This window comes from Peromyscus maniculatus, chromosome X, assembly GCF_049852395.1.
Source record: "Peromyscus maniculatus bairdii isolate BWxNUB_F1_BW_parent chromosome X, HU_Pman_BW_mat_3.1, whole genome shotgun sequence".
Lineage (NCBI taxonomy): Eukaryota > Metazoa > Chordata > Mammalia > Rodentia > Cricetidae > Peromyscus > Peromyscus maniculatus.
Window position 1 is genome coordinate 60,269,157 of NC_134875.1, and position 72,089 is coordinate 60,341,245.

The 72,089-nt window shown below is 36.7% G+C and overlaps 1 long non-coding RNA gene across 1 annotated transcript; it reads right to left on the reverse strand.

The window, feature by feature from the left end:
• Positions 1-9,682: 9,682 nt before the first annotated feature.
• On the reverse strand, positions 9,683-25,887 carry LOC143270798 (uncharacterized). The gene is made up of 3 exons (XR_013048029.1): positions 25,668-25,887; positions 23,506-23,579; positions 9,683-10,384 (listed from the first exon to the last, which is right to left on the reverse strand). It is a non-coding gene; the product is annotated as an uncharacterized LOC143270798 (long non-coding RNA).
• Positions 25,888-72,089: the final 46,202 nt, after the last annotated feature.

Sequence of the window (72,089 nt, forward strand, 5' to 3'; positions counted from 1 at the left end):
TTTCTTGAGTTGTTTATATATTTTGAATACTAGCCTTCTGTAAGATGTGGAGTTGGTGAAAATCTTTTTCCATTCTTTAGGCTGCCATTTTATCCTATTGACTGTGTCCTTTGCCTTACAGAAGCCTTTAAGTTTCTTAACCATTTATTAATTGTTGATCTTAGTGTCTTTGTTATTGGTGTTCTGTTTAGGAAGTTGTCTCCTATGCCAATGAGCTCAAGTGTATTCCCCATTTTCTCTTCTATCAGGTTCAGTGTATCTGGTTTTATGTTGAGGTCTTTGATCCGTTTGGACTTGAGTTTTTTGCAGAGTGATAGATACAGATCTCTGCATTCTTCAACATACTGACATCCAGTTGGATGTTGAAGATGGTTTCCTTTTTCCAGTGTGTATTCCGGCTTCATAAAAATTCAGGTATCTATATGTGTGTCTTCAATAATATTCCATTGATTATTGTGCCTGTTTTTTATACTAATATCATGCAGTTGCTAGTAATATAGCTCTGTAGTACAACTTGCAATCAGAGATGTTGCTACTTCCAGGAGTTCTTTTGTTGCTCAGAATTGTTTTAGATATCCTAGGTTTTTCATGTTTCCATATGAAATTGAGTATTATCCTTTCAAGGTTTGTTAAGAATAATGCTGGATTTTTTTTATGGGATTTGCATTGAATCTGTAGATTGCTTTTGGTAGGATGGCCATTTTTACTACGTTAATCCTACCTATCCAGGAGCATGAGAGATCTTTCCATCTTCTGATATTTTCTTCGGTTTCTTTCTTCAAAGACTTGATTTTTTTTTTGTTTTTTTTGGTTTTTGTTTTTTGTTTTTGTTTTTGAGACAAGTTTCCTCCATGTAGTTTTGGTGCCTGTCCTGGGTCTCACTCTGTAGACCAGGCTGGCCTCGAACTCATAGAGATCTACCTGGCTTTACCTCCCAAGTGTTGGGATTAAAGGCATGTGCCACCACCGCCCTGTGAAGACTTGATGTTTTTGTCATGCAATTTTTTCACTTGTGTGATTAGAGCTACCCTAAGGTATTTTATATTATTTGAGGCTATTATGAAGGGTGTTGTTTCCCTGATTTCTTTCTCAGCCTGTTTGTCATTTGTATATAGGAAGACTACTGAGCTTTTTTTTTTAGTTAATCTGGTATCCAGCCACTTTGATGAAAGTTTTTAGCAGCTATAGGAGTTCCTGGCAGAATTTTTAGGGTCAGTTATATATAATTCCATATTATTTGCCAATAGCAATACTTGATCTTCTTCCTTTCCCATTTGTACTCCCTTGATCTCCTACAGTTGTCTTATTGCTCTAGATAAAACTTCAAGTACTATATTGAATAGATCTGGAGAGAATGGAAAACCTTTTCTTCTTTCTGATTTTAGTGGATTTTTTTGAGTTTCTCTCCATTTAAGTTGGTCTTGGCTATGGACTTGCTGTAAACTGCCTTTATTACATTGAGGTGTGTCCCTTGTATTCCTAATCTCTTTATGAATTTTATTTTTGTATGTTTTTTGCATGTAGCAAGATGATAAGTGTTTTTTTTTTCTTTCAGTTTATTTATATGGTGGTTTACATTTACTGATTTTTGTATGTTGAACCATCCCTGAATCTCTGGGATGAAGTCTACTTGATCGTGGTGGAGTATTTTATTCAATATTTTTGCATGTGTCTTCATTAGGGAAAATTGTCTATAATTCTTTTTCTATGTTGAGTTTTTGTGTGGTTTGGGTATCAGGGTAACTAAAGCCTCAAAAATGATTTGGGCAATGTTCCTTTTGTTTCTTTTTCTGGAATTATTTGAGGAGTATTAGCATTAACTCTTCTTTGAAAGTCTGATAGAATTTTATGCTAAAACTGCTGTTTGGGCCTGAGCTGAAGTTTTTGTTTTGTTTTGTTTTAGTTTGGTTTGGTTTTGATTTTGAAAATTTACTGGCTGCCTATTTCACTAGGGGTTATAAATCTCTTTAAATTGTTTATTTGGTCTTGATTCAACTTTGATAAGTGGTATCTATCAAGAAAATTATCCATTTCTTGATTTTCCAGTTTGGTGGGAGACAAATTTTAAAGTATGTCCTTATGATTCTATGGATTTCTTCTTTGTTTGTTCTTATGTCCCTACTTTTCAGCAGCTGGATGAATCCTGTTTTTGCATACATTGTTAGTTTGTGTCTCTTTATTGGAAAATTTAGACCATAGATATTGAGAGATATCAATGACCAATGACTATTGATTCCTATTACTATGTTGTTGTTGTTTGTGGTGGTGGTGATGGTGGTGGTGGTGGTTGTGGTGGTGGTGCTGGTGCTGATGTGTCTATGTGTGTGGGGTGTATAGTTCCATTCTTTTTATTTTGCTAGTGTGAGATTCTGTATTTCCTTTGTTTTAATGGGTGTAGTTAACCTCCTTAGGTTAGCGTTTTCCTTCTAGCACCTCCTATAGAGCAGGATTTGAAGATAGATATTGTTTAAATTTGACTTTGTTATGGAATATCTTTATTCCATCTATGATGATTGAAAGTTTTGCTGAGTATACTACTTTGTGTTATTATCTGTGATCTCTTAGTATCTGCAGCATATCTGTCCATGCCCTTCAGGATTTCAAACTTTCTGTTGAAAAGTCTGGAATAATTCTGATAGGTCTGCCTTTATATGTTAGTTCATCTTTTTCCTTGCAGCTTTAAATATTCTTTGTTTTTTCTCTCTGTTTAATGTTTTGTTCACTATGTGACATGGGGACTTACTTTTCTGGTTCAATCTCCTCTTTGGTGTCCTGTATGGTTCTTCTACCTTTATAGGCACCTCCTTCTTTAGATTAGGAAAATTACATTCTATGATTTTGTTGAAAATATTTTCTGGGCCTTTGAGCTGGAATAACTCCTCCTCCTCCTCCTCCTCCTCCTCCTCCTCCTCCTCCTCCTCCTCCTCTCCTTCCTCCTCCTCTTCCTTTTCTTCTCCTTCTCCTCCTTCTCCTCCTCCTCCTCCTCCTCCTCCTCCTCCTCTTCCTCCTCCTCCTTCTATTCCCATTATTCTTAGGTTTGGTCTTTTCATAGTGTCCCAGATTTCCTGGGTGCTTTGTGTCAGGAGATTTATTAAATTTAACATTTTTTACTTATGTTTCCATTTCTTCTATCATATATTCAATATCTGAGATTCTCTCTTCCATCGCTTGTATTGTTGGTGAAGGTTGCCTCTGTAGTTCCTGTTTGCATTCGTAATTCCAGAATTCCCTCAGTTTATGTTTTCTTTATTGATTCTATTTAGAATTTAGGTATTGAACAGCTTTATTTGTTTCCTTCCATTATTTATGTTTTTTGGATTTCTTTAAGGGATTTATTCATTTCTTCTTCTTTAAGGACCTCTATCATATTCATACAGGCAGTTTTAACGTATTTTTCTTGTGCTTCAGCTATGTTGTAATATTCAGGGCCTGCTGTGATAGGATGCCTGTGCTGTACTGGAGATATTTTGCCTCAGCTGTTACTGTGTTGTTATGCTGGTGTCTCTGTATCTGGGTTTGAGATTATTATAGATCTAATGCTAATTTCTGGATTTGTCTTTGTTGGGGTGGGTATTTTGTTACTTGGTTTCTATTTCCTCTGTAGATTTTCAGAGAGTGTATTGTTTGTGTGTTGCCTGTTTTACTGGTCTGCTTGGGTGGTGTGCTCATTGGGAGTACTTGCTGATGTTGGAGGCTAGGGAAAGGGAAGGCCTCAGTGGTGGGAGGTCGTCTGAGATCCACAGGAGGTATGGACAGGGGGCAAGGTTACCCTGAGGATTGGGTTTCAGGGAACAAAGAGCTCAACTACATATTCTTTACTGAATTAAAATGTTATTTAGGAATTAAGGGTTAATGAAAACAATATTAGAAACATTTAGAGAACCTATTGTTAATAAATTTAGAATAAAAAATCAATTAAAAAACACTAAATTCGCTAAAATATGGATAACCATAGTAGGTTATTTATTAATGAATTTATGGATTCTATTTGGTGCATGAAGCAAATAATGTGGCACCATTCAACACAGTGCTCAATACAAGTAGAAGGAAAACTGAAGGAAATCACATTTAAAAAGTAGACATGAAAATTAAAAAAAAATACTCTCTATACTTTGTTGACAATGCTGTGTCAATGGTAATGGACTAGAAGGTATTATCAAGTGTGTGTGTGTGTGTGTGTGTGTGTGTGTGTGTGTGTGTGTGTGTGTGACTAGTAATATTATGTTGGATTACATCTTTTCAAGATGTTGGTCCTTAGGGTCCCATGTACCCCTCTCCCCAAACATTATAGGATTGTTATTGTTTGGTTACCCTCCAGAACTTGATGATAAAACACTATTGCTGAAGACACCACATATTTGAATCATGGCACATGAAGAAGTCACACTGGTACCTACCAGGAAGCTTCATCTCTATTAGATAGCTTTGGAAGGTTCTACATACACTATTGGGCAAGAAAAGTAGCCAATGCTATCAATCAGCTGTGAACCTTGTGAGCTATGATAATGACGGTCTTGTCAAGATGTGACCACCATAACCATAGTGGCATGAAACAAGAATAACTTTTTACAGAAAGTATAGTGTGGGTGGTCAATTCTGTTAACCTTTATATGCAATACATCTTCATTTTTTCTCATTCTTGAGTGCTAAATTCAATGAATGTAGTATTAGTGGACAATAGTTGCTCCTTAGCACTAAGAAAATATAATGTAATTGACGTCTCTAATTGCTGAAGAGAGAAGTCTGTTGATGATACATTAAGTATGTCCTTGAATATTGACTGTCAGTTTACACAAGAAGGTTTGAAATCTTTTTAATTGTTCACATATTAAATATTTACTGCAATGAGTATAAGGAATACTTTTGGGTTAATGTGGTAGATAGCTATGTTCCTTCAATATAAATATCCATGATTTTCCTCAATTGCAGAAATTTCGTAAAGACTACATTGGACATGTTGCTTTTGACTACCATGCCAATTTTGTATTTCTGGCAGTCTCATTCAGTATGCATTGGAGCCTCTCCATAAATATTCCCATTTCCCTCCCAAAAAATACATTTAAAAAGAAATGTTTGTATTTTGTTCTTATTGAATTCATTATTGCTAATATTCTATGTATTACTTTGTATCCTCAAGTAGTTACAAACTGGAAGTTATTCCATCTACTGAAATTTTATTCCTATCTCTATATGTTTGTGCTTATTGCCTTCTAATTAATTGTATGTTCTTTATCATATACATAAAGATAATTTGAGGAAAACCGGGGAGTATTACACATTTTAATGCAATATTAATAGCAACAATGAGCCTTTAAAGTGAACATTACAATTTAAATATTTTTTGAAGATAGAAAAATTGTCTAGGAAAATGGATTTAAAAGGCACACAAATGACAGATTATTTCCTAAATGGAGTTTGCTTTGATGTTATTGCATCAATTGCTATATTATTTTCTGTATCATTTCTTATTATTTCAAGGGGTTTTGTAAATATGTTTTATCAGACTAAGCTCCTAGCTTGAAAATATCAACTTTTATGTTGATCATTCACAGTTAGTTTTACTTCTTAGTATTCAAAGCCCATCTAGCCAAGAGTTCTAGTTGAAAGACAAATTCTGTTGCAGGAGGTCACTCCTTAAGAATCAGTTAGCGTGTTAATATATAGATAGCACTGCAGCAGATGAATGCTGCATTGATGGAAATAGGAGTGGCAAAGAAAATAGGCTTTTGACATGAAAGGAGAAGGAATCGGCGAAGACAAAATTTCCACTTGTGTGCAAGGTCTAATTATACCACTTAAATTTCTTAAAAATATAGCTCTGCAGTTATATGTGGATGCTACATGGAATTTTCAGTAGAAATAAGATTTTAGCATGATTGTACTAATTTATGTGTTTCAGCACATCTAAAGTATTATCTAGGCAGTCTAAAGCCTTGAAAAAATACCATTCATATGTTTTGTGCTCTTTAATGTATACATATCCTTCATATTAAAGTGAAGGGGAAGAAGGGAGTATTTCATTTAGTTACTACATCTGTCATGTGTACAAGTGGTATGGAGGAATAAACTTGAAAATATCTTATAATAGATCCATCTTAAACCTTTCACACAGATACACTAAAGACGTACCTTTTGCATCCCCTGTACCTGCCAGACTATTGAGACATTTCAATTAAATAAAATGTAGTGCCTGTGAAAATACCATATATGAAGTAACTTACATGGTGTCCCTTCACTTTAATTACTTACTCATCATTCACTCAATACAAATGCAGCTATTTCCCAATCTGTCATGGCTTTTCCTTATAATATTTGTACTTAATGATGGTGTTAAAACTAACCCATTCAACTATCCTCTTTCTCATAGTCAGTATAATTTCAATATATGATGCAGTATTTTGGGCACTTTATCATAAAATAGACTTTGAGTTACATGACTTTGTGCAACTGTAGGCAATGTAAATGTTCTGAGTACCTGTAAAGCAGGTTTTGCAATGCCATGAGTATTCAGTAGGTTAGCTATATGTAATATATTATAAACTTTTGATATTTTCAATTTATGATGGATTTATTGTGATATAATCCCACAGTAAGTGAGTTTCTTCAAAACAATGACATCATGAGGTTTGCAGGCAAATGGATGGATCTAGAAAAAATCATCCTGAGTGAGGTAACCCAGACTCAGAAAGACAAATATGGTATGTACTCACTCATAGGAGGATACTAGATGTGGAATAAGGATGACTAGACTGATACTCACATCACCAGTGAGGCTATCTGGAAAACAGGACCCCAAGAAAGACACGAGGATCGCCCAATGACGGAGAAATTGATGAGATCTACATTAACAACCTGGACATGAGTGGGAGTAATGAAGGGTGAGAGTCGAGGGAAAGAGATCCTGTGGGAGCAGGAGATCCCAGCTGGATCAAGAACAGAGAGGGAGAACAAGGAATACGAGACCATGGTAAATGAAGACCACATGAGAATAGGAAAAAGCAAAGTGCTAGAGAGGCCCACAGAAATCCACAAAGATACCCCCACAATAGACTGCTGGCAATGGTCAAGAGACAGCCGGAACTGACCTACTCTGGTGATGGGATGGCCAAACACCCTAATAATCATGCCAGAAACCTCATCCAAGGACTGAAGAATCTGGATGCAGAGATCCACGGCTAGTCCCCGGGTGGAGCTCCGGGAGTCTAATTAGTGAGAAAGAGGAGGTTTTATATGAGCGAGAATTGTTGAAACCAAGGTTGGATAAAGCACAGGGACAAATAGCCAAACGAATGGAAACACATGAACTGTGAACCAAAGGCTGAGGGGCCCCCAACTGGATCAGGCCCTCTGAATAGATCTCTGAAGTATTCGAAGGCCACCTGGCCAAACATCCTAATTTTCATGCTAGAAACCCCATCCAATGACTGAGGGAACTGCATGCAGAGATACATGGCCAGGCCCCAGGTGGAGCTCCAGGAGTCCAATTGGCATGAAAGAGGAGAGTTTGTTTGAGCGAGAATTGTTGAGACCAAGGTTGGAAAAAGCACAGGGACAAATATACAAAAGAACGGAACACATGAACTATGAACCAATAGCTGAGGAGCCCCCAACTGGATCAGGCCCTCTGGATAAATAAGACAGTTGATTAGCTTGATCTGTTTGGGAGGCATCCAGACAGTGGGACCAGGTCCTGTCCTCAGTGCATGAACTGGCAGGGACACTTGGCTCAGCCTGGGAGGAGGGGACTGGACCTGCCTAGACTTAATTTACCAGGTTGAACTCAATCCTCGGCAGAGTCTTTGCCCTGGAGGAGATGGGAATGGGGGGTGGGCTGGGGGGAAGGGGGGAAGTGGAGGGGGGAGAACAAGGGAATCCGTGGCTGATATGTAAAATTTAATTTAATAAATAAATTTAAAAAATGAAAAAAGTAAGTTTCTTCACATATTTATCATCTTACTAAGCACTAGAAGGTATGACAATATGAAATAAAGAACTGGGGGCTAGAAAGATGGCTTAGTAGTGAAGAGGATGTACTTACTGCTCTTACAGAGGAACAGAGTTTGGATCATAGTACTCAAATTGGCTAGCTCAAAAATGTCTGTAGCTCTAGATTCAGGGAATCCCCTGGCTACTTCTGGCATCCTGGATCACATCCATGCATGTATATACAGTCACATACATGTAAATAAAATGAAATCCTTTGCAAAATCTTTGTTATTTTTAATAATGTCTAGGTGTTTGTGTCTGCAAGTGGGCATGTACATATAAGCACAAGTGTTCTCAGAGACCAGAGCCTTCTGATATCCTGGAGCAGGAGTTACAGGGGATTTGTGAGCCACCTGATATGGGTGCTAGGAACTGAACTTGGATCCTCTGGGAGAGCAGCAAGTGTTCTTAACTGCTAAGCCATCTCTCCAGGTCCAAAATAAAACTTTAAAATATAAAATAAAATAGAGAAGTGTTACTGGCTTTCATTTCACCTAGATTCTCATGAGAAAAATATACTACTTATAAGTCTGGTCAATATACTAAAGGAGTATAAATATAACAGGGCCTCTTCTGCAGAGTAAAACCTGAAAGGAAGAAGAGAAGGAAGGAGAAAGGGTGAGAGGGAGAAAAAAAAGAAGAGCTCTAAGCAGAAAGCATAGCATGTTGAAATGCTCTGAGCTGAGGAGTAACAGAACATTTTGCAGAAATTATGTTGGGAGCATAGCATGAAGGTCTTTGTGCTCCAGATCTCCAGAGAACCTGGGAATGTTAAGCATATAAAATTGGAAGTGACTAACAGTCTGCTGATCTGTGTTATTTGTTTGGTCAGGCCATATCAAACTCTTACAACCAAGATCTATGGTGGCTAATAATCTAAATGATTGATAGATGGGAATTCCCCCAAGTTCCCACAACCAATACCAGAGGTGGCTATTAGCCCAAATGACCTTTATGCTTTCCGTGTGATCCATACCAGGCCAAACCTTATGCCCTTAAGCTAGTATATCTAGCGATCTCTAGAATCCATCTTCTTGGAGAAAATAACTTGTATCCTGAGTTGAGTTTCAATGTAATTATGCTTCCTCGTGCAATAAGCATTGTATAACACCAGGGAACTTTTCCCAAACTATACTGGGCTTAAATACATTGGGAATAAACTGCCTGTTATTAGACTCCCTGAAGTCTTACCCAGGTTGATGAAGGTAATCTGCACTGGGTTTTCATTCTTATCTCTTCATGGGGTTCACTTCCATGTATGACACCTGCAGAGATCCCTTCAAACCTACAAGGCAACAGTTCCGATAACTAATGGAGAGTGGCATGAAACAGGCTCCCAAAGGTCAGATTACAAGCTTCTTGCTTGTATCATTTAGTGTCCTTCTGAGTAAACCTTGAAATAGAACAAAGTTTGAGGAAGGTATTGATTAGCTCAATTTGGTCTGTATTAAATTCAAATGCTGTGTGAAAGTGAGTTGTGTATGCACATCTGAGGTTTCACTGTGGCTGTTCATAGTAGCCAGCACACAAATGGATTTAACTTACAATTAAACTGTGCCGGCAAGAAGTTTAATCACTACTGCACAAATGTTGATTTATTTCACCACACAATTTATATCTCCACACAACTTTTTTCATTTATTTTTTCCAGAAATTTTTCAATTATTGTCCAAAGAATATGCTCATATCACTCCTATTCATCCAAGATTCTAGCTTTAATAAGTCAAACACATGAAACAATCACATGAAATTAGCAGACTAGAAAATCAAAAGCACTGCAGTAAACATTTCCATATCTACTGCTGACTCACTTGGATCTTCTTCATTTCTCATTTGTCTCTTGACCAGCTGTGTAAAGGAACATGTTGATATGACCACAAGTTCTGAAACTTTGCCCAGAGTGAAAGCAATTAAAATTCTTATTCTGTAAAGAAAATAAATCAAAATCAGAAATAAACATCCCATGGCAGCCTGCATAGTTTTGAGACTAATAAACAGCTAGCCCCATAGTCATCCAATAGAGATAAAATCCACCATTGAAGAAAATAAACTTTACAGATGTGGACTGAAACACATGGCTTTTCTATTGCACATTTCAAAGGTAAATGTGTTCTTTTCTGTGCCTAAAATAGGTAGCACAGCCTATGTGGAGATGCCAGCAGTACTGCTACAAACATGCACGGGCTGGGAAAGTCACATGAATCACTTTTTTGTGCATAACAAGCCAGCAAACTGTGTCACACAAAGACAAGAAGGTGCTTGCTGAGTGTTCACTTTCCTTGATTCTGTACTTCACAAAATGTTTTTCTACCACTCTTGATTCTTTGATTGCTGATGCAGCATGCTCTGGCCGCCAAAAACCGATTTGCAGTTAAAATGAGGAAGATATATTTTCTTTCTGGAAAAAAAAATGAGCACTTGGCGTTATGTTTTTTCCATTTTCAAGAAGCAGTATTAAGAGAATCTGAAGGGGTGGGGGCCAGTGAGTTTCAGGCATTCTGAAGGGCTGAGATTATCACTTAGTGTGAGTTAGAATCGAGTTTGCTTTCCCAAATGGCTCTTACTTCTGAAAGCATCTGTCATAATGAAAAGCAAGCATTGAATAGAAAATCTTAACCTTAAAATGCTTGAATGGAATACAAATTTTACTAATATGACATTAAATAACAGACATTTTTTAAGTTATTGTTCTCGCTTAATGATCAATCTTTTTAATCTATGTGTTAGAGGTTTCATTGGATTGTTTTTCTAAGTAAGGAAGACTAGGTGAGTGTTGTTATGATTAGCTGTTTAGTTATTATTAGAATGTGGAAATGCAAAAGAATCAGGGGAAGACATGAATGGTTTAATACTGTCTTAGGATTCTATCAGCACACATGAGGAAAGAAATAGCACGTTTCTAGTCTTCAGATTGCTCTTTCTAAACTACCCGCCTTTCCCCTCTTCTCTTCCCACTCTTTCATCTTCTCCTCTTAGTCAGCTCCAGGACTCTCCTAGCTTTGGGGAAGCAAAATTCAGTTCCTTGCTGTAAGAAGAATTGTTTTTTTTTGTACCAATGTGCTACTGGTTTCTATTGCCACCATCCTCAGATTGGGGGAAAAGACACAAGAGAAACTAGACTTACTGTTGGGTTGCTACCATGATCTCTGGAAATATGCTTAGTCAAAGTCTCACCAATGGCAAAGTTAACTTCTTTCTAAATTCAGTAACTCTCCTTTTCAACAGTGTTTCAGCCTAACAGCACCCAGGGACATGTTTCTTGTCCGGGAAGCATCTGGAAGAAATAACTTTACAATGTTATTTTAGGAAATATTATATTATAAATATCATTCTCAGCTAGAATGAACTCTCAGTAGAGAAAGAGAGAGATTTTATGGCAGTTACATTAAATCCTGTTTCATTTTCTTTGCTTTACTGTGACTCAGCCACACACTGGCCTCTCCTTGATCTGGGGACACACGCTGGCCTTGGTGCCATTCAGTTGCTATTTCCTGTGACTTAGAAGAATTTGCTCCCAGCTCTTATCCTTAGCTCACCTTTTCTCAAGTCATATATCAATTTATTAAAGAAATTTCTGACCTCCCTCCCAGGGCCAACATTAGTTTTCTGATTTATCTTTCTTCATGGTGCTTCTCATATTGTATCTTACTTATGCACAGTTTTCTGGCAATACTAGATTATAAACTCACAAAAGACAATCATTTTACTTGTCTAATTAATGAACATCATGGACTGAATGTGAAATTTCTCCTACAGTTTCATATTGTTCTGTTTGAGGAGGTTCTGAATCCTCTGGGAGGCCAGATAATGAATCGAACCTGTAGAGCTTGATGTTCATACTACTAGTTTGCAATCTTGCTTATGTCTGATTTTTTCCTGGCTGTACTCCATTCCTCCTATTTTTAGAATGGAATGCTTACTCTATGGCATTGTACCATAGAAGTATGTAACTTCTATTTATTATTTTACAGAGATTCACAGGAAAGTGTTTGCTTGAATCGTTGAAGAGGCTTTGAGCGTTAAGACTTAGAGTAAGGGATCTCTTGAAGTTCTTCTAAAGGCATTGCTTATTATGAGTTAGCTGTGCTCTTACAGGCTCCAGGAGAATTCTGCTATACTTTTGATGTAAAATGTCCTCCATAGCCACTAGTCCCTAGCTGGTGCACTGCTTTGGGAGCTTGTAAAACCTCTGGGAAATAGGTCAATGTGGAGTTGGCCCTGAGGATTATGACCCATCCCTTCTTCCAGCCTCAGCCCTCTGCTTGTTGATTAGCAAAGATGTAATGAGCATTGCTGCATAATGCTGCAACTGTGGCCACAAGCTCTTCATGCTTCCATGCCTTTCCTGCCATGATGGACCAACATTATCTGAAATCAAGAGCTGGACTAAAGTCTCCCTTCTTTAGGTTGCTTTTGTGGGCTCTTTTCTCACCAAAACGAGAGAAGTAACTAATATGAGTGGTATCTCCACAAACAGTAGGAATTAGATATTTTTAAAAAGGACTGAGGAATCTGAAGGCAGACATCCACGGCTGGGCCCCTGGTGGAGCACTGGGAGTCTAATTAGTGAGTAAGAAGAGGGTTTATATGAGCGAGAATTGCTGAAGCCAAGGTTGGATAAAGCACCGGGACAAATAACCAAATGAATGGAAGCACAGGATCTATGAACCAAAGACTGAGGGGCCCCCAACTGGATCAGGCCCCCTGAACGGGTGAGATAGTCATTTGGCTTGATCTGTTTGGGAGGCAGCTGTGCATTGGTGCCAGGTCCTGGGCTCGTTGCATGAGTTGGCTGTTTGAATCCTGGGACTTATGCAGGGACACTTGGCTCGGTCTGGGAGGGGGGAATGGACCTGCCTGGACTGAGTCTACCAGGTCAACCCCGGTCCTCGGGGGAGACCTTGATCTGGAGGAGGTGGGAATGGGGGGTGGGCTGGGGGGAGGGGTGGGCAAGAGGGGGAGAACAGGGGATTCTGTGGCTATTATGTTGAACTGAATGGTGTTGTAAAATAATAATAATAATAATAAAAAAAATGCAAAAAAAATGGCAAATGACTTATCTGAAAAAAAAAATGACTAGTGAATATATGGTACACAAATAAAACTAAACAGTGCTATCTCTGAACTGTGACTCTATGTATGTTATATAAAAACATTATATTGTGCCAGAAATGTCCTATCATCGTCAACTTAAGCTTCCTTTGACTCATAGACAGCATCATACATTTTATCTAACGTGATCACTTAAATTGTTCATTCACTTCCTTTTGTAAATAGTTCCTTCTTGAACGCTGAAGTCTTTCCAATTGTGTGCTAGTAAGTTTACTGGACGTTAAAATGCTGATGTATTCAGCTAGCCCTGACGTTGGTATTGTGCTATTCTATACAACCAGTACACATTAATGGCTCTCCTGTCATTCTTCTTCTTCTTTTTCTTTTTTGGTGTCATTAGATTTGCTGTCTGCCATGGCAGTAACGGACAGCTCTGGAGCAGATGTTTCTGAAGTATCATTGATAACAATGTCACAAAGATTGTGTGGAGTCAAAGGCCAACAAGCTTGACTGATGAGGAGGAGGTTTGGGCAGCTGATATATTGCCTCAGTGAAAGAAGTTTTACACTTTCTATGCATCAACAGCTTTAGGAAGCAGCCAGCCATTTTTAAACAGAAGCCACAGCTGTGTAGCAATACCTGGTCTCTTGATTCTTACCACTTTGACATCATTTATCATTCTCCAATTTAGCTATCTTTGCATTATTTAGTTCCAGGGTTGCTAAATTTGTATCCTCCTCCATTCTCTTTATTAAAGTTGTTTCTCAGCACCTGTGGTTTATGGTGCAGAAATCAGACTCACACCATCACATCATCACTTGACCAGGCTCTTGTCATTATGTGTTCATTTGCATTAGACTCTTGGGATAATTTTTAAATAGAGCACACTTATTAACATAACCAAACGCTTGTTATCCTCTGCTACAAAAACTTGCATCATGAAATCCTCAGTTATGTTTATAACTTTCTAAGAAGTATCAAGATAGCAATCATTTCATGTAGTCAACCATCAGGTGAAATTTCAGAGATCATCCAGTTTAACAACTTTGTACCCCTTTCAAATCAAGGAAATAATGTCCCTGAAAACATTGTGTTTATCTATAGGAATATAGTTCTATAATAAAGCATCTGTAAAAATCTGGTCCCTAAGTGTTATCTAAACACTGAACATAGTATGATAGATTATTTTTAAAAACCATGCAAAATGGATCTGTTTAATCCTACATTTCTTTATGGCTCTAAACATATTCATAAGTGAGGAGATGAATGTGTCACCCCTAATTACAACATATGTAGCATATAGAATATGTAGCATGTGAGAAACTATTGATTAGATTGGAGATTTAGCTTAGTGGTGAAGTGTTTGTCTAACAAGCACAAAGCCCTGGATCCAGTCCTCATCTCTGATAAAAAAAAAAAAGCCGAAACGTTTCATTCCAAGAAATATAAATATGAATCAAATTGAGAAAATCCCATTCATTTAGTCACAGTGCATCCCCATTCTTTCTTAGGACCATGATGGGGTGCTAGAGATAAAGGATAAAAGAATTATCAAGAGACATAATTTCTGCCATCATAGAAATTCCAATATGACAGGAAAGACAGAAGAGTAAAGATATAAAACTGTACTGTAATATACCAAGTGATCATAGAGATAAATACAGCAAGCATCATAGTATTGAAGTGCCTTATATATCTTAGACCGTGAGGCAAATGAGTATCAGGAACATCTCTCTAGAATTTAGATATGAGTAGTGAACTAGGCAGAGAGTAAGATGAAGCTATTGAAGTCAGACAAACAGAAGCTCATGAAAAAAGAGCCTTGAGGAAAGACAATGTATGCCATGTTAGCAGGTTCAATAGAAGGTCAGGTGACTAAAAAGCAGACGCCAGTCTGAGAAAAGAGCTGTACCTCAAACATTAGGAAAATGCTTATAAATTTCGCACAGGGCTACAGTTTTATCTAAACACTAATGAAGACATTTTCCTCCTCAAACACAGGGATAGAAAGATTAAATGTAGAGTTACATAAAATGCCTCTAACTACAAAAGAATGCATTCAAAAAGGAAAAAGTGGAAGCAGGGAGAACATTGAGGACAATCATATAGCACTGTGCAAAGAGTGTTGACTGTCCTAGCTAGTGTAATAGTGTTAAAGATGCAGCAAAAATAAAATGAATGAGGTCAACCAGGAATTCAACCAATCAATTCAGAATAGTTTGGATACTGAATTAATGTTTTTGGATGAGGAAATAGAGAAAGCATGCATAAATACTGGCTTTCTAATTTCAAAAAATTGGGTTATGATGCTGTCATTCCCTGAGATTGAGAATACTGAAATACTGAAGTGTATATAGGTATGATTTTGTAAAGTGGCTAGATTAATATTTCACCTAATACATTAATGGTGCATTCAAACTATAAATGTGAAGTTATACCATAAACCATTGCTCCTACATATCACAAGCTTAGGGAAGCTTCTGGACAGCATATGTTGATTTGAGAATCATCCAAACATGCATGGAAATTTTAGGAATTATTTAAAAATGGATGTCTTTTGAGATAATACAATGTTAGTAACTAGTGAAAAGGATGAAGGAAAGAATCCCACTGACCAGCATATTCAGTGAGTGAACACACAAACTTAACCCAGTAAAGAGGCAAGAATGAGTAAACACAAATGCTCAAAGCATTCATTTTCTTGTAAAGGAAAGGAAAATTTGTTTTTTTTTTCCTGAAAGCATTGCCCATGGTGTGTGTACCTATATATAGTTACCGTTCATATTCATATATGAAATAAAATGCAAGCAAATGGAATAAAGGTTAAAGATCTACCAGATTAGCAATTAAGTTATTAACAATAATTTTCAAAAGAGATTGGTAACACAGTGGGAATGTAAACCTGATGCATATTTGTCCTTTTACTCAAGCAATACAACTATGAAGTATGTGTGTGCAGCCTGGCATTAGGCTAGTTGTTGTATGTTCAAGTGTCAGACAATCTAGCATGAGTGACAGATACTAAAGAAACATTCATGTAAAGAAATATCAACTTGCTCCATTTATAAATAAAATAGTATTCTGCATGAGCACAGAGGACAGGGATCCCAATTTAAGTTTTCTGTGGTAATAGCATGTACCTTAAAATTTAGCATTTATGTATAAGTTAATGAGGCATCATAGAGTAAAGATACTGCAACAAGTAGCAAAAGAGTGAGATTCTGTGGTGAACAGTGCAGGTAGAGGAGAGAGTAGAGATCTGGTATAGGAAAAACCATGGCATAGCTAAGAAAAGTAAAAGAAGATAAATATCCATGGTACAGAGAGTATAGGGGAGCTTGGTAAGAAATAGGAATAACATAGGTGGGATAAGATTGGCTCAGAAGGTCTCATGTGTGAAAGATCAGTTTTTGTTTCTGTTTTTCTAAAGAATAAGAAACATGTTTAAAGGAGTTTAAACATGTCCATTTACCTTGAGGAAGGGGTTGCTTTGAAACATTGACACTTGGGCTTATGTCTTGAAAAAGGTGTTCCGACTTCTTCAGGTAGAATAAATTTGGAAAAGAAAATAGGAAAGGCACACTTGCCTGCTGGGATCTAAGTCTGGAGTAGTTTGGGTATAAGATGCTGATATTTAGAAATGAAACAGTACAGATAGAAATGAGAAAAATAAACCCCATTTCTTGGTCAAAGCAGAGAGAGATTTGCTCAATATGACCACATGAGAAGAGGGACATAAAGGGGTTCAGTAATGGTCAAGTCCATCATTGAATTATTTCATGAACTTTATGTTTAAACAAGGGACGAATTAGGACAAGGGCCATGAGGTGTGCATAATTATGGAATCATAGGCAAGATACAGTCCCACCCATTGTTATCATAGCTATGGTACTACAAGGTAGTTCCAAAAGGTCCTTATTGAGATGCAAGTTGTTTTTCAGGAGATGATTTCAGGATGCTGCCTCATACTTGTGGAAATTGTCTCCATTTGAAGAATAGTGGTCCATCTTACAAAGTCTGTCTTGTAAGATTTTGCTCTTTCTACTGAGTGTAGGTTTAGGGCAATGTCTCCTTCTTATCTCTAGCCTTGAAGAAGATGAAATAAATTAAGAAGCAGAATCAATCAGAAAGTCTGAGCCTAAGTAAAGAAGCAGAGGCACAGTGAAGATAAAGGAGCAAGAATTCAAGTTATCTAGATGATAACTAGATAGTACCTTCTTTCTGTAAAAGAGGGAAGTGTTAAAAAAACACAAACTTATCACATTTCTGCTTTAATCAGAGCCATGACAACTCAACATTTTTTCTAAATTGTGGCTCTGAAATTAGGGAGAATATTTAGTTATGATGGAATGTTGATGAAAGGGATGAGAGAGACACAGAAAGGAACAAGAGAGAGAGAAAGCTGGGATACAGGATATAGAATAATTTCAGGCTATCAAAAGCAGTGGGTGACACAGTTCTATTTGCCACCTGCAGGAGCCTGAGGAATTCTAGTCAGGGCTTTCAGGTCAGATGAAGCTGGGATTGTTGACTTTGCTTTCAGGGTAAGTCAGTATGAAGCAAAGTTGGAGTTCATTGACAAACAGTTTTACATAATATGCTTAGGAAATGGGGAGTACTTATCTAAGATATCAGTGTGGGCTTCTTAAGACAGATAGTCAACATTTATGTATCTTAACAATAGTCATTTATATGGTTTTGATGTCTTCTGAATTTAGATTATGTAAAGGGTTTCTAAGAAACTTGCTTTTTCAGAGAGCAAGGTCATGGAGTGGATAGACTGAAGATCCAGGGTTGGGAAGACAGCTCCATGGTTAAGAGCACTTCCTCCTTTTCTAAATGTCTGGAGTTTAGTTTCTAGTACTCATGTTCGGCTACTCATAATCATCCATGACCCAACTCCAGGGTATCAGTATCAGGTGCTCTCTTTTGCTTTCCATGGGCACCTGTGGTCACAGGTACACAAACCTGCATGCAGACATATACATAAAATTTTAAACCATAAAATAAACACAAATATATCTCCAAAGGATCAAAGGAATCTTTACTATATTGTTGTGCTGGCTAGATTTTGTCAACTTGACACAAACTAGAGTCATATGTCTCATAATGTCACATTAGGGATTTCCTTTTCTTTTATTTATTTTTAGCTTTTATTTTTACTTTCTTTTGTTTTTAAAAAATTCTCTTATTTTCATCTACAGGTCATTTGTGAATATACTACACCTTCCAGTTTTGTGTTTTTATGAGATTCCTGGGTGTGCAAACGAGTCAGTCTCTGTGTCTATATCTATTTTTTTGTGTCTTTTCTTGAGTTCTTTCCTTTTATTTATTTATTTTAACCTATTTCCTATGTTTTTGTTTTGTTTTATTTTATTTTATTTATCCCTTAAGATCCTGTTTGTCAGAGAATCCTGCCTCTAGGACCTAGGCTCTGGGATACAACCCATGCTCAGTAACCCCTACTCATCACTGTCCCAGTTGCCAGCTAGAAGGAAAGACTTCTGTGAGCAGACTCCACCACCCAAACTCCCCATCAGACCCTGCAATCTACAAGACCCACACCCAAATCCAAACCCTCACATCTGCCTGTGACCCCAGTGGCTTCCTGAGACACAGAATCTACCAGCTCTGATAGGAAGAAGAGCTACAATTGAACCCAGAGTGGCCCCCTGAGACACAGACATGGCAAGCACAGATTGGACCAAGAGCAGCTCACTCAGACACAGGCACCTCTTTCACCCATTGGAGGAAGAGATGAGTAGACGCCAGTGCAAAAATACATACAACAACATAAAGAGCAACATGGCACCACCAGAACCTAGTGGTTCTACAACAGTAAGACCTCAATATCACAACATAGAAGAAGCAAAAGAAAGTGACCTTAAAAATAACTTCATGAAGATGCTAAGGCCTTTAAAGAGGAAATGAAAATTTCCTTAAAGAAATTGAGGAAAAGACAAACAAAACAATTGGAAGAAATCAATAAATCCATTAAAGAAAGCCAGGAAAACCATGAAGAAGCAATTAAACAGGTGAAGGAAATAGTTCAAGACCTGAAAATTGAAATAGAAGAAATGAAGAAGACATAAACCAAGGGAATGCTGGAAATTGAAGAAACTAGATATCAAAACAATGAACAATCCAAATAAAAAAAAATGGGCTACAGAGCTAAACAGAGAATTCTCAACAGAAGAATCTCAAATGGCCAAAAGACATTTAAGGAATTGCTCAACATCCTTAGGCATCATGGAAATGCAAATAAAAACAATTCTGAGATACCATCTTACACCTGTTAGACTGGCTAAAATCAAAAATCAAAATCAAAATACTGATAACAGCTTTTGTTGGGGAGGATGCCCAGTAAGGGGAACAGTCATCCACTGTTTGTGGGAGTGCAAACTTGTACAGCCACTTTGGAAATCAGTATGGCAATTTCCCAGAATATTGAGAATCAATCCTCCTCAAGACCCAGCTATACCACTCTTGGGCATATACACAAGGAATGCTCAATCATACCACAAGGACACTTGCTTAACTATGTTTATAGCAGATTATTTATAATAGCCATAACCTAGAAACAACCTAGACAGCCCTCAACCAGGCAATGGGTAAGGGAAATGTGGTACATATACACAATGGAATACAACTCAGCAGTAAAAAAACAATGACATCATGAAATTTGTGTACAAATGGATGGAACAAGAAATATCATCCTGAGGGAGGTAACCCAGACTCAAAAAGACAAACATGGTATGGACTCACTCATAAGTGGATCCTAGATACTAAAACAAAGTATAACCAGACTACAAACCACAACTCCAAAGAAGCTAGGTAACAAGGAACACCCTAAGAGGGATGTGCATGGACTGCCCTGGGAAGGAGAAATAGGTGAAATCTCCATGAGTAAAATTAGGATGAGGGGTAGGCAATGGGGGGGTAAAGGATGGGGAATCCAAACATAAGGGAATGGGATGGTTGAGCTGCAACAGGGAAAAAGTGGGAGAGCAATGAAAGAGATACCATGATAGAGGGAGACATCATAGGAATAGGGAGAAACCAGGTGCTAGGGAAGTTCCCCCAAATCCACAAGGATGACCAGAGCTTAGAATACTAGCTATAGTGGAGAGGGTTCCTGAATTGGCTTACTTCAGTAATTGGATTGGTAAATACCCTAACTATCATCATAGAACCTTCATCCAGTAACTGATGGAAACAGATTCATAGATCCACAGCCAAGGACCATGCTGAGCTTCCAGAGTCTAGTCAAAGAGAGAGAAGAGGGATTCTATGAGCAAGGGGCATCACGATCATGATGGGGAAACCTACAGAGACAACCAAACCAATCTAATAAGAACTCATGAACTTTAGAACAACAGCTGTGGAGCCTCCATAGGACAGGATTATGCTCTCTGCATAAGTGAGACAGTTGTGTTAGCTTGATCTGCTTAAGGGGCCCCCTGGCAGTAGGATCATGAACCATCCCTGGTACATGAACTGGCTTTTTGGAGCCCATTATCTGTGGTGGGACACCTTGCCCAACCTTGATGCAGGGGGAAGGGCTTGGACGTACCTCTACTGAATGTACCAGTCTCTGCTGACTCTCCATGAGGGGCCTTATTTTGTTGGAGGGGGGAATGGGAAGTGGGTTGGGGAGAAAAGGGGATCTGTGACTGGTATGTAAAATAAATAAAAATTCCTTTAAAAAAGCTTGTTTATTTTCTAATGAGAGACAGAAAGGGGGTGGATCTGGATGGAAAGGGGAGGTAAGGAGGAACTGGACAGAGTAGAGGGAGGGGAAACTTTAATCAGGATATATTATATAGAAAAAAACCTTTCAATAAAAGAAAAATAATAATAAAAAGTAGGTGAAGTGATTGCAAAGACACTCACACCAAACTCTGGCCTTTATGTGCACAAACATGTACATGTACACCCCCACACACATGAAAACAAATACAGAGAAATAAAATGTATTAATTTGTGTTTTTTTGATAAAATATCACATTAATGAGTATGGACATCTACATATACTCCTGGCATCATAACTAAACCCATGTTGTAGTTAGTGTTTATTAAATATATTTATCACTTTGAAGAGAAAGAAAAACTAGCATCGTGGGAGGAAAGAACCACAAGTGAGAAATGCTTTCGTTGGATTGGCCTGACAGCATGTCTGTTGGAGTATTTTCTTGTTAGTTGGTTGCTGTGAGAAGGGTCAGACCACTGTGGGTGGTGCCCGTTCCTCAGCAGTTGGCCCTGGGCTGTAAAGAAATCAGGTTGAGCAAGGAGTAATCCAATAAGCAGCACTCCTCATGGCCTCTGATTCAGTTCCTGCCTTGATTTCCTGCACTGACTTGCTCAATAATGGACCATAACCTTGAAAGTATGTGCCAAATAAACCCTTCCCTTCACAAGTTGCCTTTGATCTTGGTGTTTAACACAGCAGTTGAAAAGTACACTAGCACAATTGGGTATTAAAGAAGCTAAATCTTACATTCTGAGTGTGAACAAAATGCCTAGTCCCATTTATGAGATTCTTAGAAAACACAGGCTTATAACTGGAAAATGAATGAGGCTAGACTCAAAAATCATACATACGCAGGCTTTAAAGCAATGCTATATTGTGATTCTAACACTCTTATTTGAAATCTTTCTATACAACAAAAACACTGTCCCTGTACATGCAAGATTCTCAACAAATTTTGGTAGTTGTGCCCATATTCTTTACTGTCAGCTGGCAAGAGATATCAACTACACTCTGCAGTGAGGGACCTCTTTGACTTCCCAAGTCCCATAATTTTCTTTGTCTTTATATCCTACCTCCAAAACACATTCTTTGGAAATATTGGTAGAAACGATTAAAGATTACTTTTAAGGATAAAGAAAATAATGGATATGGCCATAGACAAGTCACAAAGTCTGTTGCAGGATGCTGAGGATGTCCACTTCTACTGTCTGCTAGTCTCTCTGTGAAGCCGTGTGCTGAAAGTGAAATGCAATGTGACAGGGGTGAAGTTTGTTACTGCACTGTTTACTCTAATGAAATGGTGAAAGAAATAAAAATGTGTACTATAGTGTATTGTTAATACAAATTATGAGATGTATACAATGTTCCTATGCTAGGGAGGATTTTAAAATAATGCTATAGTAGAGTGTTTCAGTTTAGATCAAGGGGAGCTATTGATTATGTATTTTAAAAGAAAATAATATTTTATGCAAAAATAGACATTGTAATTGACTATATATAAATTATGAAAGATTATAAACACAAACACCAAACTATTAATTATATGTATTATTTATACATATGGTGTATTTAATTTATATGCCTACATGTACTATATAGACTGGGAGTAGAGGTAGTTCATGTTTTCCTCATTGTACTTTTCTGAATATTAAAAAAAACCTCATAACTACATAAATAATTAGAAACAATCAAAATTGTATAGATAGTATAAGCTTATAATAATCCATTATAAGATCAAGTTATATATAATTTTATATAGTTTATTTATAGCTGCCTTGCTGGAAGCCCAGCATGTGCTCATTATAGATATTCCATAATTTTTAAAATTACATGAATTAATGTTTAACTTTATTTTAAAATAATGCCATAACTTATCTCATATTTCATTGCAGAAATATAAAAAGAAATTGTTGAAGAAGTATATTTCTGTGGAAAATGCATAAAACCAAATAATGAGGTAGTAAAAGCAGATACTGTGATTTTTTTTTTTAAGTTCTTAACATTTGCCTGAAACAATGATTAGTGCTTGATCCTTAGTACCATTCTTTGAGGAGGTCCTAATGCAATTGTCACTAACAGATAAGAAAAAGGGGGCTCTGGGAAGTCATTTGGCAAAAAACATTCACGAGGAAGTGATGGAATTAAGTTGGGAACCAGATCGGTGTGACCCAAGAGGCCTTTAGCTGCACCATACAGTGACAGAAAGAGCTGCTTGGCATCTCACAAGCTCACTCAAAAGCTATGCCTCCTCTGGCAACTAGCACCATTTTAAGTGAAACATCAAAAGAGCCAATAAAAGAAAAGAGTTCTACTTTATATTAACAAGTAAGCACCATTTATTACACAAAAGCTATTTGGACAGTTTTTCTGGCAGGAAAAATTAATATTGCAAATGCTACAGAAATGATCACAAGACCTGTCTAGTTCCTTAAATAATTAGCAATGCTTAAAAGGATCTTGAAAGGACAAAGAGTAAAAATCAAGTGAAAACTGAAAATGACACAATGACACATTTTCTTCAAAAACGCTTTCAACAACTGTGGATTCAGACGGAATATATTTGCTAATTGTGCTGCTATTGAATTACCAGGCTCAGCTTCACGCTGGAACATTATGCTGGAAACAATATTCCTTTCTACATGTAAACGCAGCACTGAACCAATTCCACTCATTCCTCTCCTCTTCAGGCTTCCAGCAAATATTTATGTAGCACTTACCATGTGCTGATTTTCAGGGCTGCCAAATGGGATGTCATTCTGATGCAATTTGATTGGAGCGATGACCAGAGAGACTTGATTAAATGCAAGAGTAAATGAATACTTACATGCAAGGTATTTGACAAAGAATATGATCTAATTAGTGTAGTGCAAATTTCTTCAGTTTTCAGTGTATTCTTTTCCCCAAAACCAACTAAAGAGTAGTATAAGTAAGAAAAAGAATGTGAAACATATGTTTCAGCAAAAAATAGCAAAATGTATCTCCTGCTTTTTAATATTTTTGATTGGTACTATTTGAGAAGGTTGTTTCCTTTCATTGTTTATTTCTAGATTTCCTTACAATAGTCATAACCTTATTTTTCTACATATATTCACTATATATTATAGAAAAGGGGGAGTTAAAGTAGAGTTAACTTGGTTGACTTTGCAAGGTGTCTGATGTAAGTTGTAATACCAACATGCCCGAGCCCTTTAAATGTGAGTTGAAATGGATTACCATCACCCCTTTAAAGTAAGTCCAAGACTGAAATATTGGCAAAGGCTTATGGAGGTAGTTTTTATCTCAGCAGAGAGAACTGAAGGAGAGGCAGAAGGAAATAGCCTAGACAAGGATATCTAGAGAAGCAGAAATTCCCCTTCTTTGAGCACACCATGATGCCTTTGCTCTGTGCTGTTGAGAGACTCTAAGTTCCTTCATTCAGTCAACAGTTAAGACATGGAGACTTAGTGACCTATATGAGCCACAATACTGAATGATAAAAGAAGAAACCACTTTCTGTCGTTGTGTTTGTCTCTTCTAAATCCATGCTTCATGTCTAGAGAATCATTTACTCTGTCTCTCAGTTTCAACTTCCTGGATAAGGAACCCATTGCTTTGAAGTCTGGATGCTAACGAATCTTTTGAGACTGGGCAGTGTTTCCATTTGATGACAGGGCCAATGCTTTGATCTTAAAAGACTAGCTGAGGGGTTCTGTAAAATGAATCTCAGAATCATCTCCCTTGGAAAAGGAAAGGATAGACATCTTCATGAATTGAGAATTGGCCACCAGTCACATTCTCCCCACACAACTGGATTCTGTAAGCTCAAATGGCAGCAAATTTTAATAAGGTTATCATGATTTAAGCTTAGAGAAGAGCTAGGCTAGAAAGCACAAGACTTAAGGTTCTAGCCCAAATTACTGTCAGGTGAACCTGTGAGGCCCTGAATAGTTTCAATATGAACTGATAAGTCTGGTAGAGGTTAGAAAGAGAAATGAGGCTGAGAGTATTTGAAGTATCTGTACATGACTTTCTACCTTTTAAAAAGATACCTGTCCTCCACAAAATTTCCTACACTTTTTATCTGAGACATTTTTTTCTATCTTCATTTACAGGATGTTTGTGATTGTATTCTACCAGCCTTTCTCTCCACAAATGGAAAATGACTGTAACTATGATCCTATTAGTCGTTCACCCAGATATATTTCCCATCCTCCAGTTGACGTCATTACTGGTTACTTACTGCTCACAATGGCACTCTTCTCTCAGGAATTATCCAAGGATGGAAGTCTTCTTACCAGAGAAGATGTCCCACTACCATTCTAGATGGAAGTCTACAGCCAAGCAATGACTGAAAAAGGATTCAGGATTACTCTGGTAAAAATCATGCAGTTTGTTCTCTAATAAACAGATGCTTTTAACAAAGTCCTGATTTATAACTGTTTGAAATGGGGGAGGGGGGTACAACAGTATTTTTCTACCTCTTGATCTCCAATTGTTCAGAATAGCACTCGTGACACCAGCTGTGCGTACAGTTTCCCACACACATCAAGAAGTCCTCCACTGGAAACATTAGGCCAATACAATTTGAAAAATCTCTACCTGGAGAAACTGTAAGATATCATAGTCTAAAGGCACAGTGCTATTAGATTGTCTTCTATATCAGATGTCAGTCACATGTTTCTGACCAGATGGCTGTAAACTGGGGTTCCCATTACTTCCTATCCTTTGATTTTTTTTTAATTTGAAAGAAGAGTTCACAGAACTCAGCACAATAATTTATTCATATTTACTTACTTATTATAAAGGATAGCGACTAGCTATAAGAACACAAAAGAAGATATATGATAAAGAGCCCCAAATTCCACGATGTCTACTGGTTCACTACCCTCTAAGTACCTACCATTTGGTCCAATTTCTGAACACTCCCCTATCAAGGTCCTTTTGAACTTTTGTGGATGCTTCGTGTGTAGACATGACTGACTAATTACATAATTGGCAACTGGGATCAACTCATTCCTCAGCACTCTTCCTTTTTTTAAAATCAGCTAGTAGAGCTAAAGATTTAGACCCTTTAATCATATTGTTGACTCCTGGTAACCTGACACCACCCTGGGGCTATCTATCCAAGGAATGTTAACAAGATGCTCCTAACAATCAGAAGATTCCAAAGCTTTCAGAGTTCTGATTCAGACATTCCTATCACTCATGGAATTATAAGATAATAGGAACTTTGGGTCAGGAACTGGAGATCACAAACCATAATCTATTTTAATGTAGGTTTTTCAACAAACATCTTAATAGTTTTATGATAGAAACCAGGAGATGAAGACCAACATTTTTTACATATACACATAAAAATGTTGATAAATTTTCTCACACTAACAAAGCAGTATTTTCTGATTTTTTGTAATATAAATTTTCTCACTATGGTTGGTATCATGCTACCAAGTTGATGTCTCTAAAGAGAAAACTGGGAAGAAATATATGCAATGCTTCCATACAATACTGTCCTAGGAACCTGCCTAATTCATACTCCATAAGTTTTCTTGGGATATCAAAATCTAGGTGTACTGCAACTGAAACTATACATTTCTTTCTTAACAACTTCCCTGCCATAACCTGATCCCCTTTCTTTTGGCTCTCACTTGAGATTCATCCATCAATAAAGTATTTAGATAAGAATTTTGGTCATAAACTTTATTTCTAAGGACCCTACTCAAGACTTTGTCTGGAAGAAGCAACTATATTCTAATTTTTGTCTGTCTTACCTGTGGGAAAGTCATGCTTCATTAACCATATCTATAGAACTTTATACATCGATTACTCTAGCTTCCATTTCAATCCTGCCTCTTATTATAATTGTGCTTATTTTGCTTCTCATAGGTAAGCAAAACAACTTGGCTGCTATTACTTCAGAATCCCATGATAACTCAGCATAGAGATGAGAGGCAGGCACTAAGTTCCATCCCTAGCAAAGGTTTTATGGGCAAGTGACAGCTGCTAGGAGAGAGAGCCTCGGGGGCGGTGGGGGGGCAGATTGAGTTCTCTGAGAATGTTGCCCATGGTAAGAAATCATACTCCGGTGGAAGGCCACACATCTAAGAATATATGGTCAACCAAAACGGGACTCAATTGCTGAAAAACACACAAAAAAGATGACACAAAGCACAAGGTTGGGTGGGTAGGAAAGGGGAAGTAAATCTGGGAGGGGAGGGGGTGAATATGATCAAGACACTGTGAAAAGTTTTCAGAAAACTAAAATCATGCCTTTTATTTCTATTTTGTTAAAGGGAGTATGAGAAAGACGTGTGTGCTTCTTGCCAGCTTGTCTTCAAGTTGTCCTGGTAAATTCATGTGTCCTGTGGACATTCTGTTGCCATTGCTGCTGCTGTCACCACAGCCACTGCTGCCACAGCTGCTGGTGCTCTTTGTTGACGTTGAAATATAGTTTCTTCAGCTTTTAAATGGAGACTGAAGATCAATGGCTCTCTGGAAATCCTCCGGCCCTTCAGTGCCAGACTGGGACTGCTAAGGAATCAAGCCTTGTGGACTGAGCAGCTACCAGGTTCTTAATTTCTACAGTGTGTAAGAAGCCATTGTTGGACCACCTAGACCATACTATGTAAGAAAATCTAACAAATCTTTCTTTTAAAAAATTCTTCTCCAATCTGATTACCAGGGTAGGCCAGTTCAGGTACCCTCTCCACTATTGCTAGGAGTCTAATCTGGAGTAGTCCTTGTGGATTCCTGGGAATTTCCCTAGCATCAAGTTTCTCCCTTAACTCATAATGTCTCCCTCTTTCAAGATATCTCTTTCATTGCTCTCCCACTCTGTTCCTCCCCCAGCTTGACCATCCCCTCCCCTCATGTTCTCATCTGTCATCCCCTACTCTTTATTGCACCCCCTTATCCCCAGTTTACTCATCAGGATCTCTTCTGTTTCCCCTTCCCAAGGTGATCCTTATATCCCTCTTAGGGTCCTCCTTGTTAGCTAACTTCTCTGGAGCTGTGGGTTGTAGTGTGGTTATCCTTTGCTTTACATCTAGTATCCACTTATGAGTGAGTCCATACAATGTTTGTCTGAGTCTGGGTTACCTCATGCAGGATGATATTTTCTAATTCCATCCATTTGCCTCCAAATTTCATTATGTCATTGTTTTGGTTTTTTGTTTTTGTTTTTGGTTTTTTTTTATACAGCTGAATAATACTGCATTTGTAGACAAATTTCTAAATGGTCTTCTCAAATAAAGAACAAGAGCCAAATATAGGGGTAAAATCATGTGGTGGTATTCTAATTGTACTGAAATGTGATTTTGATTGTATGTTAATAAATAAAGTTGCCTGGGGGTCAGAGCTAGAGCTTAAAGTTTGGCTGTTCAGCCAGCAGCAATGAGGCCTACTTGCCGATTCTTTGTAATTCAGATGCTGCCGCTCTGCACTGGCAGGAAGAAAATACTCAAGAGTTTTCAGCTATCCTGAAAAGTCTACAACTGGAAAAAGTCTTTATATCCTCCATTACCACTGGGAAGAGGCTTTTCTCTTTCCTTCATCCTTCCTCTATAAAATCGTTAGAGATCAGGGAAAGTAAATGTATCACATTTTCTTTATTCGTTCTTCAGTTGAGGGTCATCAAGGTTGCTTCCAGATTCTGGCTATCATGAATAATGCTGCTATGAACATAGTTGAGCAAGTGTCCTTGTGGTATGCTTGAGCATCCCTTGGGTATATGCCCAAGAGTGGTATCATTGGGTCTTGAGGTAAATTAATTCCTAATTTTCTGAAAAACCACCATACTGATTTCCAAAGTGGCTGTACAAGTTTGCACTCCCACCAACAGTGGAGAAGCCCTTGTTTGGATTGGTGAATCTGTCATCATAGAGCCTTCACCCAGTAATTGATGGAAGCAAATACAGAGATCCACAGCCAAGCACCAGGCTGAGCTACACAACTATGACATATGTGTAGAGGGTCTAGGTCAGATTTCCTAGAGGCTTCCTGATCTTCGTAAGCCCCCATGAGTCCTGGTCTGTTGATTCTGTGTACCATGATCTCATGGTGTCCCTGTAACCTCTGGTTCCTCATATCCTTCCTCCCACTCCTCTGCAAGACTCCCCAAGCTCTGCCTAGTGTTAGACTGTCAGACTCTGCATCTGCTCCCATCAATTGCTGGATGAAGCCTCTCTGGTCTTTTTGATGACTGTTTTGCTAGGCTCCCATCCCCCAATATTTGCAGGCAGGACAATGTTTTCTGTCGAAGGTTTTGTGACTGGGTTGTTATCCCAATCCATCCACTTGACTCCTTGCGTGGTTAGAGAAGATGGCCAGTTCAGGTTCTGTATCCCCCATTACTAGCAGTATTCACTAGGGTTACTCTTGTAGATTCCATGAAGTTTCCATTACACTAGGTGTTCACCTCACCCCCTAAATGTCACTTAATTCCAGTCATTTCTCCCAGTATTTTCTCCTTCCCTCCTCCCCTGCTTAATCCCTCCTATTCCCCCCAGTCCACTCTGGAAATGTATTCTCTCTTCACAGGGAGATCTTTGTGTTCCCTCTTAATCCCTTGTTATTTAACCTCTTTGGATCTGTGTAGTGAGCATGATTATCTTTCATTTACAACTAACATCCACTTCTAAGTAACTACATACCATAATAGTCTTTCTGAGTCTGGTTAACCTCACTCATTGTTTTTAACAGCTGAGTAGTACTCCATTGTGTAAATGTACATTTTCTTTATCCATTTTTCAGCTGAGGCACATCTAGAATGTTTCCAGTTTCTGGCTATTATGAATAAAGCTGCTATGAACATGGTTGAGCAAGTACCCTTGTGATAGGATAGAGTATCCTTTGGGTATATGCCCAGGAGTGGTATAGCTGGGTCTTGAGATCTATTCCCAATTTTCTGAGAAATCTCCATATTGATTTCAATAGTAACTGTACAAGTTTGCACTACAACCAGCAATGGAGAAGTATTTCCCTGGCTTACCATCCTCTCCAGCATGAGCTGTCACATGTGTTTTTTATTTTAGCCATTCTGACAGGTATAGGATGGAATTTCAGAGTAGTTTTGATTTGCATTTCTCTGATGGCTAAGGATGCTGAACATTTCTTTAAGTGTTTCTCAGCCATTTTGGTTTCCTCTGTTGAGAATTCTTTGTTTAGATCATTATCTCATCTGCAAAGAGCAATACTTTGACTTCTTCCTTTCCCATTTGTCTCTTGATGTCTTTTAGTTGTGTTATTGCTCTAGCTAGAACTTCAAGTAAAATACTGAATATATATAGAGAGTTGACAGCCTTGTCTTGTTCCTGATTTTAGTAGAATTGCTTTGACTTTCTCTCCATTTAGTTTGAGGTTGGCTATTGGCTTGCTACAAATTGCCTTTATAATGTTTAGGTATGTCCTTTGTATTCTTTATCTCTCTAGGACTTTTATTATGAAGAAGTTTTAGATTTTTGTCAAAGGCCCATCCCACTCTCCTTCTCCCACTTCACCTCCCAACCTCCCCAACCCCCCACCTCCTGCTGCCAGCACCTACCCACAATGCTGGCAGAAAGACCTCTGCTGCTGCTGCTCAGGTGAAGACCACACCAGTCAGAAGAACAGATGAGTGACCTGCCTGCCAGCTGAACTGCCATACTCCCTCGTTTCAGTCCCCAAATCCTCTTAATATACATTCATTCTATTGGTTCTGTTACTACAGAGATCCTGGAGTGATACAGGCCATCACTCTACCCAAATGTTCAGGTGCCATCTTAGTATCATATTAACAACATCACCCTGGGGCATTGTCAGAGTTTTAAAAGATGTATGTCAAGAGGGTATATCCATGTTAACAAATTCTCAGCTATTCAGTTTATTGTTTTCCATCTCTTCCACCCCTTTATATAACAAACTTGTATTCCAATTCCATAGATGCTGACTCAATTTCTGCTAGTACATGGCAATTTTCTTATTATAGTCTTTGCCCTAGTCCTTTTTCATCTTTACCATACTCAACACTTCTCCCTTCAGGTTATGTGGCATGTGACTTTTGAGTATTGGATTGCTGACAAGGAATGGAGGTGAGGCTAGAGCATGAACACACACACATATGTAGTCTTGCTAAAATAGCCTCTGAATTATTATCAAACACTGTGTGAGCAGCAGCTTTCAACAGGTCACTTCGGTAAGGCCAGGAGTTTTATGGGAATTAGGGAACTCAAAATTTTTAAAGAGTTTTGTTGAAATGTTTTACATTCTCCATAATTCATCTGCTTATATCATATCATTCAATGTTTTTTTTAAATAGCCATGCATATGTGCAGTTCTCATACAGTTTATTAACAATATCTTGGATGATAACCTACTACCACTGAACCAATCTATTTCACCAGTCTATATGGTTTAATAAAAAACAGAAACCAGAACCAGTCTATTTCACCAGTCTATATGGTTTAATAAAAACAGAAACCATATGCCCTTTAGTTATCATGACTCTATGACTATGAACAGGGACCAGTTAAAATGTGGTCAGTCATTTGTGTCTTATGCTTTCCATTACTGTCAAGATTGGTCCATGTTAACTGAAATTATAGACATAAACAAGATGTCTCCATCCTATATCTTAAGCTCCTCTACTTTTCAAATAAATTCTCTACCTTGAAGTAAACTTCTCAGAAATGCAAATATTACCCTTTCCTGGGCCTCTTCTGTCCTTATTATGAAGTCCTGAGACTGTTCTCCTGGTTCAGAAGATGCAAGACTTTTTAAATGCTTCCAAGCTCCTCTGACTTTCACATTCCACCTTAAATTGATTAATCACCTCCAGCCTTTCATTATTTCTCTGATGCATCCATCATCCTCAGCAACAGCCATCCACTGCCCATTGTCCTTATCACTACTTATCATTAGCACTTGTCCTGAACCTCTCAAAATCCTGAGATATATCCACTGCCAGTGTACTCCCTCTTGTCTTGAGGGCTTTTATCAATCGCATTGGTATAAGTTGCCAAAGAGGAGGATTAAGAGAGGGGAAGGGAGGAGGCAGGTAAAGTAGGGAATACAGGGAGAGATGGCTAAAGCTAAGGATCATATGGAAACCTACTACAGTAGAAACTTCTTAATATATTATATATAATATATATGGAAGAAATTTAAATGGAATCACCAAATAGTGTGGGAGACAAAGTCCCAACTAGACATCTGTCACCACCAAATGAAAGCTCAAGTTCTCGAAATGGGTTATATCGAATTGAGTTGTTGGCAAGGGGACAACATGGAAATTCCCAAACTTCCCAGGCTATTGACAGGTATATTGGTTGCTCTCTGCAAGCAGATGGTAAGGCCTTCTTACTGAAGACAACACCTACATAACTCATTGAACACAGGTAAGTCTAGATGGGGTTTACCTAGACCCTTCACTTTTACTGACTAGTGCTCAACATACTGGAAGAACACTATCAAAGGAGAAAGCTAAACACCAATACAGCTACAAATCCTTTGATCTATGACAGTGGGATGCCTGCAAGATAACAGTGGTACAATAGTAGCACAAACTTATGGGAATAACCAACCACAATATGATTTGTTGTCCTACTCCATGAGATGAAACCCATGCTTGATAACACTCAGGGGACCAACAACCTGAAACTAGATAGGGCAGGGACCTAGGCAAAAACCAAATACTACTGTTCTGTTAAAGGAACATAGTAATAAATTAACTCCTAATGACATTCTTCTATACTTATAGATCAGTGTCTTGCTCAGTCATCATTAGAGAAGTTTCCTCCTGCAGTAGATAAAAACAATTGAAAAGATTCACAACTGTACATTGTTAGAGACCTTGGAACACTTGGTCCTAAATGGGACATTTCTGTTAAATCCCTCCTATCAGAGCTCAGGGACCTTTGCAGAAGAGGAGGCAGAAAGAGTGTAAGAGCTAATGGGATATGGAAGATACCAAGTAAAGAAGGTTTTCTAGACACAGCAAAACTCTCACACATACGAATTCACAGATACTGTCAGCGTGGATGAGGCTTGCACAGGTCTAAGACAGATGGTGTCTGAGCACTAAGTTAAGAAAGTGGACAAAACACCCCATCCCTTACCCAGAAGCTGTCTTTAATTGATAACCACTGTCAAAGGAAAAAAAAAGTTTTCTCTAACAGCTGATCACTGTGTATATAAACAACACTTAAAGACAATCTCCCTGCCCAGCAGTAAATGGCAACACAAAGCAGACTCAATGGTATTTTGGGAATTTTTTGGTGTAGTTCACTTTTTATTTCATAATGCTTCGTACAGGTTTGTTTGTTTATTTTTCCTTACAGATCTTTTACTTTTACAGTATGGTTTCTGATTTTGTGTCTTGATCAGATTTCTGTGTGTGTGAGTGTGTGTCTCTGCATCTGTACGTATTTCTTGTGCTTTACTTTGGCTCTTTGTTTATTTGTTTTTGTGTTATTCTATTTTGTTTTGTTTTCTTGCTTGTTTGTTGTATCTGTATGTTTGTTTTCTAATGAGAAGATGAGAGGGTATGAATTTGGGTGGATGGGGAAGTGGGGAGGATCTGATAGGAGTTTGGGAAAGGGGAAACTGTGATCAAAATATAGTGTGTAAAAATCCATTTTCAAAAATAAAATTATTTTAAAAATTAAAAAAACAAACTATTCATATCTCACATACCACTGGTGAGTCTTTTTATATTCAGCCAGTAGTTGAGTGATCCAGCTCCAATATTCCATTTTATCTAGTTAGTTGTTTTTATTTTTTATCATTTTATAGAAAGTTTGCAAGCAATGGCAAGCATGTGGCCATCATGGGACAAATCTGTGAGGCCAGTTCTCTCCATCTTCCTTTATATGATTACAAGGGACAAAATCAGGTCATGAGTCTTGCATCATCTGGCAGCAAGCATCCTTACTCACTAAGCCATCTACTCAACTCTCAAAGTCCCACGTTTAAGTCCACTACTTGAAAGCTTGCCTAGCCACAAGTATCCTAGTCCACTGCTCTTCGAAAGACACTCTGAAATGGAAATTTGCATGTAGGAATTTTACTAAGTAATGCTCTCTGAAGCACTTGCGAAGGAGCAAAAGAACCAGATTTGGGCAGAAAAAGAGGATTGATCACAGAGCAGAAGTGTAGCAAAGCCCCTATCTGATTGCAAAGGGAGCTTGGGAGCTGAGGCCCTAACACTTAGAAACTGACTTATCACTGGTTAGTGTTTGGCCCCAGGTAAGCACATAATCTTCCTTAGTCAAGGCAGCTGCCTTCAATGGAGTGGAATGCTCAGGAATGGAGTTGTTTGAATCTTTCAACAGACCAAATTCCCAAACATTAGAAAAATCAGTATTATACTCCAGAATGGATGCTTAGAATCATACATTATAGAATTCATTCCAAGATCATAATCCAGAACTTGTTACTAACAATAACAGTCATGCACCCAGAGCTTCAGTTTCAGTGTTCTATTTTCCAAATACAACTTCCTCGTGGTTTTTGTCTTATACTCTAAAATACCTTAAATTCAATTGTTTAAATGAGTCTTCAAAGACTTCAATATCCGTGTGTGTGTGTGTGTGTGTGTGTGTGTGTGTGTGTTTGTGTGTGTGTGTGTGTGTGTGTGTGTGTGTGTGTCCCATTTCCTTTCTTCTAATGTGGCTTTTAGTAAGATTTAATTTTTTTTTTCATTTTTCATCTTGTGTATATGTGTGAAGGAGAATCTATGCACACTAGGCACATAGGACATGCTGTAGAGTTCAGAAGAAGACATTAGGTCCCTCGGAGCTGGGCTGTTGTGAGCTGGTGGACATGGGCAGTAAGAAAAAATGCATGCCAAGTCTTCTGCTACTTCTGAGCTGTCTCCCCAATACTACACAGCTGATTTACATTCACAATTGAGCAATATAATCATTGACTTCTATATAGCAAAGGGGAATAATATCCTGTGCCCTCCTCTAACACCATATTTTTTGACAAAAGTATAATTTCATCCATATTTAACTGTTTTGACTGAATTGTGTCCCTCCCAAATTTACATAATGAATTCCTAAAACCAATATGGCTGTAGTTGGAGAAAGAGCATCTAAGGAAATATTTAAGCTATGTCATGATTTGATAGGACTGGGGGATATGAAAAGCAAAAAGGGGTGCATCTCAGCGAAAGGAAGGGCCATGTGAGGACACAATAGCCATCAACCTTTCACTAGAAATCATGCCCCATCAGAGCTTCATCTGCATGTCTGGCCTCCAGAATTTGTGAGGCAATTAATTTGTTCTGCTCATGATCTCCAAACTGTGCATTTGGTGACTTTAAACTGAGGTGACTAGTCTACCATAATAATTCTTTTCCTGCTTTGTTTCCATACCTTCACTGCTGAATTCCTCTAAAAATATTCATTATTATTAACTAGCTCACTTTAAATTCATGGGCACAAATTCCAAGTAAGTAGTTAATGATGCCTGGCAATCATAATAAACTTCTCAACTTATTTAATTGTTTTACTCTCTTAGATAAATATTTTAAATTGTTTTTGGCTCCTCATATTCAACGCTCCAATATCCATCCCTCTGAGGGCTGATAAATTTGTTTCTTCACCAGTAAGAAATGAAGTAACCTCGAAAAAAATTCAGAGATCATATCAAAATGATCCTTCTACCAGCATCTGCAAACACAATGTTTGCTGTCTTATATACTACCAAAAATGAAAAGCCCATATTGCTATCCAAAGTGTGTTTACTGCTCTTAGGGACCATTTTCCAAGTATTTTCCATTGCTCTGAGATATCCTCCCTCTTCTACATCATTAATTGCTTCCTCTCCTCTGATTCAGTCTATTTGCATATAAGCCTGATATTATTTCTCCCTTATTGAAACAAAGCAAAACAAAACAAAAAGGCCTCTTTAGTCCTCATCTCCTCTACCAATTAATTAATGCCCTTTTATTTGCTATCTTTTTCAACTCTATAGAGTTCTTTATACACTGCTCTTTCCAATTTCTCTCGTCCCATTCTTTTAAATACACAGCATTTTAGCTTTTACTTCCTGCAGCTGCATGGGAATTGCTCTTCTCAATGTCATCAGTGAGTGACCTCCCTGTCATTAATTTCAGTGGACAATTCTGTCCTCAATTTACTTGATTCAATGCACTTGTTTTCAAACTGGGGAGTTTTGCCTTAGTAAGGTGACAATTAGCAATGTCAGGAAACATTTTTCGTTGTCACAACTTGTAGGGAGGGGTAAGAGCCTACTGACATCTACAAAGGAGATTCTGGGAAGCTGATAAACCTTGTGTAATGCACAGGACACCCTCAACACCAACAAGGATTTTCTAAGCCAACATGCCCATAATGCAAAGGCTGAGAAAGCCCTAACCAGATCCATCAGACACAGTAAATTTCTTCTCCTGAATTCCAGGATATCACATTCTTGCTCATCTTCCACCTAATTTGTGTTGTATATTGGTCACTTCTCTTCTTAGGCTCCTTGGGTTGGAGTATACTAGAGCTTCGTTTTCTTTTTCTTCTTTCCTAGCAACACTTGCTACCTGTGTGAGTTCTTCTGTTCCGTTGTATTGATTTTGTCATCCCTACTCCGTTAACTTCAAAGCCACATTGTCATCAATCATTGCTGTGGCATTCTGGACTGATTTTGGTACCATTCCATATCTCTACTTGATATTGTATTTCTAATAGGCATCTCCAAACCTAATATGTACAAACCAAAGCTCCTTGCCTCCCTCTTTGAGAGTGTCTCACTATGTAGCACTAGCTGGCCTGGAACAGATATGTAGATCAGGTGACCTCAGACCGATGTCAGTCCTTTTCTTTCTGCCTGATGAGTGCTAAAAATACACACCTGGTTCCTTGCTGCCTTCTTTACATTGTTCCTCCCACTGCCTTTTCTAAATGGCAGTTCCTCCCACTGCCTTTTCTAAATAACTCCATTATTCCAGGGACTTAGGCCTCACATTGTTTGGTTGCGTTTTGAAATGTTCCCTAAGAATTCTTGTGTTATAGGCTTAGTCCCTGGAATAGCTCTACATGCAGATGGTAGAAACATTAAAAGGTGGAGCCTAGGAGGAGGTCATTCACTCATTGGATAACATGCTTTAAAAGGAACAGTGAGCATCTTATCTCTTTGTCTTTTTCACCTTCATGTTGGACCATGAGATGAATGTTTTTCTCTGCCACATACTCACTGACATGATGTGCTTTCTAGCCAAATGACCAAAGCAAAAGGACTAATCTATTATGGAGTGGAACGTTTAGAATTGTAAAATCAAAGAAACGCATTCTCATTATAAACTGAGTAGTTCAATATTTGTTATATCTTAATGGAATGATACCACATCAACCTATTTATACTTGGAGCAAATATCCTTACCCCTGTATCACATAGTGCATTCTATTTTCTTTTTCTTAGTATAATTATCACCTTCTAACATCCTATGTAACTTACATATTATTTTCTATTGTCTTCTCCCCAGGAATCTAGTGTTATGGATGGTTCTGCTCACTGATATATTTCATGTGTCTCAAAGAAACTCTAACCTGATTTGTTGAACTAATGAATTTTGGCTAAAAATATTTTTAAGCTGGTTTCTACCACTAGCTTCTCAAAACATTAATTTGAGTGGCAGTGGGTCAATTTCTTACTTTTTTTTTGCCCTTCACTAAATTTGTTATTAAAAGTTTAGGAAGTCAGTATTTAAAAAAGAATTTAACTTTCTCTTATATTTGATGAACCCAGGCATCACTTTTATTTTCCTTGGGTTTGCTTGCATTTGTTCTTCTCTGCCTACTCCTAGTATTTTTAAAGTTTGAGATGCCTCAAAATTTTGAATGTGTGTATTTCTTTTGGAGTTTATTATATGGAACACAGTAATCAGGTTTACATAGCTACCCCCTAAATCTTTGAGCAGCACTGTAACTCTGTTCCCACTGTACAATTATTACCCTCAACACTTATCTCATTTGTTTTATAAAGGAAGAAACTGGATTTCTGAGCCAAAGGATTTTTTGTTTGTTTTCCCGTACTTTTCCCCTGCTTTAGCAAGAATACAGAAAAGTTTCCCATTCTCTTACATCAAGAAAGAACTTCTATGTATTGTGATGATTAATCTTGGTGGTTAAGCTGATTGAAGCTTGAATCATTTGGGAAACATGTTTTGGACATGTCTGTGAGGGTATTTCAGAGAAGGATGAACAGAATTGGGCAGCCCTTCACAAAGCTACAAAGCTGTCTGATGAGAAGGCAGTGCTTCTTGATTGTCCAACTTCACCCTTGCTGGGCATATATACCCACACTGGAGCTGCCACTGATGCCAGTCTTTGCTGCTGTCAGAATCCAGATTAAGCATTTTAGGGTAGACTGAGGGCTATTGGCTCTCTGGGAATCCTCAAATCTTCAGTACAGATTGGAACTGCTGAGTATCCAGCCTTATGGACTGAGCAGCTTCTGACAGACATTGTTGGCCTACTCAGCTCATATCATGTAAGCCAATCCAATAAATTGCCTTGGTAATATACATTCATTCTATTAGTTTTGCACCTCTAGAGTAGTCTAATGCACACATATATAAAAATGTAATAATGAATCCCATTGCTTTGTGGAATTGATACATGCTAATAAAAATTAAATATTATTTATAAAAAAAGCAAGAGAGAAAGTAAGAAGGAAGGAACTAGTAAGAAAGAAAAGGAACAGGTATGTGCTACTATGCCTGGCAGAATAAAATATTTTGAACCCCCTCTACACCCCCCATATACAAAAAAATGCAAGGTGCAAGGAATCTCCTGCAGATGGTATCATTTGAATCTGGAATAGGCCAGGTAAATCCATGTGTTTTGCTGAGTCCTGTCTTCTTTCTTATGCGTGGTTATTTTGCATTAAATACTAAAGACAATTCATTCAATTGCTTAACAGATTCGTGTGTTTTATTTTCAATCTCACTTTGCAGATATTTTCTGTAGATGCTAACTCCTTTTCCTGCTTTCAGGGCTTTTCTATTCAAAAGATTTAAATAAAAAGTCAGTAGCACATAATATGTCTTAAATGATGACACATAGTCATTTTCTTTTCAGTAAGAATAAGCCAAATGGCTCTGGAAACTCAAGAATTAAAGCTCTAAGTGATGTGTTGTGGTCCTACATTGGGCCTCTGAGAAAGTCAAGCTAGGAGTAGGCATACTAAACCACAGGACTTGAAATGACACTATGGGTTTCACAGACCTCTGAGCAAAGGATGTTTGTAATTTCTGCCATCCTGTGCTTGAAAGCTGCAAGTCTCTCTCCCAACCATTAGATTATGTTTGTTTTCCTGCTTGCATTTATTTGTGTAAGGAAATTATTAAAATCAAATGAATTCTGGTGATATAGATTTATATTATGTTAAGTTGTGAACTGTAGTGATTTATGATATGCTGTAAGAATTTTATGCATTGTCGGGAAGCATGATAGAATTTGTGTTCTACATTTCTTTTTAACTCTCTTGTTGTTCATGGAAGCCATATGCAAACATGTATTGGCAATGTTCTAAGATCTACAACTTGCCGGGGGGGGGGGGGGCTGGGCCAGTGTCAGGTTATTATAGTCACTATTCTTGTCTAGTACACTTGTCAACAACAACTGTTGTTGTTGTTGGTGGTGGTGGTGGTGTTTTTTTTAGTGATTCCAGCATACTGTTATTCTATCTCTTGACTTCAAATTGAACATATTACTTAGGTTTAGAATTAGCATTTAAAAACAAGCTTATTCATATACATGTGCCATTTTCTGCTGGTAATTAAGAATTTAGATCAATTTTCAGTCTTTGAGGTATGTGGGTGGGAAAGGCAACAGCAGAATAGTCAAAGGAACTGGAGTATTACTGAGACTTAGTGACACATTGGGTGTGGGTGGTAGGCACTTGTGGAAAGCCAGACAGGCAGTGCCTCCTGAGTCACTGAGCTATATATCATGATGCATCATGTTTACAAACAAATAATAGGATAATGGCAAAAGTGCAAATTATTTTTCCCACTGCCATATAAAGGGGATAGAACTAATTTTAATTGTTCCATTCTTGGCTCCTGTGTGAATATCTGGTGGTCACTTTTCAGGCATTTTGTTAAAATTCTAGTTGCAGCCTTATATAAGCAGACTTTGATTAAGAGAATTTCTGAGTATTTAAAACTGAATTTGAGATTACATATTTTTAGAGCATGTTTCCTGTCTACACAGACGGAAAAGTTAGGCTCAAGGACTTGAAGAATTTGACAGGTTCACACACCAGTTTAGATATAGATTAAGAGCTATCTGTACTGTGGTTTCCTCTACATGAATTTTCATAACCCAGGAATTATTGAGAATTATTTCTTGTTTACAGAAACTACAAATGTGTTATCAGCTAGTCTTGAATGGATATTTGAGCTGTGGTATTTAATTACTAGCAAAAATCGTTTCAAGGTTTACTACAATATTACAAGATTGATTAAAACCTTGGGTGGCATGGGATAGCATTTTCTAAACATGGACAGCCACCAATAATACTAAACAGTGACCATAGAACATTATTTCATTGCTAACATTGATCATATTAATTTAAGAGTGTAAAAAGCCATCCAAATAATGGTGCTTGGTTATAAGATGATTTTACATCTTTTTTCCTTAGCAGTCTATATAAAGTTCTATCATATGCTGGTAAAGCAACCTTCACAAGATCTTTCATGGATGAGATCAACTGACCTCAGTAACTTGAAGGCTCCATCAGTGGTGGGGGCATATCAAGTGCAAAGAATTCTACAGTGTTGTGCTACGTTTTGCAGATAGTTAATTTCTTTCTTACCAATTAGAACAGTAACCCCAACTTCCTATAATGTATTCTTCATATTTGCCTTCTACATTGCAATTAATGCTTGCACGAAAATGAGGGGAGAAAAACATAAATAGCAGCAAATCACATTTAATCAGCTTCCAATTTTTGTTTGTCTTCAAATGCTTTGTCCCTCCCATCTCCAACAGCTTCCAGGACTGCATTTGGAAAAAGAAAATGCTTGCAGTCACATCGTTTTATGGTTCTTTGATTGACTGACAGGCTATACAGCAGCACATTGTTGCACTCTACCATTTTCACAGTGGGTGGTACTGCACAATAGTGATGAGAAACCATAATGACACTGCATCAAAAGTCACTAAAATATAAATATGACATGAACTTCTTCATTTCATGAAGCCCTATCCCTTTATCTATTTACTTATATCACTGTTATACAGAATGGTGATGGGGAATGTTAACCCTGTACTTTCCAAGTCTTTTTAAAAAGAGGATTTGAATCTAAATACTATTTGAAGACATGCTCTTTAATATAGGTGTATTCCAGCTCTTCAAGCACAGTCACTCTTTATATTTATGCAATCTCCTTTCTAAGCACTTATTATCAAAGGAGATTTAAAGCAGATGGAAATTATTCAATGTAGTTATGAATTGAAAGCTTATAAGCTAGCTGCTTTTCAAGTGCTCAGAACACCTGGGCCACCAGAACTGCTGAAGTAGACAATGGCATTTATACTGAGATTACAGCATCATCTTATTCTAAATGGTATTTTTGTCTTTAGAGTGCAAGAGGGATGCCAGCGCTTCTCAGTGCTTAATTGGTTTTCTCCCTTGACTTTAATTAAACTCACCCTAAGCTTGCAAAACCCCAAGGCTGCCACTGAAGGGTGAGAACCCCGTGTGTTTGTTTACAGCTTTGAATACAGTATGATATAGAATCAATTGTACTGTTTGATTAGCTGAGTATGTAACTATTTCACCATTTTAGGTAGCATAATTGTTACAAAATCAACACATGATAAAAGTCATCTGATAGTGGACAAAGACACAATGATTATTTCTAGATCTTCAATAGGGGTTTAGACCATATTAAATGTGACAAGCTGTAATACATGTGTTTACTTCTCAGTAATGCACCATTTATAGTGTATTTAATTACAAAGTCTCATTATTTATTACAATTTGTAATACCTAGTTATCTAGGTATTACAGCATTTAAAAGGGATGTCAGCTTTGCCATTTGCTTCAGTTAGTATCCTGACAAAGATCAAGATCTTAAGCATTCTGGACATCACCAAATTCCCATCTGCTTACTCAACCCTTTATTGTAAAGTCATTTAAATCGACTGAGTCAGTTGTACTTGGGCCTGAAGAGAGTCTTCCATCTTTTTGGGATGAGTCAGTACTCAGTTTTAATATTGTGCCTTACCTAGGGAGTAGACAATAGAAGCATGAATAGAAGTATATATCCTTACAGCAGGTATCAGAGTTCTATATTCCTGGGTGCCATCTCCAGAAGCAAACATGATAAATTTGGTCAGAAAAAAAAAGAACAGAACAGAGAGCCATTTAAAATACCTCCATGCAATTAAACCCCATCTATAAATAATTAGAACTCTAAAATAGTACTTCAGGAGTGCAGATTTCCAAGCCACATATTTTTTAATAACGTGGGCACTGTTTCTTCACTCTGATAAGCACTTTGCATTTGTTAATTAACTCAATCTTTACATTAATGCTATGAAGAATACCACCTCTATCATTTAGACAAAGGAACTAAGATAGAGGGGGGTAAAATAATATACCAAAGGTCACATGGGTAAAAAATGGTGGATCCAGAAGGAAAACCTGGTTGGTTTAATGACAAAGCTTCCTATTTTTGGATTATAATATAAATTTTATATTTTTTTATCAACGCATTTATTTTTACTTCCTTAAAAACCTATGTTCCCCCCCCTCACCCTGTTTCATATCTGTGGCCTCTTTCTTCAATAATTGTTATTGTACACATAGGAATGTTTTAGGCAATTGATTGGTGTGCTCTTCCTTGGGGAAGACCACTTCTGATCCTAGCTTTCCCTGGTTACCTATAGTTGTTTGTCTAGGGTTGAGGCCTCCTGGCCTTTTCCCTATCCACTTTGGCATGTCCTTTGGTATCATCCTTGTTCAACTCACCTTTATGAGCAGTCATGTCCATGGGACTTATGAGTGTAGCTTCTGACATTACTCGGAGACACGATTTTACAGCAAATGACCTGATCCTCTGTCTCTTTAAATCTTTCTGCCCCCTCTTCCACAGTGTTCCCTGAGTCTTAGGTGCTGGATTATTTTCTAAATATATCCACTGTGATTGGGCTCCACAATTCTGCATTTTATCTATAAACATTTATCCTTATTCCCACAGATATGTGTAGTTTTTCTTCACTTACCAAGAAAACTTCCGTTTGCAAGAGATAGAGTCACTACAGAAAACTACAACCAATCCAAACTTCTGTTTTTAACTGGCCAATCACTGATCTATTAAATTAGCAACTAAACAAATATCAACATAGTGACCTATATAAAGAATGCTGAGAGGTGGCTTCTAAGCTCAGTGAATCAGATGATGCAAAGTTATTTTAAGAAAATTATCAGTAATGTTGTAATAACCTACTTGAATTCAAGTAAATGTTTCCAGACGCCATACAGGCTGATAACTGTGTTAATGTTCTCATTGTGGGCTGTTCTCCAGGGAACATGAGTAGGAAGAAGAGCCACTGAATTCAAATTGAAACTGAAGTTCATCTTGTCAAATATTAACTTCAGTAATGTATTCATTCAATAACTCTTTACTACGCACCATGTGTTAGGGGCTGCTCAGCTGGGGCATTTACATTCATCTACTCTGGAGGGAAAAGAGCATCTTATAGTAGACTTTAGTAAAAGTGAGAACACTGAATCAGCACATTGAATGAGAAATGAAAGAGTAGGAGACTGTAGCTGATTTCAGAAGTGTTCTTCTAGGTAAAGGGACAGATATGTCTGTGAAAAATGAGTTAACTGTCATATTGCCTAGTGCCTACGAGATGCTTCTTGACGTATAGTGGAGTTATGCTTGCAAGGACATAGCTCTTAACTTAAATATATGGCAAACTGAAAACCTATCCAATAATATGGCCTTCGGAAACTCATAGTTCAGCATTACATTATAATATAGAGAATCATGTGTTTCTCACCATGATTGGCATACTACTAGCCCAAGAAAGTATCAAACACCAGAATTTAAATGAATATCTAACAGTTTCTACTTATACTTTGATTTCATACCATCATAAATTTAAAAAATTAAGAGGTAACTGTTGGTTTGGGCCTATCTGGATAATTCATAACTACTTTTTAAATCTGAAATAAGCAAGAAATCACTATGAGATGGAGAAAAGTCTTCAATCTAATTTCCATGCCAAAGTCTGGAAATCCAGTAAAAATGCAGGTTTCTATCAGTAGGGCTGAGGAGAGATAAGGATTGTGTATTTCTAAGAAGTTCAACAGAGATGTTGATTTTCATATCTACAGAGTATATTTAGAATACTGGAGTACTGGAGGTCTAAAAAGATTATTGGAACATATATGGAGAAAGGGAGGCTGTATTGCACCTTGAAGGATATAGGATATTTATGAGAGAAGAAATTGGGAAGGGTAAAGGCAGGGACAGTAGCACATAGAAAAGTGTGTCACACTGGATTAGAGACATTATGTTGCCCAATACCAGGAGACATTGGTGGGAAAAATAAGTTAGAAAAAGCTCTTTGCTGCATTTCAGGCTCAGTAATTTGAGCATATGGAAATGAAGAATAAAAATTATGTCATTTTAGACTTTCAAAGAAAATTTATAGTTTTAATCATAAAACTTTTCACTAAGTTTGAATATCAAAGCCTTACCTTATGTCCTTGATAAATGGATTGAATTTGTTTTCTACTCTGAACATTCATGGGTGCATTTTATAGAAATAAAAGATGTAAGATAGCCCTATACTAATTTTGAAAAGTATCACTAAAATTGATACATCATTACAATGTTTAAACAACCATGCTTTTTGACAGTGTAGAGACAATAGCCTATTGAAACTGATTTGTGAGATAGATTTATTTACAATGATGCATTGGTGCTTTTCCTGAAGTTCCTCAAAGTGTTATTTTCTTCCCTTTAGCTGTTGTAAGTGTCTGCTTCAAATGGGACCTCATCTACAATGGTACAGATTACATATTGAGAATGAATTACTCCAAGAAAGCATTAGCAAGATCTAAGCCAAGATAATGTGACTGATCATATCACCAAGTCTGGAGGAAGCAGCCAGCATCTTGTTCAGAATGCTGGTTGTGATGGCAAATTCAAGAAAACTCATTGAGCACTTTAGTTTTATTTCTCCTTAAAATAAAATGGATGAGTTAGTGTGTATATAATGACAAGAATAAATCATAAATTCACTAAAATTGAGTCAGACTGATATTTTTGAAAAATAGTTTTCACAATTCAACCGTGGTTTGGTCTCAAAGACCTAGCTTTATAGCATTTTTGAAACTCAGAATATTGTGTTGTTCATCACTAAAATGATAAAAGTCCTACTGATAGTGGTTATTACTTGGCTCTGCAATCCAGAGGCAGGTAGCAAAGTAAAGTATTGGATTTTTTCCCTTGTATATGATGAATAAATAACCATTCCCCTCATGTAGAGAAACTCAAGGATCTCAATACATTCTCTTCATCTGAAAAAAATGCAGATTTTGTGAAAAGTCAGTATAAAACATAGATTCCTATGGCTGCCCTTGAATTCAGAAGTCAAGTTATCCCCATTCTTAAGTGAACAAGAGCTATCCCTTTCAGACGCTGGAAACACCAGGCAACTGCAGAAGTGAAACGTTTCAGCTCTACAGACATGGACAAACCGTAGCTTTACAACAATCTTAGCTAGAAATGGCAATGCTTATTTTACAATTGTGTGCATGTATACAGCCAGCCATATGCATAGCCACATTTTTCAGAGTGTTATTCCAAATTACCAGACTCACAGTGCTATGCAGGCACTAGGCAAAGATGTAATGTTATATGATGTAAATTTTCATTAAAAATGCAAATTATAGTTTAAGCTTCAAAACAGCAGAATTCTCGTGATCCATTTCCAGCTTTGCAGAGTGATTCACAGTTAAACAGCAGCCTTGTCTGTACTGTTCATAACTCTCAAATGGAAATGATGCAGTAGAAAATATCAAGTTAGTCACTACTATGGTTTGAAATGAAACCATTGTTTTATGGATCTTAGGAGAGCTAGTGAGTCTATTTTTTTCTTCAATGGTTCTTGGGATAATCTGGCCTTTACAGGCTTTAAGAAATGTCAACTGGAATCCATTTTCTTCATATTGCCAACTGCTAAAGAGCCAGGAAATTCATCACCATTTTACAAAATATCTAGAACAACTTTGGAGTTGTTAGGTTTATGTTGCTGCTAAAAGCTTGTTTTTTTCCTATAAAAATTATGTTATTATTAGGATGTGAGAAGTATAATGTTCTACAACTAAAATTCAGAAAAATCATTTTGACAAGTAAATCAGGACTATAAGTCTGAATCATCTTGAATATATGAAACAAAATTTTAACCTATGTCTAAGATAAAGGGGCCAGACTGACCTACCTGCCAGAAACAAGGAGATAAACAGGACAATATCACAAAGCTATTTTTTTTTTTTTTTGGTTTTTCGAGACAGGGTTTCTCTGTGTAGCTTTGCGCCTTTCCTGGAGCTCACTTGGTAGCCCAGGCTGGCCTCGAACTCACAGAGATCCGCCTGGCTCTGCCTCCCGAGTGCTGGGATTAAAGGCGTGCGCCATCACCGCCCAGCCACAAAGCTATTTTTTAAAGATACTTGATACCTGTTGACAAATGAGACTGACAGAGAGATAGGCAACATGAAGAATGAATCCTACGGATGCTCCAGATGGCTGGCTCATAGGAGTCTACACAGTATGGCACGGGGAATGCAAAACCTCCTTGTCAGAGTTTAACATCAAACCTGAGCTCAGATGCTAGACATAGGTAGCTTGAGTTTGTCCAATATATTACCAGAGAAGAGAGAACTGCATAGAGAGATTGTCAGAGACCTATAGTATGTACTCCTCCCCAATATTATTCATTATATTCATGATCAGAGCATGCATCTGATAAAATTTAAGGCCAAGAAAAGTATCACATGAAATGATTAGAGGGAATAATATGTGTCACTATCACAGGATGAACATCATATTTAATATATGGGATTCTTAATTTTTTATTACATGATATTGGAGAACAATCACCCTTGACTAAAGTAATCTTTGGTTTTGCCTAACAAATATTCAAAGCAAGGGCCATATTACCCTCAGTTAACACAAATGCATCTCAGATTATAGCTTTGAAGTATTTACAGAAACAGAAAATATACAGGACACAACAAAGTAAAATCCATAGAGTCTAAAGCCTAATGAAATAATAACATATAATAATGGGATGCAATGCACAATGAGGAGAACAGGTAATAAGCTGAAACTCAAAATTGACACCAACACTAGTATTAGTGACAAGAATGTGAAATTAGTTACTTTAAGTAAATTTCATGCATACAAAAGTGATGTAGAGACCAAAATACAATTCCAATCTAATCAAATATCTTTCAGAGAAAACAATTGCAATGTGAGTGACAGACATACACTAGGTGGTATCAATAGAATGTTAGGTGTTGCAGAATAAAAAGGTCTTCTTGGACTTGAACTCATAGTAAGGAAAATGAAATACAAGAAGGTGTAGAAAAATTAGTAAACAATTGAGCATAGTATGATTGATCTCTAGAGCAAGTCAATGCATAAAATTTGTTGCTATTTTTTTTTCCTTAGTGAGAGCTGTTCTGACTTGGGTGAGCTAGGATTTCAATGTAAGTTTATTTTAAACTTCCCTTTTACCTATATGTGTTGAACATTTTTTAGCTTTCTTATTGACCATGTGCATTTCATCTTTTGAAAACTGTCTATTAATTTCATTAGATAATTTGTCAATTAGATTCCTTTGTTATTTAGCATTTTTTAAGTTCTCTGTACACTCTAGATATTGATTACTGTCAGTTGTATAGCTGGCAAATATTTTCTCTTATTCTGTAGGCTGTTTCTTTACTGAATTGCCCCCTTCTCTCTTTTGCAGCTTAAAAATGTGTTAATTACATGGAACCATATTTTGCCTATGCTTTCTGCTAGCAGTTTCAGGTCTCATATTTGATTGGGGTTGTAGGATAAGAGGTACAATATAGCTTCAATCATTTAAACATTGACATCCAGTTTTCCTGAGTCATTTGCTAGAGAAATGCTGGGGATGTCTTTCTGTATGCTGTGATAAATTAAATGCTGATTGGCCAGTAGCCAGGCAGGAAGTACAGTATAGGTGGGATAAGCAGAGTGGAGCATGCTGGGAAGAGGAAGGCTGAGTCAGGAGATGCTGGCAGTCACTGCCATGAGAAGCAAGATGTAAAGATACCGGTAAGCCATGAGCCATGTGGTAAGGTATAGATTAATAGAAATGGGTTAATTTAAGATGTAAGATCTAGCTAACAAGAAGCCTAAGCCATTAGGCCATACAGTTTATAAGTAAGATAAGCCTCTGTGTGTTTATTTGGGTCTGAGCTTCTGCGGGCCTGGGTGGGACTGGAGAAAACTCCAGCTACAGAGAAACTCTTTTTAAAAAGACAATGGGCTTTTTACAAAGATTTATTTTTATGTTTGAGAGTGTTTGGCCTGCATGGATGTATGTATGTGTACTATGTGGATGTTGGGTACCTACAGAGGCCAGAATAGGGCATCAGATCCACTGGAACTAAAGTTAAAGATTGGAGCCACCATATGGTTCTTGGGTACAAATTCTATTCCTTTGTAATAGCAGTAGATATTCTTAACTGCTGAGCCATCTCTCCACAATATAAATTTGAGTTGGTCTCAACAGAAGCCTTGTACTGTAGCTGTGTGGGTTCATTTTCTGAGTCCTCCATTATTACATTAATATACATCTTTGTTTTTATTCCAGTATCAAGATTTATTCATATGGCTCAGCAATATAACTTGAAATCAGAAATGATGATTCATTGAGTAGTGTTTCCCCCCACCTCGGGATTACATTGGCTAGCCTAAATATTTCATGATTTGGTAGAATTTAAGAACTGGATGATTTTCCTTCTCTGTTTCTGTAAATAATGGCATTAAGGGTTTGGAGGGGATTGGATTGAATTTGTGGATTGCTTTTGGTATTATGCTCATTTTTTACTATATTCATTCTACCAACCCATTATCCTGGGAGCCCTTTGCATCTTCTACTTTATTCTTCAGTTTGTTCTTATTGTTGTTTGGTTGGATCAGAGGGTGGTCAGCTCACACCCAGGAGGTAGAAAAATAGAAAAATGTTATGAAAATAGAAGAAAAATTCTTAAAGAAGAGCAAGATGACAAAGGTAGGTGGAAATGGATAGTGGCAGGGGTCAATATAATCAATACATGTTGCATGCTTGTATGGAAATGTCACAGTAAACCCCATTACTTTGTCTGAAAGATATGACCTAAAGAAAAAACAAATAAAAATCCTTATTGTTTGAAAAAACAGTAATAGTAGAGGCCTTTCACCTCCTAAACAGGTTTGTCCCCAGGTATAATTGGAAGTAGTTATGAGTGGTATTGTTTTCTTAATCTTTCTCTGCATGATCATTACTGATATATAGGAAAGCTACTGCATTTTGTATTATTTTTGTGTGCTGATACTTTTCTGGAAACATTTTATTAGTTCTAAGAGTACTCTGGTGGAGAATTAAGAGTCTCTTATTTATAAGATCATTTCATCTGTAATTGGAGATAATTTGACTTCTTCCCTTCCTATTTATCTTCTTTTTTCTCTCTATTCTTAGTGATCCAAACTAAGATTTCATACATTATATTGAATAAGAGTTAAGAGAATTGATACTCTCATCTCATTCCTGATTTGGGTAGAAATGCTATAAGATTTTCCTCATTTAGCATAATGTTGCCTATAGATTTGCCATATGTATCCTTTATAATGTAGAGGTACATTCCTTCTACTACTAATTTTATCAGGGCCTATATCATGAGGGGCTATTTAACTTTTAACACAGTCTTGTCTGCATCATATCAACTGATCACACGTGATTTCTCTCCCTCTGTGTACATTTGTGACACATTGTATTTATTAGGTTGTGTAAGTCATATAAACTTTCTACCCATCAAGTGAAGCAACTCTGATCATAGTGAATGGTTTTTTTTCTTGTTTACTTTTGCTGTTTATTTTGCATTGGTTATCTGATTTGTTTTTGTTTGTTTTGAATTTTGAACAAAGGTCTCACCTTATATGTAGCCCAGATTCATCTCAGGGTGGCATAGATTCAGCAGGGAGCCTTCTGCTTTTAGCTGCACAAGTGCACAGATTGCACATGTGCACAACTAATCCCCATAGAAATGATCTTTTCCTTTGGTGATATTGTGTTCCCCAAAATATTGTGCATCCTAATAAACTTATCTGGGGTCAGAGAACAGAACGGCCACTAGATACAGAGGCCAGAAAATGGTTGCACACACGCCTTTAATCCAATCACTTGGGAGGCAGACATCCATCCGGATCTCTGTGAGTTCAAGGCCACATTGGAAACCGCCAGGAATGGTGACTCACACCTTTAACCCAGGAAGTGATGGCAGAAAGGTATATAAGGCAGGAGGACCAGGAACTAGAGGCTGGTTAAGCCTTTAGGCGTTTGAGCAGCAGTTCAGCTGAGATTCATTTGGATGAGGACTGAGAGGCTTCCAGTCTGAGGAAACAGGATCAGCTGAGGAATTGCCCAGGTGAGGTTAGCTGTGGCTTGTTCTGCTTCTCTGATCTTCCAGCTTTAACCCAATATCAGGCCCTGTGTTTGTTTTTAATAATAAGACCCTTTAAGATTCATGCTACAAAGTGGGATTTGTGTGTGTGTGTGTGTGTGTGTGTGTGTGTGTGTGTGTGTGTGTGTGTGTGTGTGTGTGTTTAGTTTGAATTAAAAGTATTTCATTGAGAAGCTTTGCATCTGTTTATCAAGGAAATTAACTTACAATTTTCATTTGAATTTTACCCTTGTCTGCTTTGGGTATCAGAAAAACATTGACTTTGTAAAGTATATCTGCTAGCATTGTTTTCCTCTCTACTTTATGAAGTAGTTTTAGGAACATTGCTGTGAGTTATTCTTTACAGGTCTGGGAGAATTCAGCAGTGAATCCATCTGTGTCTGGGCTTTTTTTAGTTGGGAGAATTTTATTACTGCTTCAGTCTTACTGCTTATAGATTTATTTAAGTTCTTTGGGTCCTGTTGGTTTAAATTTGGTAGGTAATATGTGTCTAGAAATTTATCCATTTATTTTAGATTTTCAATTTACTGAAATATTTTCCTTTGAAAAATTAAGATATTCCTCTTCTCTTTTCATTTTTTTTTGGTTGTTGTTGTTTTGGTTTTTTGAGACAGGGTTTCTCTGTGTGATTTTGGTGCCTCTCCTGGATCTCACTCTGTAGATCAGGCTGGCCTCGAACTCACAGAGATCCGCCTGGCTCTGTCTCCCGAGTGCTGGGATTAAAGGCATGTGCCATGACCACCCAGCTGAAATTCCTCTTCTAATTTATTCAAAAGCCCACCTATTAATCAGTAGTGTGATCTTCAATATCCTTGGATTTGTATATTTCTTAAAATATTTTTGGTTGTTTATTTTAACTACAAATTACAGGTAATTAATTTGTTTTTCTTTAATTAATATTCAAAGTCTGAGATTTCCTCATTTTATTTTTATACAAACTTAGTTTTGATTGATTTCTCCACCCACTCCTCTCACTACTGGCCTCACCCATTCCTTTAAAGTCTCTCATTCTCATTTTATATTCTAAAATATGATCTTTATTAGAAACAGTTCCATAGTCTGCCCAAAAGAACATGTATTCTGCAATATTTGAATGGAATATACTCTTGATGTCTGTGAAGTCTATTTGATCTGTAATTGTGATTTAACTCCAATGATTATTGATTTTCTTTTCTGGATAGCCTGTTTATTGAGGTGATGGGGGTAGTGTGTAGTGGGTAGCCATTCCAGCTTTGATCTGGAAGTTCCAACCCCCAATGAGGCTTTGGTAACTGTCACGCCTACAAGGTGGAGCCGAGAGAGGACCCTGAAGACCCAAGATGTGGATGCGCCAGGTATCTTGGTTCCTGGACCCTGGACACTGGAGGTAGACCGAGCAGAGTTCTCCAGAGAATACCACCGGACTGTGCTACACCTTTCCCAGACCCTGTTACCTATCCCTTCATTTGTGAGTTATCCCACAAAACAAAATTCCCTTTTATTCACATGGAGTTGCCTTAATAATTTCACCAATAGTTGTGAGATTACTTATTAATACAGTTTGTGATCAATATGTGTCTTTACATGCAGAAGTGTTTGTCTTATAAAATTTGGTATATATTTGGAATTGTATCATCATGTCATTATTGCCCCTTAATCTGTTTGAAGTGAACCCCTTTATACCTTCCAATTTTCACTTGATGTTTGCTTTGCCAGATATCAGTATGGCTTCACCTGCTTGTTTTCTACTTCTGTCTATTCAAAATGCCTTCCTCATCTACCACTAAATCTGTGTTTGCATTGGCCATTGGAGTTCATTTCTCATAGGCAGCAAATAGATGGAACCTGATTTTTAGTTAAATTCTCTATTGCAATTTTTAGTTGGAAACCTTGGGCCACTAACATTCAAAGTTGTTGCTGTCATTTTGATATTTTTTTAATGTGTGGTAATTTCTTAAAACTTATTTGCATATCTACTATAATTTTTGTAATTTCTTGAGATCTTATGGATATGTTGGTCTTTATATGTCACTTGATGCTTCTCTTTGTGGATTTCAGTATTCTTTCCATATTTTATATATTTTGTTTTAACCATAATATGGTACAGGAACACTATTTTCCTGTCTAGTCTGATTGGACTTCTAAATCCCTCCTGTACTGGGATTTGAGAAATTTTCTTCCATGACTATTGACTATAGATAATATCTCTTTTAACTTTCCATTATAATTCTGTGTGGCAGATACGACTAATCACCGTACTTTATATCTAATGAAACAGGCTTATGGAAATTAAATGACTTAGTGGATGTGATGGGACATGCTTATAATCCTAGCACTTGGGAGACTGAGAAAGGAAGCTTATGACTTAGAGGCTATCCTAGGATATTTAGATAGAATTTGTTTCCAAACAAACAGAAAAGCAGACCAATAAAAAAAATAAATGATTTTCCATGCTTTTACAGGCAGTAAATGGCTTAATTAGGATAAAACCTTAGGTAGTCTGTCACTGGAATCCATAGTTTTCTTTATTACATCACTCAGCTCTTCAACACCATGGTAACCATGAGATTCAGACACCTCTTTTTACTTCATTGGTTATCACTGCTCAGGCTTAAGTTTGATCCCAGGTATACTCTTGTATACATACTGAAATGTGTTTATTTGCCATATAACAACTCAAAGATGAGAGAACTTCAGGATCATACAAGACTAAGGTCATTAGTCTCTAATTGTCAAGAGAAGATAATGTAGTGGAAATCATGGCTCTCTGAGGAGCCATGTCACTACCTTTGGACTGTAATATATGGGAAGTAATAATTTCAAATACCTTTGTTTACAAAAATATTATTAGAATAATTACTACCTTATTACTCAAACTGTACATGTTCACAAAGATCAATTACTTTTATAAGTGCCAATGAAATAGTAAAACATGGGTGAGACCTGAATAGAGAATAGTAAAACTTAAGCTACGTAAGCACATAATGATTTATAGGCTAACTATAAAGAAAACAAAGGTATTTAAATGGTAGTACTCTGTTTGGGTAGATAATGTCATTCCCAGAAATCATAAGTTATTGAATCAAATTCCCGGGGCCAGGTAGGAGATACATCCTCATGAGTTGTTGACACTTGAGCCCCCTAAAACTCCCAAAACAATTTAAAGTTTTTGTTCTTATTCCAGGCTGCTGAAAACATACTTGGCATACAGGCCAAAATACAATTAAATTGCTCAGCTCGGTTGAAGATAGTATTTAATACTTGAAAATGCTATATAAGCTGTTGGGAGAGAAACACCATAAGCAATATAACTCAGCAGTAAACCCCCAGTGCTACAATACTAACTTGCTATACAAGTTATGATCATTGGTACAATAGTGGTGTGACTGTTCTGTAGGTAACCAACCACTTCCTGATTAGATTTTAGGCCTACTACATGAGAGGAAATACAAAACTGGTACTATAAACCGTGTCTAAACCAGATGGCTAGGGAAGTCAAAGGTCATATGGAATAATATACTGATGTTTGCTAAATGGGCATATTTAGCTCATCCTAAACACTATTCAGGTTATTAAGTACATACCATTAATGCAGCAATCTAACCTTGGAATACCAGGACATACTAGAAAAATGAAAGACACACATTTCTAATGAAATCACCATCAAGAATTCCAAATGCAGTTGTTATATGATTTATATACTTAAGTAACTATGGAGGCTAAAGTACAAATTTTTTTGGTAATCCTGAATCTAGGTTGATCTGACACAAGATGCTTCCACCATGCCATTCAAGTTCAATACCAATGAATTTAAGATGAGCTTCAGGCAAGCTGGAAGCAAAGTCAAAACTGCATTTTCCTTAGCTTTCAACATTGGTTCCCTGAAGTCTACAAAAAAGGGGTATGATCACATTTCCAAGGCAATAGATGATTCGACGAGTCTGAGGATTACAGAGAAAGTGAATCACTCAGAAGGGAGAGGCACAGATTGAAGTTATAATTTTGTGACTATTCTGACCATCAAACACCACAGGAACCCCCAAGACACAGAAAGAGAAAAGGCATTAAAAAGTATAAATATCACTTTTCATAAGCTAGCTAGCATTACCCAACTGCTCCAGCACTGATCTTTAGTCAAAGAACTTTCATGAACTATTAAAGATATTTTTATGTACTTGTAGACTACTGTGTGGGTGGCTGCTATCCCTTAGAACATTGTAGATGACACCAACAGTGTGGCAGTGCAATTCCCAGCTGATTACAAAACATAAAAGGAAATATTTATTTTTTCCTTGATTTAAAATTTTTATTTTTCTTAGTGGGGGACACACAGGCACCACAATACACACATGGAGGTCAGAGGGCAACTTTTGGGAGTCATTTCTCTGCCTCCCCCATGAATTCTGGTGATTGAATTCATTTTGCCAACTTTTTACATGTTGAGCCATCTTGCGGGCCCAATAGAAAATATTTCAATAAAATATCATCTAACAAGAAATGTGTTGTTGCAAAAGATGAAATATACACATATTAAATATGTTTTCAATTTCCAATTTGTAAACACCAAATGTTATAATGATATATTTATTTATTTTTAGTTTTTAAAGTTAGCATACAAAGAGAAGGGTTTCATTACATCAATCACTTTCAGATAGATACATCACTAATGTTTGTTCTCATTAATACCCTCTCCCATGTCCTCCCCAGTCTTCCCTAACCTCCTCTTGATGGTTCCCCCTCTTCTTTCAAAATACTACTCCAATTGCTTTGATATCACATGAATTCCATTACTCTGTTTCTCCTGGTTAATTCCTTAAGTTTGCTTCTTCCTCTCTTGTTTTCCATTTCTTACTTTCATAGTCCATATGCACATACCCACAAACACATGTGTATATCTATATACATATATAAATTTAAATCTAAAATTCTACATATGGTATTTGAATTCCTGAGTCTGATTTAGTGTGTTTAACACACTGATCTATTTCCATACATTTTCCTACAAATATCATGATTTCAATTTTCTTTACAACTGAAAATAATTGCATTATGTATACTAATATACTGTCTTTCTTCATCTTTTGATGAATATCTAGGCTCATTCCATTTCTTAGATATTGTGAATGGCTCAGTAATATACATGATCTGCAAGTATCTCAGCTGACTTAGAGTATTTGTGATATATATCTAGGTATGGTACAGCTAGGTTGTTCTATTTTTAGTATTTTAGGGGAACCTGCATACTGATGATGATATATATATATATATATATATATATATATATATATATATATGTAACCAACCATCTTATTAAATAAGAAATACAGAAACAATGTAAAAGAGAAAGCCGAGAGGTCAGAGCTCAGAGCTAAAATCTCACCCTTCCTCCTGCTGTCCCAGCTTCCCGAAAGAGAGCTATTTCCTGTGTGTAAGTCGATTTTCCAATCATTCTGCCTTCTCATTGGTTGTAAACCCAAACACGTGACTGCCTCATCACTGTCTGAATGTACAGCCCCCTAGGTCTTAAAGGCATATGTCTCCAATGCTGGCTGTATCCCCGAACACACAGAGATCTATGGGATTAAAGGCGTGTGCCACCACCGCCACACTCTGTCTATGGCTCTAATAGCTCTGACCCCCGGGCAATTTTATTTATTAACATACAATCAAAAAATCACATTTCAGTACAATTAGAATACCACCATATATATATAATGATTAGGCAGCTCCATCCCCACCAGTGATATATAATGATTCCATTTTCCCTGAATCCTTGTGAACATTTGTTGTTATTGTTTCCTAATGATATCCATTTTGACTGGGGTGATACAGAGTCTCCAAGCATCTTTAATATACACTTTCCTTGTGGCTAAGTACATTGAATTTTTTCAAGTATTTATTGAAACTTAGTGTTTCTTCTTTTCAGAGCTATCTATTCAATTTATTAGCTCATTTACTGATAGGGTTGTTGGAGTTTGGGTTTTTTTTTTAGTTCCTTATTGATTATAGATATTAATCTCATGGTAGATATATAATTGACAGTTTTCTCTCTGTTCTGTAGACTGATTCTTCCTTCCATAACTGTTTCCTTAGCTATGAAGAAGTTTTATAATTTCATGGGCTCCTATTGCCATGTCTTAGAATTATATCCTGTAATATAGAAGTCCTTTTCAATAAGTCTTTTCCTATAGCTACAACTTGGAGTGTGTATTAGTTACTTTTTGTTGCTGTCATAAAATAGCATGAACAAGACAATTTATTGAAGAGTTTATTTTGGCTTACAGTTTCAGTGAAGGGAGCCAAGCAGCAGGAAGCTGAGAGATGGTCTCATCTTCAAATGTAAATCACAAGGCATTGACAATGAATGGAAGTGAGGTGAAGCCAAAAATTCTCAAAGTCTATTCCCAATGACAGGCTTCTTCCAGCAAGGTGGCACCCTCTAGAAGTTCCATAACTTCCCAAACACCAACTGGGGCATCAGTATTCAAATACATGAGCCTGTGCTAGCCATTGCTTTTTCAAATTATGACTGAGTTTATTACATATGTTTTCCTTTAACAGTTGTCAGAGATTTCAGTCTTACATTAAGGTCTATGACGGCTAGTTTGAACTGCCAAATTAAGGAAACGTAGGTTCACCTTAGAAGACAGTGTCAGTGAGGGATTATCTAGATCAGGGTTAGCTTGTGGGCATGTCTGTGGGTGATTGACTTTGATTATGTTAATTGATGTTGGAAGACTCTGTCTGAGTCCTAAAATTTCAGAGCAAGCAGAGTGCAAACATGCATGCATCCTTTCTCTCCATCCTTGGCTGTGGATATGAGTAGCTGCTCAAGTTCTTGCTGCTTCAACTTCTCTACAATGATAGACTTTATTCTGAAATTATGAGATGAAATAAACGTTTTCTATCATAAGTTGCTTTTGTAAGGATATTTTATCACAACTACCAGAAAGAAAACTAGAATGAAGCCTATCATCTATTTTAAAATTTGTGAACTGTATTTTCAAAGCATGAGAAATATGTATCAGGTTTCCTTCTTCTGCATGTGTATATGCAGATTCCAAACACTATTTATTAAAGATGCTTTTAACCAATGTACCGCTTTTACAGTTTTTTCAAATGTTAGTTAGCTGTTGTAGGTTTATTTATGGATATTCTATTCTATGCCATTGATACACGTGTCTATTTTGTTGCCAATCCAGACAGACATCTTTTGATTTGGGAAGTTTCTGTTATTTGTTGGCACTGTAGTATAGTTTGAGACTATATATCTGATACTCTTAACACTACTCTTATTGCTTAGGATTGCTTTGGCTATTCATCTTTTTGTTTTCCATATGAATTCAAATAATATTTTTCTGGTTCTCTGAAGAACATCATTCGAATTTTGATTTCTTTGCATCTTTATATGACATTTGGTAATTTAACCATTTTTGCAATATCTGGGTAATTCATGAGCATGGAAAGTCTTTCCGTCATCTAAAGTCTTATTCAATTTCCTTTTTCAGTCTCTTCAAGTTTTCACTCTATAGGTAGACATATCAATTAATTGGTTAGGTTTATTTTTAGGTATTTTATTACTTTTTGAAACTATTAGGAATGAAAATTTTAACTTTGTTTTTGAAATATAAAAACACTACTGATTTTTATATTCTGTATTCTGTATTGATTTTGTATTCTGATACTTTGCTAAAAGTTTTTATCAGATTTAATTCATTCCTGGTTAAGTATTTAGGGTCTTCAAGAACGTGTCTGGAAATAAAGGTAATTTGATTTTTTATTTTCCTATTTGTATCCCACCCCCCCTTTTTTTTTACTTTGAACATTACATTAAGTGAAAGCAGTAAGAATGGAAACTTTTGTCTGAATGATTTTCACGGAAATTTTTCTATTTCCCTACACTTAGTATAATGCTGGCTCTAGGTTTGTCATATACAGCTTTTATTATGTTAAAGTATAATACTATTTGTTTTTTTCAGAGACTATCCTGAAGTGATGTTGAGTGTTTTAAAAGTCGTATTCTACATCTGTTGAGGTGATTATGTGATTTCTGTTCTCAAGTACATTTATATATTGTATTACATTTATTGATTGAATCTACCTTACATGCTTGAGATTAAATCAACTTAATCATGGAATATGATCTTCTTAATGTGTTCTTAAATTCAACATGCAAATAATTTCAGGGGAATTGTGGCATTTAATTTGTTATCAGAGTAAATTGATTTCTTAGAATGAATTTGGTAGTTTGACTTTATTTTCTATTTATGAAACAGTTTGAGTATTGGAGTTGCCTTTCCCTTGATGTTTTAATAGAATTTCCATCCATCTGGTACTGGATTTTTTGTTTTTGTGGACCTTTTCACTGCTGTTTCAACCTTATTGTTTGCTTTGGATTTGTTTAAGATGTTTATAATTTAATTTAATTTTGGTAGATTATGTGTGTCTAAGAATATATTATTTATGGATTTTCTTATTTGTTGGAATGTAAGTTTTCAAAGTATTCCTTAATGAAGCCCTAGATTTCATTTAAATCTATTGTAACATCCCTTTTATTCATCTCTCATTTCATTAATTTATATCTTCTTTGTCTTTTTTCACCTTTTGTTCTATTTGTCTAGTGCTTTTCAATCTTGTTTATGTTTTCAAAGAACAAAGTTTTTCCTTGATTGAGTCCATGTTGTTGTTTCAGTCTTCATTTTATTAAATTTTGCCCTGTTTTTTTTCTTATTTCTTATTGCATTTGACTTTGTGTTTGGTTTGCTCTTTCTTAGGTTGATCATTTGAGATCCAAGTTTTAATGTAAAAAATCTGTAGTGGGTAGCTGTTCCAGCTTTGACTTTGAAGCACCACCCCAGTTAGGCAGCCAGTAACTGCCGTACCTACCTAGGACCTGACCCTGGGACATGGCCAGGCCAGGAGCCCTTAAGACCGGAGATGCAGATGTGCTGGCTCTCTTGGTTCCTTGTGATCCTGGATGCTGGATGGCAGACCAAGTCAGAGTTCTCCAGAGACACACACTGGACTGTACCTCACCTTTCCCATATCCTGTAACCAACCCCTTTACTGGCTGTAATTACCCCAAATAAACCTTCTTTTAATTAGTGGAGTTACCTTGTTAAATCCCCACATTAAGAATCACTAGTATAAACTTTCCCCTTATAATTGCATTATCTCAAAGGTTCTGAAAAGTTATCATTTTCACTTGACTCTAGGAAATTAATTTGTTTTTCCTCATTGATTTTTGAAATAGTCTTGTCATTCAATAATGTGTTATTCATTCTAAAAAGTATTTGTGTTGATTCTGTATTTTCTTTTGCTAATGATTTCTAGTTTTATTCCACTATGACATAATATACAATAAATAGAATATTGTATACGTTGAAACTTGCCTTGCATCATAGAGTATAGAGTAGGTTCTACAAAGTATTTAGGTGAATGTGTATTCCCTGCATGTTGGATGAAGTACTGATATCTGTTAAGTTCATTTGGTCTATGGTACAGTTTAACTCAGAAGTTTCTTTGAGTTTTTAGTGTAAATGACCTATCTAAAGATCAGAGTTTGGTAGTAAAGTCACCCACTATTAGCATCAGTATATATATATATATATATATATATATATATATATATATATATATATATATATACATATATATATATACATACATATGATATTTATGTATATTCATGCATGTTCTATGAAGGTTGAGAACTCTAAGATGTAGTACATGCATATTTATAACTCTTATGGTTTCTTGATAAATCATTTCCTTTATTAATATGTAGTACCTTTATTAATCTTTTCTGACTACATTTAGCTTGAAGTCTTCCCAATCAGATACTCTAATGGCTTAGCCAGCTTGCTTTCATCTTCCATTTGTCTGACAGATTGACATCCATCCATTGACTGTCAGTCTATGGATGTCTTTGCTAGATAGATACATTTTGGTGACAAAGGACAGCTGGTTCTTGTTTTAAAGACAGTCAGGAACGTTGTCTCTTAAAACCACAAATCTTTAACAAAATCAGAATCTCACTAAATTTAGCAATTTCTTGGAATAATCATCAGAAGCATGGCTCTCCACATTTTCAGTTTGTTTCAAAGCGGAAATGAGAAATAAATAAGCTGTTTCTGAGAAACCTGTGTCTATCATTAAACAATAATAAATATCAAATAGTAGTAATAAAGTATGAAACCCACATCTCTGAGTAGTTTTTCATGAGCAGAAACTCAAGAAGAATAACAAATCATGATAAAATAAGAAGTCTTCTGTTCACTTAAATATAAATGAAAGGCCTAAGTTATTGCCACTTAGAATAAACTGCACTAATAAACAGGCTGGAGTCAGTTTGAATTTGTTTGCTTACTTTCTATAGTTTCTACATGAAAATAACTTGACAAATTGTCAAGTTGGAAAATCTGGCTACAGAAAATGAAAGGTATGGTAATATTTTCAGACTTTGAAGTTTCCTAATCCTAACTACATATGCATTAATTAATTTTTGCATTTCTTAATATAGAATATGGTTTCTTCTAGTTTCTTTATACCACAGTGATAAAGAGCATGAATAAAAGCAATGTGAGGAGGAAAGGGTTTACTTGACTTACATGTTCCTATTGTGGTCTGTTATTGAGATTGAGGGAGATCAGGGAGATCTACCTAAAGCAGAGCCCATGGAGGATTGCTACTCACTGGCCCGTTCTCCATGCTCACATCCATCTATTGTTCTTATACCTCGCAAGACCAACTGGCCAGTGGTGGCATTGCTCACAGTGTGTTGGGACCTCCCATGACAATCATTAAACATGAAAACATGCCATATGTTTGTTACAGGAATTTTCCCCATTGAGATTCCCTATTATTCCCAGATGACCCTACTTTGGTCAAGTTATCAAAACCTAACCATCACACCATTTTTATATTATATAAATCATGACATAACCACAGAATATACTCATATCTGAGAGTAATTGTAGCATTTTTTGTAATCAGCCCATGAATGGTAATAGCTTTCAAATAAATGATGCACCAGATAATCGCTTTCTACCATGAAACAAGGAAGTAACACAATTTCTATGATCCAGAACATGAACTAGAGACTAAATGCCCAAGCTTTAGGCTTAGGTTCTCAGTCCACAAAACCATGAGGCTAAATTTATTTTTGTGTAGTTATTGATTTTAAAACAAGACCTCATGCAACCCAGATCGTCCTTAAACTCACTAAGTAGCCAAGGATAATTTTGAACTCCTGGTCCTTTTACCTCTGCCTTCCAAGTTTTGAGATTCTAAGTATAGGCCACCATGACTGGCTATGAATTTCTTTTTTAATTGTAAGTTATTTGGTTTATTACATTTTTGTAGCATTCAGACCTAAGACCTAACACCACTGCTATGTTAAAGTAGACTAGATAAAATTTACATTTATTTTATATACTTTTTAATACCTTTATTTAACAACATAAAATCTACTATTATTAAATTGCTTTGATATTCAAGTATCAATGGTATTATTGCATTGTAATATGGTTTACACAGTACTTTAATGTACAACAGAATAATTTTTCCATCATTAAATAGGTAGAATATGTTTTTTTTTAGTTTTACTAATGATGAAATTGAGACTTTTAATTGATTAATGGACATAATGCTATGAATTCAAATGTTGACCTAACATGCTTCATGAAGATCAGATTTAAATGTGCATGAAAACACAAATGCAAATGTTACTTCAAGCCAGAGAAAAATACATGTAAAAACAAAATTCAACTTACAAAACAGAAGAATCCTCTCTTTATAAGCAAAGGTATTAAATAACTTTTAAGGCATATGAGTTCCTACAGATGGGACAAATTCCCAGTAGGCAAAAGTATTAAGGAATTATTATAAACTAATAATAGACAAGTGTATGTGGGTACATATCTAATCTAGTTCATTTGCTTGTTTTTGAATGTCTGTTGGACAGACATATCACCTTTCTATTCCCCTTCGTCAAAAGGAAATGATAATGCTTAGCTATTAAAGTAAATTTTGTTGTATTTATTTATGCATTAATGTGGGGGTATGTGTATGTTTGACATACACATAAATGTTACAGTGCATGTGTCAGAGATCAGAAGACAGCTTGAGGGAATCAGTTCTCTCCTTCCACCATATGGATCCTGAGGAGGAAAATCATGTTGTCAGGCTTTGGAGCAGACAACTTTATCCACTGAGCAATATTGCCAGTCTTTAAAGTATGTTTTGAAAATTCAATATCATAATGAGATTCAATTACTATCAGTTAATATCATTTGATAAATCATCAAACCAGAGCATGGAAATATGGTTCAGTGGTTAAGATCACTTCCTGAACTTGCAGAAGAGTTCAGTTTATTTCCCAACCAACATGATAGCTCATACTTGCCTAAAACTCCATTTGGAGCAAATCTGATATCTTCTTCTGGCCTCTGTCAGCACAAGGCACACATATGAAGTACACCCATTTCTGAGAAATACACATAAAATAAAAGCTTTTTCTAAAATGATTAAAAACAATAGTTTCTCTGCCTACTTCTTAAAATTAAAGAAAATAACACCATCCGTAGTAGAACTATATGTAAAGAGTAAACAGCTATAAACCCAAAAAAGAAAAAAGAAGCAAGATCAAAATAATTTTCATGTACTCCAAAATGATAAAAACTTTTCTACACCATCTGCAATTTTCAGCCAAACGCAAGCATTATAATATTGACAGGATCATTTCCTTTATATTGAGAAAAGTAACATTAATATTTCAATAATAAAATTCATTATAAAATCTTCATGCATTTCTAATTAAACTATTTTTCTTCTTTGTTTAAAATTGTATTTAATTTTACCACTCATATTATTCCTTGAAATGAAATTATTCAAATTTTTTCTTATTACGAATTATAACCAGTTTTTTCCTTTGACCTATCATATAGTGTCAAGTACTATTGGACAGCCTGGGGAATTGGTTTAGTGAATAAAATATTTGAGTCTTGATCCTCAGTATCAAAGAAAGGCTTTATGAATGGCACATAATTATAATAGCAGTGTTAGGAAGGAAAAGCAAGGAGGAACCCCCGAGGTCACTGGCCAGCCATTCTAGGCCAATCCATGAGGTCCAAGTTCAGTGAGAGGCCTTGTTTCAAAAATTACTGACTGATCAAAACACCTGATTTTGAGCTATGGCCCACACCTCCCCACAATCCCCATGCACACAAATATTCACTCTACATACATGGCAAAAGAAAATAATTATTAAAAGTTCCTGTACTGTGAAAAAATATTATGGTTCTTTCATCATGTTTGTATTTTCTTTTACTTTATTGTAAAGAAACAGCTATATTTACTTATACAAGGACCACACAAGATCAGTCAGCTAACATTTCATCACAGAAGGGGAAGGAGCTCATGAAGCATGTCAAGGCTGAAAACAACCAAATTCATACATACACATATGAAACTGTCAAAGAATAAAAACATTTGATAAATTTAATTATAATCCTTCTTATAAAAGAGGAGGATCTGTAGTTGATATGTAAAATGAATCAAAATTTCTTAATAAAAAAAATACCCAAGGCTGAATTTTTAAGTAGTTTTATTTAGGTTACAGTTTTCTCAGTTAAAAGTCCAAGATTGCCCAGCTTCATGTATTTGGAGTCTGGTAAGGGTGAAGGATTAATCTCAGATTTCATTATGGGGGAGAAAGGGCCAAGTTTATTATTTTCATAACAGCTGACTTGTAAGAACTCAGGGTCCCACAAGAATTATGCTAATTCATTCCTAGGACAACACTCCAATAACCCGAAGACTTTTTGTAAATTCCATCTCTTATGTCTTCACACTGAGTATCAAGCTTCTAAAACCCCAAACTGTTTAGGGAACATGCATAAACTGCATCTAAACTAAAGCAATTTTTAAATCCTTTCTTATAGATTATATAGTTTTAAGATATTCTTTCTTCAATTTTCTCCTATTAATATATGAAATACATACTATATATACACACATTATATATATAAATGAATGGTATGCTGACCCATTTTATGTCAGCTTGACCCACACTAGAGTCATCTGAGAAGAGAGAACCTCAACTGACAAAATGCCCTCATTAGATTGCCTTGTGAGCAAGCCTGTGGTACACTTCTTAAATTGATGGGTGGTACCAGTCCTGTGTTGGTGATCTCAGTTTCTATAAGAATTCAGGTTGAGTGAGCTATGGGGAATTGCCCATTAAGCATCATTCCTTTATGCCCTTTGATTAAAGATCCTGTCTCCCATTTCCTGCCTTGAGTTCTTTCCCTGACTTCCCTCAGTGGTGGGGAGTGATGTAGAAATGTATGGGAAATGAACCTTTCCTTCCTCAAGTTGATTTGGTCATAGTCATAGTCACAGCAATAGAAACCTGAGATAAATGGTAACTTGAGGTCAAAATGACTAAGTACCATGGATTGTAGTATAACATAAAATCATTCCATTAACTGACCAATTGTATTGGTTGCTTTTACTCTTTTGGGGGGGCATACCACCCAGCAACCAAATAAATCACTTGTGGAGGTTTGTGCTTAAGGCCTTAGCTTGGCTTGTTTCTAGCCAGGTTTTCTTTTTTCTTTTTTTCCCTTTTATTTTATTTTACAATACCATTCAGTTCTACATATCAGCCATGGATTCCCTTGTTCTCCCTCCTGCCCCCTCCTGCCCCCTCTTGCCCCCTCCCTTTTCCCCCAGCCCACCTCCCTTTCCCACCTCCTCCAGGGCAAAGCCTCCCCCCCGCCCCGAGGACTGAGATTGACCTGGTAGACTCAGTCCAGGCAGGTCTAATCCCCTCCTCCCAGACTGAGACAAGCGTCCCTGCATAAGCCCCAGGTTTCAAACAGCCAAGTCATGCAATGAGCACAGGACCCGGTACCACTGCCTAGATGCCTTGCAAACAGATAAAGCTAATCAACTGTCTCACCTATTCAGAGGGCCTGATCTAGTTGGGGGCCCCTCAGCCTTTGGTTTATAGTTTATGTGCTTCCATTCGTTTAGCTATTTGTCCCTGTGCTTTATCCAAAGAGCACTTGCTCAGCTATGTTCATATCAGCATTGTTTGTAATAGCCAAAGGCTGGAAACAACTTAGATGCCCTTCAACTGAAGAATGGATAAATAAATTGTGGCACATATACACAATGGAATACTACTCAGCAGAGAAAAACAATGACATCATGAGGTTTGCAGGCAAATGGATGGATCTAGAAAAAATCATCCTGAGTGAGGTAACCCAGACTCAGAAAGACAAATATGGTATGTAGTCACTCATAGGAGGATACTAGATGTGGAACAAGGATGACTGGACTGCTACTCACATCACCAGGGAGGCTACCTGGAAAGCAGGACCCCAAGAAAGACACAAGGATATCCCAATGACGGAGAAATGGATGAGGTCTACATGAACAACCTGGACATGAGTGGGAGTAATGAAGGGCGAGGGTCGAGGGAAAGAGAGCCTGTGGGAGTGGGAGATCCCAGCTGGATCAAGAAACAGAGAGGGAGATCAAGGAATAGGAGACCATGGTAAATGAAGACCACATGAGAATAGGAAGAAGCAAAGTGCTAGAGAGGCCCACAGAAATCCACAAAGATATCCCCACAGTAGTCTGCTGGCAATGGTCGAGAAACAGCCATAACTGACCTACTCTGGTGATGGGTGGCCAAACACCCTAATAGTCGTGCCAGAAACCCCATCCAATGACTGAGAGATCTGGATGCAGAGATCCACGGCTGGGCCCCGGGTGGAGCTCCTGGAGTCTAATTAGTGAGAAATGGGAGGGTTTATATGAGCTTTTCTTAACTTTAAATTATCCTATCTACCTTTTGCCTTTGGGCTTTTTCCTTTCTCTTACTTCTGTATATCTTACTTTCACTCTTACTCTGTGGCTGGCGGTGTGGCTCAGTGGCTGGCCCCTATGATCCTTCTCTCCTTGCTCTCTTGCTCTTTCTTCTTCTCTTCCCATATTTCTCCTCCTATTTACCCTCTCTGCATGCCAGCCCCACCTATTTCTCTTCTTCCTAGCTATTGGCCATCAGCTCTTTATTAGACCAATCAGATATTTTAGAAAGGCAAAGTAACAAAGTTTTACAGTTAAACAAACACAACATAAAAGAATGCAGCACATCTTTGCATCATTAAACAAATGCCCCATAGCATAAACAAATGTAACACATCTTAAAATAATATTCTACACAGCCAAATTTTTTATTTTAATTTAATCAGTTATCTAATTTCATTTATTTTGTATAATTTAAAGTGAAGAGTTTCTCAGTAAATCTTAGAGAATCAAAACTAATATAGTATCAATAGTTAATATATTTTTAATTGTGTACAAATCTATACAAAATACAGTATATGAGACAACAATAGGTAATTTTGTGATTTTCTTTTTTTCCCAGAGCTGAGAACTGAACCCAGGACCTTGCACTTGCTTGGCAAGTGCTCTACCTCTGAGCTAAATCCCCAACACCAATTTTGTCATTTTCAAAGGAACATTTTGGAAGCATAATGATTAGCTCATCCAATAACATTGTCTTATTATCAAACAGCCTAATATTAATTTAAAAACTGTTGGTAAGCCTGTATATTGTAACACATTTTTTGTTCTTTATTGCTATATATTAGTTATATATAATAATAGTTTTATGAAATTTTTATACATGTATGCAATGTATGTCGGTCATATTCACCTCCCATTTCCCGTTCCTGTCCCTGTACATTTCAGGTTTCCTTCCTCTATCAAATTAGTCCCTCCTCTACAATGAATTCTTTGTTTTGGTAGTCAAACAAGGGTTATTTACAGAAACATGGTTGAAAGGATACAGGACACTGACATCTTGATAGTGGTCACAACATTGAAGAAAATATCTCTTTTTTGCCTAGTAACGCTTAACTGTCTACAGGTCCTCAAGAAATTGTAGGGCTTCATGATCTCTTCCTCCTTAGTGATCATTAACAGCCTATGAATCATTGATCTTCTTTGCAGAATCTCTGTGGCTTAGCCTCTTGATTAGTAGAACTGTTCTACCTTATCTGAATAACAAGTATTTACCTCTCTTCGTAGACTATCTTTAGACAGAACACCTTCATCTCCCTTCATCTATTTTTGCCCTTATAGTTCCCCTCTTTTATGCTCACCTACTATAATTTCTCTCAATGAAATAACAATTATTGGTTTTTCTATGTATTTTTTCTTCTCTTCATTCTCTTATTCATTTCTCCAATACCCACAATAGCCAATAAATTAGTATATTACTCCTGAAAATGAATGGCATTAAACGGGTGAATGTTTTGTGGTTGACTATTACTGTGTTTTCATACCATACCTATCTTATGATAATGACTATTTAGAACATATTCAGCTTTCAGGGGAAGACTGGGTATAGACACTTGTTTAGTGAACAGCAGCTTAAAAAAGGAAAGCAACTTAACACTTCCCTTCATTGTTTATTATGCTTAGAAAACTACATAATTTAATTACTCTAACAACACTTACACTCAAAAGACTGTTGACATGAAAAGTATATTTTTAAGATATTATACATATAAAAATTAATTAAAAAGCAAAGTGATGTGGGAAGAAAAATAGAAAGATTAGACAATTCAAGTCATCTTAGTGGCCATGTCAATATATTTAAGGAGCTGATTAAATAGACATTGGTAAGCCATGAAATCTAAAATGACTAACATTGGATAAAGAAGAACTCTCCTAAATGCTTGCTCCATGTTTTCTACTGAGGAAGAGAATCCTTAACATATTGGACCTGGACTTCCATAAGTGACGTTTGGTCTGTGTCTGGGAAAACTCACTTTGAGATGCTCTGTAATGGTTAATGGCTACATTTGGTGTTTCTATGCCCTGCCCAGCTCGAAGACTAATTCATGTTGTGGGAAAGTACTATCTAAGTCCTTTACTCACTTTCTGCAGTCACCTATGATACACAGCACCCTACAGTGAGGGATTATGTTGCTATGCACATCTACATGGAGATATATAACAAGCAGAAGCTAAGTGAAGCAAGGGGAATGAAAATGGAACTTTGAGATGATAAGCAGCAACCATTCAGTAATGAGTTCTGATTGATCTTTTTTTAGAATATCAGCTTTCCGCCTTGTTACTTAGACAATTGTGAACTTTAAAGGGTAAATGCTTTCATTCTATTTCTTTCTATTTTTTGACTCCTTTCTGGCTACCTTTTGAGCCATCCTCTCTATATAGTGAAAGAAAGAATTATGTTTTCCCAACTATTAAATTTTCATTGGTTCTGAAAACTGAAAGAGAATCAGATTTGGGAATAAGAACTCCTGAGATTTATTTCCAGTTTTGTCGCTGGTTGTGACACTTAAGACAACTCATTTACATTCTTTTATACTCTCATTTACAATGTTCTCATTCGCTTGCAGTCTCTGTCAATGGAATACAGGCAGGGAGTTTTCTAACTAAAGAAGTTTTAAAAAGTGGCAGTGAATTATCTTACCAGAGATAAACATTGGCATGCAGATACTGTGACTACCTCACACAGGTAGAGTCTACAGAAGAACTCATCCACTCTATAAGAACTCTGAAGCGTCAATTCACTCCCCAGCTATTCTGCTCACCAAGGATATTCCAGTAAAAAAATAACACTAAATACAGGTTTTCTTAAAACCACCAATAAATACACTGATACAAGCATCAAAAATGCTATCATCTTTCCATCCACCATATACTTATTTGGGTACAATTCAAAGGCATTGAATTTGGGCACCTGAATTTTCCTTTCTCATTATCATAGTACACAAACATTTTACTATTTTGTGGGCAAATGGCTCCTCATCCAAATAAACTCATTGAAAGTGCATGGGCTAATTTACAAATGCAAAGCAACAAAGTTTATCTTTCTCTACTCAGTGAACAATCTAATTGGGTGCAGCTTAAGTGTGCTCATAATATGTATTGATGGACTATTTATGGATGAGGAAAGGAAACTAACTTAACAGAACTTCAGAAGGAAGGTGAGAAGTGCTTAAAGAACTTTGCATTTGATTTCTTGAAGTCTTAAAATTTTTATGTGTAATAATGTTGGTTCTATAAAAGCCTATTGAAATGCAGACCATTACCATTATAAAAACATGACTAAAGGGCATGAATGCCACTTGAAAATAACTGGCCAGTACCACTGTCTTCATCACTCACTCTAATTCAGATCTTCATAATTTTGCCTCCTACATTTTCACCTTTTCAGTATACTTTTCTATTTTTCTGCTTTGTAATTTCTCCTCTATGATTAACTCTTCACCTCAGGATGAGATAATAAGGAGTCCTAAATGGCAACTAAGAAGAAATCAGGTGTCAATCAGAATGTTCTCAATTCTAAGGGGGCAAAAGCCAAACATATGCTAACTAAATAAACTAACAGGGAGAGTGAGAGGAGGAGAGGAGAGGAAAATGTTTTTATGCACAGTCAGATCCAGTTCCAATGAGAACCTAAAGACTCCTTTGCTTTCTGAATCTTGGCTACACATCCCTTGGATCTACCTTTCCTGTTTCCCAGAAGGCTTTCCCTCTTTATGAAAAAGAAAGTACTGAATAGCTTCAAACCCATGTCATTTCTACAGGTCACAATCCCAAGTAAAATGATAGTGTGCTTCCTCAAACTTTTGTTAAAGTACAGAATAAGCTTTTATTGGGCTGTGTTAGGTTCTATGCCTATCAATTAAGAGGCTGTTCTTGACAGAGTCATAAAATTTAATCTGGGACTGTCCCTACCCAAAATCTGTGTCAGTCTAATATAAATGGGTGGATGTAAACTGAACAGAATTACAAAGCACTGAGGAAGTGGTTCTACAAAGAGGATGTTGAAAACACTAAGACCTGTTCATGAATTTGAGTCTATCAGTGGCATCTACCAATGCAATGGTATGGCATCAGATTATTCAATGACCACTTAAAATTTAGACCTTTGTAGCTAGAGTTTTACTGCCTTGCCCACAGTCAGGACAAATCTTTGTCACCCGCCAGTCCCACAGCGGCTCAGACCCAACCAAGTAAACACAGAGACTTATATTGCTTACAAACTATATAGCCATGGCAGGCTTCTTGCTAACTGTTCTTATAGCTTAAATTAATCCATTTCCATAAGTCTATACCTTACCATGTGGCTTGTGGCTTACTGGCATCTTCACATGCTGCTTGTCCTGGCGGCGGCTGGCAGTGACTCCTTCTGCCTTCCTGTTCTTTCTTTTCTCCTCTCTGTTAGTCCCGCCTATACTTCCTGCCTAGCCACTGGCCAATCAGTGTTTTATTTATTGACCAATCAGAGCAATTTGACATACAGACCATCCGCAGCAGATGTTTATGTATGTAATAGCTCTGCAGTACTTATGTCTACAAAATATACAAGGAAAATTCTGATTTAATATAAAAATTTTGTGTTGTATAACAATTCTTTTTCCTTAATCTACAAACATGTAAAGCATAACTGACTACTTTCTTGAACTGAGAGATATCTTAAATAGGAATACTATTAATAGCTAAGTGTTTATCTAGAAATTATTTTAAATATTGTTACTGTGTTAACCTCTTGATAATAGTAACACTTAGGTAGTTGAGCCAGAATGTAAACTCATTTTGTTTCTTGTGCTTGGTTTACAAATTTCTGTTCTCTCCTGTTACCACACTGTTCTTTAGCTTCTTACCTCTTAGCAGGAATTGTTTCCTGTATATACTCTCTCAGCTTTTATTATAAGGCAATTTCTGCTCAACAGTCTCCACAAATATGATCCTATAGTTTATTTGTACAGCTTTACAGATACTTCATCTGGGCAGTTTTTGATAATTGAAAGCTGCAGAGGCTTCAGGGTATAGGTTCCTGTAGTTTAGCAATACCTGACCATGTCTCCTGTATAGGGAAGTTTTTCTGAGAAATGCTTCACAATTTAAGTTGACACGTATCAACAATGTCCTACCAAATTCGTATTCCAGTTGGGTAAGAGAGGTATACAAACTGTATTTACAGTGTACACAAATTCTATCTTCATTTCAATCTGACATCTCAACTCATCACTTACAATTATGTCTCATGGATAACCAGAGAAAATCATTGCAAATAAAATAGATAAGTAAGAAGTAAAATATCCTATAAGTGTCTCCCCTGGCCTTAGTAACTGGCAGCATAGCAAACTCATGCTTCTGTGGCTTAGACCTCTTTAAATGTTATTCCAAAAACTGTGAAAGGTTCTTTTTAATGCAGTCTGCAGATGATATACTCTTCTGTATACAAAGAGTCTATGGTCTCTTCTTCTTAAGACTATTAGGACTAATAAGATCTGGAAGGTTACACACAAAAATTGTATTTCTACACAATAGTAATGAACAATTCAAAAATAAAATTAAGAAAACAATCCCAATTATAATACCATCAAAGTAATGAAATACTTAAGATTAAATCATGCATCAAGGACACAAGATGTTCTTAATAAAAACTATAAGATGTCATTGAAAGGCAAAAGGAAGAACTAAATTATTAAAAAACCTCCTGCTTATGAATCAGAAGGTTTAGTATTATTAAGAAAAGAATACTCTTCAAGCTTATCTACAGACT